Source organism: Panicum virgatum, chromosome 2N (genome assembly GCF_016808335.1).
Source record: "Panicum virgatum strain AP13 chromosome 2N, P.virgatum_v5, whole genome shotgun sequence".
In the NCBI taxonomy this organism is placed as follows: Eukaryota; Viridiplantae; Streptophyta; class Magnoliopsida; order Poales; family Poaceae; genus Panicum; species Panicum virgatum.
Genome location: NC_053146.1, coordinates 12,041,391 through 12,112,288, shown reverse-complemented (window position 1 = coordinate 12,112,288; position 70,898 = coordinate 12,041,391). Strand labels below are relative to the sequence as shown.

The following is a 70,898-nucleotide window of genomic DNA, read 5'->3' as shown; positions in this document are numbered from 1 at the left end:
TGGCCCTCGTATCTTCGTTTATTGCGTCCAACATGTATTGCTTGGCGACCTCGTCATCACCGAAGGGGTCCATCCTTAACTAAAACCATAAAAATGTGTTAGAGTATGTGTCCATCCTTAAATGAAGTAGGAGAATTCAATTCTTTGAACGAATATGCGTGTTTGAGAGAGAGAGAGAAAGTGTGTGTATGTTAGAGGGACAGAGAAAGAGAGAGAGTGAGTGTGTGTGAGGCAGTGTGTGTGTGGGTGTGTGTGTCTGTGTGTTTGTGTGTTAGTGGGATAGAGAAAGAGAGAGAGAGAGAGTTAGTGTGTGTGAGTCAGTGTGTGAGTGTATGTGAGTGAGTGTGTGTGTGTCAAGGGTCGAGGGTCGATACTTTATATAAATGTGTTAGAGTGTGTTAGGGTGTGTTTGTGTGTTAGAGAGTGTGTGTGTGTGTGTGTCTGTGTGTGTCTGTGTGTGTGTGTTAGTGTGAGTGTGTGCGTGTGTGTCGAGGGTCGATACTTTATACAATTGTGTTAGAGTGTGAGTGTGTGTGTGTTAGAGTGTATTAGATAGTGTGTGTGTATGTGTGTGTGTCTGTGTGTGTGTGTGTGTTAGTGGGAGTGTGTGTGTGTGTGTGTGTGTGTCGTGGAACGGGGTCGAGGAACCGAGTCGAGGAACAGGGTTGAGGGTTGAGGGTCGAGGTCTAGGGTTGAGGGTCGAGGTCGAGAGTCGAGGGACGGGGTTGAGAGTCGGGGTCGAGGTCGAGAGTCGAGGGATGACGAATGCGTGAGTTTTATATGCTTAGCCGCAATCATATACGTGCCAGGATCAATTCACACGTATATACAATAGAATGAAGCACGTATATACAACAGAATGAAGCCAGTATATCACAACACATATCACGTAAAAGATATAATAAAGCGAGTACGAATGTTATTTATTACATAAATGACAAATGTTTGATACAGAGCATGCGGAAGCATAAAACATGTACGAAACTCGGAAGCTGGGCGCCACAGGGACGTCGACTAGGAGACAACCACCTAGAAGTCCTCGTACTCCTGGTAGCTCTGGGTGAACTCCTCCGCGTCGCCGGGAACTGAGCAGCAGTAGAGTATCCCCAAAGAGAACAAGAGGAAAAGAGTAGAGGAGGCAACCAAAACTGAGCTAAAGCTATTCTACGCGTTACAACGATCGCGTGGAAAAAAAGAACACCTAAAACGGAGCTAGAACGTGAAAACTAGAGCTAAAACTAGGTCTATGGACTAAACTGCGAGAAAAACTAAGGTTCCAGGGGCTTCTACGCAAAAACCAGGGACTAAAACATAATTAAACCTTAGATCTAGGGTCTAACATGCAAAAAGACAGGGGCTAGACGGCGGGTCCTATTTTTAAAAAGGTCAGGGGCCTAAACGTTAAAAACTGGGCTGATCTAGAATTATTTTTGAACTACGCTGGACTGCGGGTTGATTTCTAATAAACAGAGGGGCTCTTTAGCAAAACTGCCTAGGCTGACCGGTACGCGGCCGGGTCAAACGGCTCTGGGTCATTGGATCGCGATCGTGCGATCCCGAGCGAAGGGGTATGCGGGATCTAATCTGGGCCGCGTGTCCCGGATCGGGCGGCCAGGGTTGGTTGGGCGCTCGGGGCGGCGGCGATACGATGCCGACGAGCTATCCCCCGGCGGTGCTGGGCGAACTTCACCGGACTTGGCTAAATACGATGCTCAGGGGTCCAATTCGACCCGAGTTCTGGTCAGGGGTGGTGTACGCGACATGCGTAACCCTCCTAGGGCAATAGCGGGGTTCTGCAGGGGTGGAGCATGGTGCGCAGCAGCGGAGGCGGCGCTGCGGTGGCGGATCTCGCCGGGGCAAGTGGTTGAGCGACGCCAGTGCTCGGGTCTGGGTGTAACCGGGTCAGTGAGCATGCGCAAGGTTAGCGCGGGCCAAAACAAGGGCCGCGCCTGGCTGTGCTGTGCTATGCTGTAGTGAGGTCCGCCACGGCGGATCCGCGGTAGGTGCGGCGGCGAGGCACCGGCGTCCGGTGTTCCGGCCCCTGGGGCTTGCTACAGGCTACAAAAGCTGGCCTAAAAGGAAGAGGAAAGGGAGTCGAGGCTCACCGAGGCTCAACATAAAAGATGGCGCGGTGCAGGGGGGTCGACGGCGATGTCTGGCGGCGAGGGCGGTGCGGTGCTCGTGGACGGGGCTGCAGGAGTACACCTCCGGGCTACTGGACTCCACGGGTCGACGCACGAGGCTCCTGCGAAGCCGAGGGGGGGGGGGTCAGCGTGGCCGGAGCGGCACCGGCGGCGACGATGCGAGGGCGCGCGGCGGCGGTCGACTGGAGGAGGCGATGAGCAGTGGAGAATTGGGAGGAAGAAGCAGAGGAGACGGATTTATACCCCAGGCCAAAGGTACCGGATAAAAAACACAACCGGTACCTATGTAATCCTTAGGTACCTGTTGTTGACCCACACGGTACCCTTGGCAAGCCTAAGGTACCGGTTCTTGGCACACCCGGTGCCTTAGGCCCCAACGGGCGGGAAGTGAAAATCACCTATGGTACCGGGTGGACTTCTGGAACCGGTACCTTAGGCCTTTTGAAGTTAACTTTTCTGTCTACTTTGACCGTATTTGAATTGAATTCTTCAGTATCTCAATGGTAACACGATGTAATTTGGGCTCCGTGGCCACAGTTCGACTCCCGCGTGATGCCCCACTTTTTTTACCCAAATAGGCCGCTAAGGTACCGGTTGGATTTTCCAACTGGTACCAATGGTTCTCTTTTATTTTCGTCTTTCTTTTTCTCTTATAATTGCCTAACAAATCATTTAGGTGCATAACTAATTATTTTAATTGCATAATAAATCATAATAATTCAAATAATTGCATAATAAATCTTTAAATGCACAATAATTTTAATTACTACATAATAAATCATTTAGGTGCATAACTAATTATTTTAATTGCATAATAAATTAAATAATTGCATAATAAATCATTTAAATGCACAATAATTATAATTACTACATGATTAATCATTTAGGTGCATAACTAATCATTTTAATTGCATAATAAATCATTTAATTGCCTAATAAATCAATTCATTGCATAAGAAATCTGATAATGTTCACAGAAAATATTACAAGACATAATCATTCAACTAAGGGAATATTAACGATAGTTCGCTTTACAATCGTCCATTCATTATGATCATGACGTGCGTACGGAGCCTCCTCTTCGGCTAAAAGAATACTTGTGTCAACCTCCACTGCGAACGGAGTCATATCTTCAACCTTATTGTATTCTTCTTCATCTGTGATATCGTCGACTCCCACAATTTTCCTTTTTACTGCCAGAACAATACGGCGCTTTGGCTCATCTCCGGCACCTACAAAACTTGATTTATTCCTGGACTTGTCCTTTCTCGGTTTGCTAGACTTGTCCTGCACAGACATCTTTAGCTAGGACGAATGGTTCGTCTCGATAGCCAAGCTCTTTGAGGTCTACCGTTGTCATTCCGTATTCTTCGATATCGACACCTTTTCCTGTGAGTTTAACCCATTGACAACGAAATAAAGGTATCTTCAACGGCCCATAGTCGAGTTCCCAGATCTCTTCAATGTAACCAAAATATGAGTTCGTTTGGCCACTAGAGTCGGTGGCATCTATACGGACACCACTATTTTGATTGGTGCTCTTGTTATCTTGGGCTCTTGTATAAAATATGTAACCATTAATTTCATATCCTTGGTACATCAGGATTGAATACAATAATTTGATCATTGGCCATGACTTCCTTCTGCAACCAGGTGGCGAATGTATCGTTATGATGTTTTGTAATCCATGTCTCAGACTTCAAAGGGTATATGCTTCGCACAATTTGCATGTGCTCTTCCATGTATGGAGCCACCAAGGCTGATTGTTGCAGAACTGTGAGATGTGCTTTGCTCAACGTGGCATGATCTGTGGCATTTACTGATTTTCTTCCAAGTGTGCCCTTTCCAATCAGCCGCCCCTCATGACGTGATACTGGAATCCCAATTGGGCAGAGTTCTTCCACATAGTCAACACAAAACTCAATGACCTCCTCTGTGACGTAACCCTTCGTAATGCTTCCTTCTGGACGAGCCCGATTATGAACGTATTTCTTTAGGACTGCAAAGTATCGTTCAAAAGGGAACATATTATGAAGGACAACAGGACCGAGAATACCAATCTCTTTGACCAGGTGAACTAGAAGATGCGTCATAATATTAAAGAATGATGGAGGAGATATCATTTCAAGACTGACTAAACTTTGGACAACATCCTCTTGTAGCCTGCTTAAACTCGATAGATCGATTGCCTTCTAAGAAATTATGTTGAGAAAGGCGCATAGCTTTATAATTGTTACTCAAACATTAGCTGGTAGAATACCTCTAAGTGCAACTGGAATCAATTGCATCATCAACACGTGACAGTCATGGGACTTTACATGTGTGAATTTCTTCTCTTTCAAGTTCAGTAGCCTCTTTATATTCGAAGAGTAGCCTGATGGGACCTTGATACTGTTCAAACAGTCGAACATACTTTGCTTCTCTTCCTTACTAAGAGTGTAGCACGCAGAACCTAGATAATGACATCCTTTATCTCTTTTTTCTGGATGTAGGGCGGCCCGTTGTTTCATACGTTAAAGATCTTGTCGCGCTTCCAATGTATCCTTTGGCTTACCATAGACACCAAGGAAGCCTAGAAGGTTCACACAAAGATTTTTTTGTTAGGTGCATCACATCAATTGCGTGGCGGACGTCTAAGACTTCCCAATAAGATAACTGACAAAAAATACTCTTCTTCTTCCACATAGGTGCACATCCGTCATCACTCTGCACTGATCTACTGCCGGGTCCTTTTCCAAATACTACTTTTATATCTTTGACCATTTCAAACACCATTTTCCCACAATGGTGCCTAGGCTTGGTGCGATGATCTGCCTTTCCATCGTAGTGAGCATGCCTCCTCCTTAATGGGTGCTTGATCGGAAGAAATCGACGATGACCCATATACATGATCTTCCTACAGTGCTTGAGGTACGTGCTGTCGGTTTCTTCTAAACAATGGGTGCATGCCCTATAACCCTTATTGGATTGTCCAGAGAGGTTACTTAGTGCTGGCCAATCGTTGGTGGTTACGAAAAGCAATGCACGAAGGTTAAAATGATCCTCTGCGTGCGCATCCCACATATGAACACCCTCCTCTTTCCACAACAATAGAAGATCCTCAATCAATGGTTTCAGATACACATCTATATTGTTACCGGGTTGCTTCGGGCTGGGGATAAGCACCGGCATCATAATAAATTTCCGCTTCATACACAACCATGGAGGAAGGTTGTATATACAGAGTGTCACAGGCCAGGTACTATGGCCACTGCTCTGCTCACCGAAAGGATTCATGCCATCCGTACTTAAGCCGAACCTTATATTCCTCGCATCATTTGCAAATGTTGGTAATATTCTGTCCACTTTTGTCCACTGCGACCCATTAGCGGGGTGTCTCAACATATTGTCTTGCTTATGTTCTTCTTTGTGCCATCGCATCAATTTAGCATTCGTTTTGTTCAAGAACAAATGTTTCAGACGTGGTATTAGAGGGAAATACCACATCACCTTGGAAGGCACCCTCTTCTTGACACGCATCCCCTCAACGTCGCCTGGATCATCTCGAGGGATCTTATACCGGCATGCGTTGCATACAGGGCATGAATCCAAATTTTCATACTTACCTCGATATAGGATGCAGTCATTAGGACAAGCATGTAACTTCTGTGCCTTTAATCCTAAAGAACAAACAACTTTTTTTTGCCTCGTATGTTGTCGCCGGCAAGGTGTTACCCTCAGGGAGTAAGTTTTTTATAAGTTTCAGCAACTCCTCGAATCCCTTGTTAGACAAACCATTTGATGCCTTCCATTGCAACAATTCCAATGTCGTACCCAACTTCTTTTGGTCTTATTTGCAATCAGGGTACAACAATGTTCTGTAGTCCTCCAACATACGCTTCAGATCTCTCGATTCCTTTTCTGTTTCGCAACCTTCCTCAGTTTCGCGCAGCATCTGACCAAGATCATCTTCTACAATGTATCCTTCAGTATCTTTTTCATGCTCACCCATTGCAGTGTCATTGAAAAAAGCATTATAATTAGCTGCAAAGTTATGAATCATGTCCTCTTCTTCTACATTATTATCCAGCATAATTCCTCTTTCGCCATGCTTGGTCCAAACATAGTAGTTCGGCCTGAAACCACTATTGAACAAGTGAAAGTGCATGGTTCTTGATGATGAGTAATCCTTCTCATTCTTACAGAATTTGCATTGACAACGAACAAAACCGTCATACTTGTGTTTCTCGGCCGCTTCTATGAATTCATGCACGCCATCAATGAACTCCTTTGAACGCCGGTCGGCCATGTACATCCATTGCCGACTCATCTGGGTCTACAATACATTTATATACATCATTGTAGTGTACAAATAGTTCATTCATACTACCAATTTATAACTAATATTGAATACGCTATTAATAAAACTGAACTACAAAATTATAACGATGCATATGGCCTTCTGACTGCATGACTGTGTAAACACTTTTTTTTCTCTATATGAAACTTTATATTTTTGTACAAGAAACAACGCATGTGGCCTTCTGGCCTAGCTGAGCTGCGGGTCTCGAATTGGCGCAGCATGCATCTCGAATGTGGAATCTTGTAAAGTTTTGGAATTTTGAAGGGAACTAAATAAAGCACCCTTGCATATGTAATTGATAATATTTCCATACAAAATTTGAATTCAAATATATAATTGATAATGCATATAACTATAATAAATATATACTATTCACTTATCAAATAAATTGATAAAACATATAAATACAATAATTTGATAGTATTCACATATCAAATAAATTGATAACGCATATAACTACAATAAAATGCTACAACGAAAAATAATTATCACATGTATAAACTAAATTAAGTGATAACTGCTTCTAAAAACCAATTGCTAAGTTATGGAGAAAAATAACTAACCTTTTTTGAAGAAAAAAAACAAAAAATCGCCTCCCCTCCCCTCACTCATTTGCCATGAACAGTGAGTTCACGACAGCTTGGAGGGGGGAGGGGTTGTGGTATTAATAGGCGTGGCTCAAAGGCACCGGTTGGTGCTCAACAACCGGTGCCAAACAATAGGCATAGACACCGGTTGAAGTTACTAACCGTTGCCTTTGTTGTGGGCACGTGGCGGCACCGGGTCATGGCAAAATCCGGTGCCATTGTTCGCCCTTTAGGCACCGGTTGGTGCCACCAACCGGTACCTATTCCTCTTTGTTCTTTTGGTACCGGTTGGTGGCACTAACCGGTGCCTATACTGGGGTTTTGGTACCGGGTAATGCTTTAACCCGGTACCAAACCCCTTACCTTTGATCGCCGCTGGCCAAAGGTACCAGCTGCTTTTGCAACCGGTACTGATGCCAGCAGCTGGTACCTTTGGCCAGAACCTTTGGCCCGTTTTCTAGTAGTGTTTATACATATCCTCTTGTCAAAGACAATGCAGAGCAAGGAAAAGGACAGTGCAATATCAAATAAAATATTTTCTTTTTGAGGTCTTACTAATTTCCTCTGTCGATCTCTGTTGGGTTCTAAGTTATGAAGCTCAAACACAAAGGAAGGTGGATCACAAACTCGAAGAAAGTGGGGTACGAAAACACATTATATTCTCCCAAAAAAGATCCACCTTGTACAGTGAAAATGGGGTGGGGGTATTTATACCCTTGACCCTCCGTTACATGGTTCCGGAAATATTTGAATGATATTCGGGTCTAATGGACACTTCCGGGAGTTTGAGTGTCAAATTGTCTACCCCTACAAGATCACACTTCTCATGTGCTCCCGAAGGTAACCTCCGGCTTCGGGTCCATGTTCTTCGTGTGTCGTCATCTTCGAGCCGACTTGAAGAGCTCCATGCGCCTTCGGAGGTCACAACGCAATTCTTGTGCCCATTCAATGGCCTCCCAAGAACCTTCGATCGTCACGCCGGAGATCCCCACGCGCCTTCGAGCCCTATTAATTAAGCTTGAAGGTCCCAGAAGCCCCCCCACACCCCTCACGAAGATCGCCAACACCTTTGGTCCTCTATGCCTTCCACATCAAATAACTAATTTATTTCTCCTATAGTGTGCGAGACAAAAAGAAGGAACTAATTGGTGTGGGTATTATGTATGCGAGTTCATACTTCATGCACGATGGTCTAACTCCATGCGGGAGGACTATGACGGAGGACATAAGAGTATGTACAAATCATTCACGACTACATTTTCCTAATTATATTAACGCGATGAATTAATATATGGAGTTTTTCCCCAAAATGATAGATGATGCAAATCAGGGATGAAGTTTACGATGTCCATAGGATTAACGTTGTGTCCGAGCAGCTCGTAGGATTCATTATGAGGGAGATCCTGAATCTTAAAGGTGAGTTCTACCACGACGGTCACATCAATAGGCTTTCCACGTTGATATCGTGAGGGTCTTAGCATGTACTTGCATATATTGTAATCGTGACATCAATCAATATTTGTATATTTGTAAATATTATTATGTCTAAACTTAATTACATGACTGGTGGTTCCTTTTAGTTATTTTCATACATTCTTTGAATTCAAATGTGACTAATGGTCATAAATGCATGTATGGCTCGGGTACGCATAGCAATTCCAAACGAATAAACTGTAACAAACAATTGAAATAAAACAAGATCCGGGAAAAGGGGGAAATCCCTTAGGTTGGGTCAGCATGGATGCCCCTTTGATACTGGTTGGTCTTTCTAATAAGTACCATAAGGGGCTTTAGGCACCGGGTGAAATACCCGGTGTCTTAGACCGAGCCCTTTGGTATCAGTGAAAACCGGGACCAAAAAGGCAGTTTCCAGTCAGTACTAAGGGCCCTTTTTGTAGTAGTACGTGTCACACCCGGTTTCAAGGACAAAACCGAATGCATAACTATATGTATGACATGATTAAGTTTCATACATATAGTAACTTCAACAATGAGTACTCAGGAACAGTATCACAAAAGAGACTTACAACAACTGAAAGACTATCATAGATCAACAGCTTATCCTAGAAATGAAGACTCCAAACTTCACAGGCAATCGACTGTGGGCTATGTACGCCTAGAGCTCAGCATCATCTTCAGAAGAGTTCACACCTTCTTCTTCTGAGCAGCGGTTAGCAAGTGTGAGTACAGTTATGGTTGTTACTCACTAAGACCACAAGAAATAACCAGAGTATAATTTAAATCCATCTTTAAGTTTATTAATCATGTAAGATTCCATGCCACTCTTGACCATGAGCATGGCTGATATATTAGTTTTAAACACTCTGCAGAGGTTGTACACTTTCACCACAAGTCATGTAAAAGTTCAAAAGAACTTTGGACCCAACCATGTTGTGCTAGCTAGGGACACTTTCGAGGTGTGATTATATAGGGATGCTATGAGGCCTTTACAAAAATTTTCTAATAAAAAGTAGTCTGCTAAGGTTTCCGGAGCAGTAGCAGAGTATAAACCTCCCTAATGGGCATAGTGTCGTAGCAAAGCCCACTTCCCAAGAGGACCGGATTATACCCCATCTACTGCCGCGCCTCTTGCCCTTTCGGTAAGACTGCTTCAAACTAGTGTCTAATTAATCATCCAAGATCAGAGCCATATGGTTCTTGTGGTTGTACTGTTTTCCTGAATGGTTCTCCATATTCCAATTAATCCATAGTATTCTTCTAATAAAACATAGGTAGAAGGATGGTTAGGGTCACTTGCCTTTCTCCGACAAAAATTTACTCTTACTGCTCTTCAGCTCTTGCTCACTTGGAACTCCTGATCTTCAAGCTTCGAACAACGAACCTTCTACTCAAAGCAATCATTGAGCAACCATACAAAGTAAACAACAAACTAAGAACAGTACACCAAATCAAAAGAAAGGTTTTAAAAGAGCGTACTAAAATATAGGACTGGCTGCTGCAGTTATGAGATCGCAAGAAACGCCAAAAATGGAGCTAGGTTTGAAAAAAATAGCTATCGGAAGATTTCTATCATAAAAGAAAACAAAAGAACTATAAGTTTCATTTATTTTAATTGAAAACAAACGTGAAGGACATTTCAAAAAAATATCCAGGATTACAGTTAACTCATATTATATTAACATTTACAAAAGCAAAGTAAAACATAGCGAGTTTTATTTATAGTTGTCTATAAATTACACTAATTAAGCAATTAATTAGAAAATAAACTTGTGAGATTCTAAATGCATAGCTTTATGATTTGTGTTGAACTATACTAATTATAACTAAAAATCATTTGAGTTGATATTAAGCAAGTTAACATTAATTATGAAAACCGAGGTAAACATCTAATTAGCTTTTAATTTAGAAAGGCTAGATGAGAGAATATTATTCAATTAAATTTATATTTAATTTTAAAACAGGAAGTACGACACAACGACATTACTAACCAATAGTTTATGGTGAAATAAGACTAATGCAACAAGAACGGGATGAAAAGGACTTAAAACGTAGAATCTATAGATAAAACAAGGTTCTACATATGGGCTTATATATGCTGAGAGATTAGAACTTTCAGAGGCTAGGTCTGAAGAAACAAGGGACTAGAACATAAATAAACTTAGAATGCAAGGGCTAGATTGAAAACAGAGGGCAGAAGGACTGCGGGTTCTATCTTTAGAAAGCTAAGGGGCTGAAATAGAAAAAAACTTTGCAAAAAAAGAAATAGAAGAAAAAGGGCTGTTTTGGAATTATTTTTTAACTTCTGTGGATTGCGGGTCAATTTGCAAAAATGGAAGGAGCCTTTTTGCAAAAACTCCTATGGTTGATCAGGAAGGGTGGATTGACTCTGGTCAGATCCAATCAGGACCGTTCGATCAAGATCGGGCGGCCCAGGGCGGCTTCTGGCTCGGCTGGGCTGAGCGAGCGGCGCGGCCTACTGGCGATGACTGCAGGCGATGTCGCATGGCCGAGAGATCACCGGAGTTGATGATTCTGAGCTAGGAGGCTCGACTTTGGATGTGGTTTGGCCTGCGAGCAAGCTGGAGCAGCGGGGAACACGATGGAAGGCTCGGTTTGGCGAGGTGGTGGTCAGAGAGGGGCGCACGATGGCAAGGGGCGGAGAGGGAACTCCGGCGAGTAATTCCAGGCACAGGGAAGCAAAAGAGAGGGAAAAGTGGGTGGTGAGGATCATTACCCTCGTGCGGTGCTTCGGCGGCGGTCACAGGCGACGAGGGCACAGTGGAGCGGGAGATTGACGGCACGGCTGTGGAGCTTGAGGAGGCGGCAATGGAGCGTTGCTTGGCGGTGGATCAACCTCCAGGACGTTGGCGCTCTAATGACCAATTTGTGACGGGAATCGGCTGGTTGGGCGTGGCTCGTTGTCGCACAGCCCTTGGTGGCGTCAGCGTGCTCCGAGCAAGGTTTTCCTTATCACTGATAAAAAAACGATATTTCCGATATATCAGTATTACCGGTGGGGTCCGATAAATTCAGTTTACCGCTCAAAAATTTCGTCGTTTTGAAATCACTCGCGCCATCACGTTTCCGCGGCCCGCCAAAAGCCCAGGAACGGGTCAAAATGCTCCCGCAGGCCTCCCCAAACCCTAAATCGATTCATTCCCCACCCCACCCCACCGCTCGTCTCTCTCTCTGCTTCTCTCTCCCGGTCTCCCCCCTGTTTTCCTCCCGAGCCGCCGCCAACCCAAGCTTGGCCGCCGCCCATCGCCAAGGGCCAGGGCAGCCGGGGCCGTGCCGCGCGGCCAGGAGGCCAGCAGCCACAGGGCAGCGGGCGCAGCACCAGGTCGCCGCGCGGGGCCACCGCGCTCAGGGCGCCGCCCCGGGCCGCAGCGCTCCGGCCGCGCCGCCCCGGGCCGCCACGCTCCGGCCGCGCCGCCCCGGGCCGCCGCGCTCCGGTCGCCACCCCGGGCCGCCGCGCTCCGGCTGCGCCGCGCTCCGGTCGCCGCCCCAGGCCGCCGCTCTCCGGCCGCGCCGCGCCGGACCACTGCGCTCCGGCCGTGCCGCGCCGGGCCCCCGCTCCTGGGCTGTATAGCCACCGCCTGGACGGCGCGTGGCTCGTCGGCGGCGCTCCAGCTCTGGCTGCGTCGCTCCAGCTCCACCCTCGCCGCGCCGGGACGTCATATGAATTAATTGAATTGGAATTTAGTGACCAGATTTTGAGCATATATGCAATTTTTGCAGTGATATGAGCATCCTAGGGGCCACGGACTATGAACTGATCTAGAGATCAGAATTTTGAGCCATATGTGGCTATGTTGTGCTTGTAATATTTTGGACTACATACTACTTTGGTGTCCAAAGTTGGGTCTGTGGACTGTAGTATTTGGGACTATGAACTGTTGTGTGTGTGTTCAAGTTTCATTCGAACTTTGTAATATTTGGGACTGTGGACCAAGCTTGCTATGGACTGTTGTTGCAACAATTTCATTCTAACCAGTAGCATTTTGGACCGTTGGTTGAAATATTTTGGATTTTATTTGTTGTTTCACCACTTAACTTAATGTAGAATGCCATGAGCCTATATGGTGGGCAATCCAATAGGTGTTATTGAATATGTGCTATCAAAGGGTGACTTTCTCTTATTTTCTACATCATTTATGTCTAGTTTTCCATGTTCTTTGGTTTGGAAAGGATATATGTTTAATTCTGCACAAATTTAGTGTTTTTTTCTAAATTTTGTCCGAAAAAAAAGTCTATCACCGATAGAATTCTGATATATCCGATATTTCTGTTTATCAGTGACCTCCGATATTTTTTTTCTATCGATAAGGAAAACCTTGGCTCCGAGCAACGGCGGGCAAGCGCAATCTCGATGGGGAAGAAGGTGTGAGGCGCTAGGGATGAGGGGGTGGTGGAAGAGGAGGGCAGGGGGCTCGGATGCGCCTTAAATAGGTCATGGGAGGGGGAGAGGGAAAGTCGGTGGGGAGGGGGTGGAGCTCGGGCAGCCGGCCATCAAGACCATAATGGTGGCGGTCGTTACGGGTTGAGGGAGAGGGTAGGCGGGAGGGGGGATGATGGCGGCCATCAAGAGCATTGAAGAGGGCGGCGGGTGCAGCGGGGGGAGGAGGGAGATGAGCAGGTGATGGAGACGAGCGGCCAGCGGGCGTGCAGCGTGGAGGGAGATGGAGCGGCTGGAGGTAGGAGAGGCCCTTGATGGCTGGGGCCGGGTGGCGGTGAGAGAGGAAAGAGGGAGAAGAGAGGCAGGCCGGGGCAACTTGCTGGGCTGGCAGTCGCAGGGAGAAAGAAGAGAAGAGAGCTGGGCTAGGCCCGCTGAAAAGAGAGGAAGAGAGAGAGATTGTTGGGCCGGGTCAAAAGAGAAAGGGAAGGTAAAGAAAAAGATTTTGGGATAGTTTTGAGTATTTTTGTTTTGCAAATTCAAACACACAAACATGGAAAAACCAATGTAACGGCATGAATGAAAGCAAACAAAACAACATCATTTATTTTTTTAAAAAAATCAACCAATTATTTTCCTATACTAAATTCCTCTAAAGAAAATAAATGTTGGAAAATTTTAAAATTTTGAGAAAATTATTACTTAATTTTTTTCTAATCACATCCTGAAATCCAACGATTTCAGAGTGTGACAGCACGTGACCAATGCAACCAGAGGCCTTACATTTCCTACATTCCCTAAAAGGATGTGGATACTTGTGCACGTAATATCTGTACATTACTAGAAAAAGGCTCATTCGTCCATGGCCATTAGTACCGGGCATGATTTAGTCCGGTACAAACGTTGGCACGGGACAATTTTAGTACCGGGCTCAAATTTGAAAGCCCCCGGAGCCATTTTAGTACCGGGCCAAGACACCGCCGGTACTAAATGTCGCATTTTAGTACCCACCGGTGTTTTGGTCCGGTACTAAAATGGCACGGCCATTCAGTACCGGGCCAAGGCACCGGCCGGTACTAAAATGTGACATTTAGTACCGGCCAGTGTCTTGGCCCGGTACTAAATGGTCCTCCACGGGTTACTTCAAAAGGAATGCATCTCCCCTCTAGTCACATGTGATGTGTAGGTGAGATGATAGGGAAGTAACACGCGACCATGAAGGTCATGGGTTCGAATCCTCGCGACCGCGCACGCACATTTATGCGTGAAAAATCGCGTGACTTGTGACCGGGGCATTGCCAAGTGTTCTTCATTTTTTTTCTTTATTTTTTGGGTGCAAAACCGTTTAGTACCAGTGTCATTACTGACCGGTACTAAATGGGTCGTTTAGTACTAGGCATGTTGACCGGTACTAAATGACATCTCATTTAGTACCGGACAACCGGTACTGGTCGGGCGCCTGGTGCTAAACCAGGGTTCCCAACCGGTACTAATGCTGATTTTTCTAGCAGTGGTATATGCGTAATACAGCTGCATTTGCACCAATGATATTGTTCGCCACGCCATCCCCTTGATTGCTTAGCAACTTGTTGAGAGCACCACAATTGTCGTACACATGTGCGTCCATTTTAGCAAGCACATTTCAACGTATATGAACAGTGACTCATTGTCTGGTGCGCCACTCCTTTCCTGTTACGTTAACTTGATGGTGCCACATGTTGATATTTTTGTGGCACTCTAGGATGGTGCCACATGAACAGCGACTCATTGTCTGATAGCATGTGTTTGGTTTCGGCACTATATGGGATGAGGCGTACCTATATCCTAATTTTTTTTGGATCAGGTTGGTTCTTCTATTTGATATTTGGTTAAAGGATTCAATTGGTCCCAGTTTTCTATTTGATTCTATGTATCCACATATTTGGTTAAAGGATTCAATTGGTCCCAGTTTTCTATTTGATTCTATGTATCCACATGTTAGTTGAGGTGGTCGTTTGCACTGTTAGGCAGCCTTTCAGCGGGATCCCCAAGTCAATATCTTTGCTCACCTTCTTCTTCATCTTGCTTCCCCTTCTTCTTACTGGAGCTAGCCCATCCGCACTACCGGAGACGGGGGGTTTGCCGTGTGCCTGTTGCACACGGCAAAGCCCAGTAAACACACGGCAAACTCTTTACCGTGTGTAACACACGGCAAAGGGCTCACGGCATACAAACATCGGCAAAGAGCTCTTTTGCCGTGTGCCTTTTTTCAGGCACACGGCAAACGGTTCGCCGTATGTTTAAGTGGCACTCGGCAAAAATTTTCAGAATAAATAAAAAAAGCCGCCGCCACCGAGGGAAGGCCGTCAAGGGAAGGCCGGAGCCGCGCCGTCGCCATTGCTCTCGTGGAGAGACGGTGCCGCCAGCTCCGCCGGGATCCGCCGCTCGTCGTGGCCATGGAGGGAGGGGAGGACTCCGCCACCGGATCTGCCCGCGCTGCCGAGATCCGCCCGCGCTACCGAGATCTGCCGCTCACCATGGCCATGGAGGGAGGGGTGGAGGCCGCCGTCGGATCTGCCTGCTCCGCCGCCCGCCGAGGACGGATTCGCCCTCGCCAGGACGGATCCGCCCGCGCCGCCGCCACCGTCCACGACATGCAGGAGGAGCTCCTCCAGGTGGCCGTCTTCGCCAGGAGAGGAGGGGAGGGGACAGCGCTCGCAGGTGGTCCTGCCGGCCGCCGGCCATGTCCTAGCAGCCGCCCGTGGCCGTGAAGCCACCGCCCACAGGCGCCCCCACTGGCCCCCGGCTCTGCTCCTCGCCCAGCGGCCGCTGCTGCTCCTCGCCCGGCCGCCGCCGTTTCTCCTTGCGCCGACAGCTGCTGCTGCTCCTCACCTCGGCTGACGCCGCCGCCGCTCCACCACCCTGCTTCATCAGATCTGAAGGGAAAGAGCCACTCACCGGCCTGCGCCGCCGCCGTTGCTCCTCGCTCGGCCGCCGCTCCCCTCGCCTGGTCGCCGCCGCTGCTCCTCGAGCCGGTCGCCGGCCACCGCCACTGCTCCTCGCCTTGGCTGATGCCGCCGCCACTGCTCCTCGCTCGGCTGCCGCTCCCTTCGCCCGGCCATCGCCGCCGCTCCCCCTGCACCGCCACTGCCGCTCCCCTCCCCCTGCGCCGCCGCTGCCGCCACCCCTCGCCCCGCCGCCGCTCCCCACTATAGCAAGTGAGGGGCGAGCGAAGGGGTGAGGAGAGGGGCAGCAAGCAGGAGGTGCAGGCCACGTGCCGCGCCAATGGGGAGAAGGAGAGGCCGCCGATGGGGAGAAGGAGAGGAGCGGCCGGTGGAGAGGATAAGGCAGGAGTGGATAAGGGAGGGTGTTGAGTTTGAAATAAATGGTGGGGTTTTTTGCCGTGTGGCGTGATCCGGCCCACGGCAAAAAATCACTGCCGTGTGTCTTTCTGACCTGCACATGGCAAAAGGGGTTATTGCCGTGCGTATTGTGTTTGTCGTGTGTTTTTCGTGTGGCACACGGCAAATACACTCTTTGCCTTATGCTCGATATCCTGCACACGGCAAATGTCTAGACACACGGTAAATTTGCCGTTTCCCGTAGTGCCGCTCGCTTCTCGGTTGCTGTCAGCTCCGAGTTTGCCCGCGCCATCCGCTCACCCACCCCGCACGCCGCAGATTGTCGGCTGCTGCTCGCCCGCCTCCATTGCTCCCGTGCTCAGAGATGGAGCCGGACGCATCTGCTCATTTTGGGCGGATAGATTGAGGGTGTACATGGAATTTGCTCTTAGGGGATAAATCCGACTCATGTACATCTCAATACAAACATGGAATATGCATCTAGATCCAGTCCTTCCCAACCCCCTCTCAACCCTCAAACCAAACACACCAGTAGATTGCATCCTACACTTTTGAATGGTAAGTGGTGCTACCAACAAGGATGTGATACTAGATATCTGTATTGGCTCATATATATATATATATATATATATATATATATATATATATATATATATATCATGCCTTGAACATATAATATATCTCACACTACGGGATCCGGCCGGTTTGCACACGGCAAAGGGCTCACGCTTACAAACGTCGGCAAAGAGCACTTTTACCGTGTGCCTTTTATCGGGCACACGGCAAAGGCTTTGCCGTGTGTTCACCTGGTAATCGGCAAAAATAAGTCCCTGGATGGCGAGATGACGGCAACGGCACCTTTACCGTGTGCCCTAACAGAAGGCATACGACAAAACATGGTGGCCGTTACCGGCTATTAATGGATGGCCCTTTTGCCGTGTGTCGGACGTTATTAGACACACGGCAAACTTGGCCCATTTGCCGTGTGCCAAACGTTCGCCATGTGCATCCTCCGGTGGCACACGGGCAAATTGTTCTTTTGTCGTGTGCCTAACGTTCGTCATGTGTTTCATCTCGTGGCACACGGCAAATAAAGTCTTTGCCGTGTGTCAGACGTTCGCCGTGTGCTCTATACCGTGGCACACGGCAAATGCCTCCTTTGCCGTGTGCCCGATAAGATACACATGGCAAAGGTTTTAGCACACCAAAACGCCACATTTCCGGTAGTGTCACCAATAGATTGCATGCTACACTTTTGCTCGGCTCCAGCTTCACTTGATTTGAATTTCCAGCTGATGAAGTCGTTCAATAGAATAAGATATTTTTTATATGTTAAGGGGGTGTTTAGTTGGTGAAAAAGTTTGAATTTGGTTACTGTAGCACATTTTGTTATTATTTGACAATTAATGTTCAATTATGGATTAATTAGCATCATTAGATTCATCTCATAGGATCAGTTAGACTATGTAATTAGTTATTTTTTTAACTGCATTTAATACTCCATGCATGTGTCCGAAAATTCGATGTGACGGATACTGCGCAAACTATTTTGGGAACTAAATGCAGCCTAACTGTGAAACAAGATTATTGCACTCAAAAAACCCAACAACCTTTGTTTTTCAAAATACAGTACTGGCGACGAATAGGCCGAAGGAATACTGCCATCAGGTCTATAAATACCCGGCCCAGGATGTTATCTCTCAAACCAGCTCACACAATAAGCCACTCAAGCTCGTAGGAGCAACCAAAGAGTGAGCATGTCCCCTCCATCTATGCCGGTGCTCGCCATGGCCGCCACCGGTGCTGAACTCATGAAGGCCGAGGCAGAGCTTTGGTGCCACAATTTCGGCTACCTCAAATCTGTGGCACCCCGGTGCGCAATAAAACTTGGGATCCCCAACGCCATCCACCGCCACGGCGGCTTGGCATCCCTGTCAGAGCTGCACGCCGCCATCCCCATCGCCGCGAGCAAACGGCCATGCCTGTCACGTATCATGGCGTTCTTGGCCGCCTCTGGTCTTTTCAGAGAGGAGATCGTCCCAAGTGATGGCACGGCGGCAGTGGCCGAGCCGTGGTATCACCTCACGGCGGCATCCCGCCTCCTGGTTGACGACGATGACTCTACGGAAGGTCGCAATTGTGTCTCCCAGCTCTTCACTTCGTGCAGCTCGCCGTTCTACTTTACGGCGTCCCAGAACCTGGCCGAGTGGCTGCAGGAGGATGACGGAGCCGCGGCGTCGCGGACGCCGTTCACGATGGCGCATGGCGCGGATTTCTACGACGTCGTCCACCGCGACGCGGCGTTCGCCGCGTGCTTCGACGAGGCGATGGGCTCGGACAGCCGCTTCGTGTTGGAGATCGTCGTCCGCGAGTACGGCGAGGTGCTGGCCGGGGTGACGTCCCTGGTCGACGTCGGAGGCCACAACGGGACGACGGCGAGGGCCATTGCCAAGGCCTTCCCGCACGTGAGGTGCTCGGTGCTGGATCTGCCCCGCGTGGCGGACGCCATGCCGGCTGATGGCACTGTTGAGTTCGTTGCAGGCGACATGAGGGAGTTCATCCCTCCGGCTGATGCTGTGTTATTTAAGGTATGGATGGACTACGGAGCACTTACTAATGATGGCTGATGAAACAAGCAGTCTACGCGCATTGTGGAGTATCTAAACTTTCATGCTAAATTGAAATTTTTACTGCTTTTTATTCACCTTTAGAGGCTTTTTTGCAAAACATTTTTAAATATATAGATCAATATAACTTTTAAAAAAACAAAGATAGGCCACAATCGGATTCCTCTTATTTGCAGAGTGTGCCTAGGGCACTCGGCAAAGCCTTTGCCGAGCTTTGCCGAGTGCATACATCACATAGCAACCAAAGTGACGGTAAAGCCGAGTTTGCCGAGTGCTTTTCGTCAGGCACTCGGCAAAGACTTTGTCAGGTGTCTTGATGGCTCTCAACAAAAAGAAAGTTAGGGGGATGGCTAGATGACAGAGACAGCGATTTTGCCGAGTGCCAGAACGGGAAGGCACTCAACAAACATCCAAACTTTGCCGAGTGCCTAGGGCAAGACGCCCGGCAAACATCCAAACTTTGCCAAGTGCCTAGGGCAAAGCACTCAGCAAACAGCCAGCCCGTGGTGCACCAAAACGTCACTTTGCCGAGTGTGGCACACGGCAAAGTGGACTTTTTTCTATTTTACTATTCAGACACGTATATGGTACCCATGCATATATATACCACAATAACCATCACAGATATCACAATAACCATCACATGCCACAAGTCCATGCAAGTTCATATAAGTAACTCCAAAGTCCATACAAGTCCATGCAAGTCCATACAAGTAAGTCTACAAGTACTCACTAAGTTGGCCACTGCTGCCACGACGATAGCGACAAATCCGGGTCATGAGGCCCATCATTTGATGCCGCTGATTGATTCTCCACAAAGGAGAAGATTTAGCATGTGTGAGATAAGATATAAGACAGAAACATACAAACTAAATTATTTATACTCACAGGAGTAGTTGTAGGAGGAGGTGGAGCAGGGAATATATAGCATCGGTGGCATATGTTAACCCATCCTCTCGCCAAGGCCTTGCATCCACTGAAACATCTGCTCCATCCTTTGCCGCTCGGCTTCTATCCTCAGTCACTCAGCCTCCATCCTCTATTCTATCTCCTTCGGTTGCCTGCTCTCTTCTTCCAACCGGGCCTACAATATTTCACCCCAATGTTACGATGCAAAACAAACATATGTAAAAATCAATAAATGACGAACAAAACTAAAATAACCTAGAGTGCCTCCATCCGGGACCGTGTAGCGTCCGACCATAGGAATATGGCCGGGCTTGAGCTCATCCTCCTCGTCGCTCGAATCTGTGAGAGCGTCGGAGTAGTGGCTGTGTTGAGTGTGTTGTCGCCAATCCAGTACCGCCCATGCTTCTTGTCTCCTCCCACCCTCATGATGACTTCTCCATCAAGGGGCTGGGTGCTCTGATCGTACTCTCCTTGCCACCAATGTGTACCCTCTGGCCCTTGGACTCCATCAAGGGGTTGTGGACAGTCGCATTGTTGTATGCCAGGGGCGGGTCCTCCGGTTTGTAGTTGACGTCGGACGTCGCCTTGCTCTTGTGAGCCAAAACCCATGCCTTGAACTAGGAGCAAGGTTGGCCACCATATATGTGATGAGAACCGGGGAAAACAACAAGATGATTAGAGTTATGCATAATTGAGCATTAGGATTAAGAAATGAATTCCCGTACCCATCTAGCCTAGTATTCATCGAGGGTAAGGTTCTCTTGATGGTGTGGTGCGCCTGGCATCATCAAACGCCGCTCCCGGCAAGCGTTGTGCATCTCCTCCCAACCCTCCACCCAGCACTGGAGATTTCCGGTGATCCACCACGTATGCACCTACACTACATCAAGTAAATAACATATAAGAAGATCAAATTAAGCATACTTAGTATTAGAAAAAATCAGTACTGAGGTTCTATATGAACTTGCATGTATTGTTCCCGGGTCAGCCTCATGATTCTTGCCTCTTTGTTTGGCACATTCACCTTATGGAAGTTAGTGGGGTATGTTATGACGGCCTGGACACGCACCTCGTAATGTATATCCTTCACAAGTTTAAAACAGGTTGTGTGAGCCAAAGCGGCTACCTTGCTCTCATATCCTAGCGCTCATATGTAGAAATCCTGCATATGGACTCAGCAAATTGTGTCATTAATTCAGGAATACCCTTTGAAAGTAATATACATAGCATTGTAGTGCAAGGAAGACTTACCCACAGTTTGGCCACCACTCGATCCGTCTTTTGGTGAATACCTTGCCCTCCAGATCTGGCATATCGGGAAACACGACATAGTGCTCCCATGTGTACACTGACTCCATGGATCTGCCAAACACTACCATGCCTGGGAAGTGTTGCCTGCACAGAAGACCCAGGATGCCATTGAGAAGGCGTTTGTGATCATCTGGAGCAACCACCGTCCAACCCTGTCCATGCGATTAAGATAAATTATTAGTTTTGTTCTATGTGATTGAATTAGTAGTCATACACATCTAAAGTTACTTACCTTTTCCCAATGGGTTGAATCATTGGGCGTCTCTCAAAAGGTATCGGCCGTTGAGGGAGGGTCGAGGGAACTCACAACCAGACACTCGTCGAGCCAGAGGAAACGAAATCCCCTTCCTCCTCCTCCTCCTCCTACTCCTGCTGCTACTGCTCCACCTGTACCTCCTCATAATCACTTGAGTCATGAGTGGAAGGTACGTTCTCCTCCTCCTTAGACGACGACGAAGCCACAGTCGACGATTACCTTGGAACACCCTTCCTTCGAGCCTTGCCTTTCCCTCGAGGCTTGTTGGAGGCCTCAGCTGCAGGTGACTGTGACCTCAAGGCACCCTTCCCTCGACCCCTGTCTCAACCTCGTCCTCGACCCCTCCCGGAGTCCTCAGCTGCATCGGTCCCTCTGCTGTAAATCGCCAACACGTACACCACCACCCACCATCTTTGCTCAATCACCTGCAATTAATAAGAGTAAACCAATGAGTACATGTATTAGAAATTAAATAGTACAACTTGTAAAATAATTAGTACGGATCATACATGTATTAGAAATAATCATCATGATCGAGATTAGATGGATCCTAAATCTCATCATCACTATCACACATGTCCATATAATTATGCCCGAGATTAGATGGATCATCATGAGTGTTGTCATCATTGTCATTGCCTAGATGTAATCGCTCAAGTAATTCTATGCCCTTCGCATTATGAACCTCATCTCCGGTATCCTCATGAACAACCCTTTCATTGTCTACTTCATTTCGATTGCTTCGGTTAAGTCTATCTCAAAACTCCCTTCTATCCCATCTTCTTGGAAGAACTCTCCATCACATTTCTTTGGGTCTATGTTGTGGGGACAGGTACTTTACCGTGTGGCGATACCTTGTACACAACATCCCAACCCTTGAGACGGTTGTCGGTTTGGCATGGGTATGAGAGACAATAAACTTGTGTGGCCTGTTGAGCCACAATATAGACATCATCTCCTGATAAGACGGTTGACTGTGAAATTTTGATTAGCCCAAGATTAGGGGTCCATATCACTACTTGAGGATCAAACCAATGGCATTTGAATATGACAGGATTTAGAGATTTGCAACCATGAACCTTGAGTTCGTATATTTCTTCAATTCTTCCATAATACTCGACCCCATCAAGGCCTTACGTAAAAACTTCGGTATTGGTGGTTCTTCGATTGGGCTGACTCTACTCGTGCCTAATTGTGTAAAAGTGATATCTATTCACGTCATAACCGATGAATGACCTGACCCTATAGGCAAAGCCATCAGTAACCTATCTCAACTCGGCACTTATAGAAACATTGGATTGCCCCTGTAAGTTCAAGCAGTATAGTTCGTTATATTATTCACTTGTATGAGCAACTTGTAATGTCATACTCAGTACGAGAAAAATTGTATAGTACCTTTTGTTGGAACCAAGAAAAGAAATCAGGCATTCCATTTCTCGCATCCTGCCTAAGAAGGGTATCAGCTTCCTACGGGGTAGGTTCCCTTGATGGAGTCCAGAATTGATGAAGAAATTCCCTGTACCAATGAGGAACAAGGGGTTTGGATGCAGAACAGTGAGTAACTAAGAACAAGTTAGTTGAGAACTTACCGCTTGTACGGCTCAACTTCGGAAAGGTTAGTCAGCACATATAGCATTATACTGCACCAGTCTTGGTGGTTTAAGGTCTTGATGGTCGCATCACTTGCACTTCCGAGTTGCCCTCTGAAAATGCTGAGGTTTGATTGATCTTCACCAGCATTGTAATAAGGGGGTAGATTATGAACACTTAGAAGGTTGTCGGCATAGTATTTTGTTGTGAAGTTTGACACCTCCTCCAGAATGTATGCCTCTACAATGGAAGCTTCAATTTTGCATTTATTTTAACATTTTGTTCAAAGAACCTTTTGACATCTCTCAATTGAATAGCACCAATGCCCTTCACCCCCCCCCCCCCCAATTCGTGCCTCCTATGGGAGGTGAAAAACCATATGTTGCATCGGATTGAAGGAGCTGGGTTTAAAGATCTTCTCCAACTTATAGAGCAACACAGGCACCAATTTCTCCATGTCTGTAATCATGGTCCGAGATAACTCCTTAGCACATAGCTGGCGGAAAAAATGCTCAACTCTGCCAGCACTAGCCAGACATGCTAAGGGACGTAGCCTCGAACCATCATCGTAAGAAGCCGCTCAAGCCATATGTGGTAGTCATGACTCTTGAGCCTGCTGATTTGCATAGTAGATAAGATGACTCCCCTCCTCAAATTCGATGCATACCCATAAGGGAATGTTAACATTTAGAACCATTCTAGTACTTCCCTCCTTTGGGTCCTCGCCAGGACGAAATTAGCCTTAGACTTTCTCCATGACATGCCGCCTCTGGGAGGCGCCATGTCTAGCTTTGGTCTATTGCATAACATTGCTTCATCCACTCTAGCCTTAACATTATCCTTTGTCTTATCAGGAATGTCCATAATTGTTCCCCAAAGTGCCTTGTCGAGATTCTTTTAAGTGTGCATCACATCAATGTTATGTGGAAGAAAAAGGTCATCCATATAGGGTAGCCTCCACAAGCCCGACTTCTGAGTCTAGGCATGTTGCTCACCATATCCCACAAAACGACCTTCTTTTACTTTGACCATGAGAGCATCTAACTGAGCACGAACTATGACACCTATCATCATCTGCAGCGTAGGGTCTTCAACTATGACACCTTTCGTAAAGTTGTTAATGTCTCGTCTGAATGGATGGTCAAGAGGGAGGAATTATCGATGTTTGTCGAACGAAGAATACTTGCCACCCTTCGTCAACCAAATGAACTTCAGAGCTGCCTTGCATACTGGGCATGGGCACTTTCCGTTAACACACCAGCCGCAGAATATCCCATACACCAGCAAGTCATGTGGGGAGTAGTGGTACCAAACATACATTTTGAAGTTTGTCTTTATAGCTCGGTCGTATGTCCAAACCCCTTACTCCCAAGCACGGACCAAATTATCAACCAGAGGCTCCATGTACACACTCATATTATTCCCCTGGGTATTTAGGAATTATCAACGACAAGAATATATTTTGTTGTTGGAAGAGGACGCCAGGGGGGAGATTGAGGGGGATAACGAAAATCGGCCAACAAGTGTATGGGGCAGCCAACATTCCATAAGGATTGAACCCATTTGTTGCCAATGCAACATGTACATTCCGAGCCTCACCAGCTTTTTCACGATGAATCGCATCAAAATGGGTCCATGATTTAGCATCGGATGGATGTCCAAACTTCTCAAGATTGTATCGAGTTCACTTTTTATGCCATGTCATCTGTTTCACGAATTCCTCGGTCATGAAAAGCTGTTGGATCCTCTGTATGGGCGGAAGGTACCGTAGGATTTTCACATGGACTGCGAGCTGCCTTTTCTAACCATCACCAGAGTATACCTCCATGAACCTAGAGGGTTCACACTTTGGATAGTACTTTTCTTCTGCATGTTCTTTCCTAAATAAAATGCATCCCTTGGGACAAACATGTATCTTCTCATATGGCATCTTAAGTGCACGAAGGAGTTTCTTTGCCTCATACATGCTCTTAGGCAGAATGTGACCTTTCGGAAACAGGCTGCCAAAAACTATCAACATAACATCGAAGGCATCTCGACTCAGAGTAAACTGGGACTTCACGGCCATTAGATGCGCAATGGCATCCAGTTGAGAAACCTTGGTATGCCCGTGAAGGGGTTGCTGTGCCACAGACAACATGTCATAATACGCCTTTGCGTTGCCTTTGGCTCCACCTCCCTACGTCCTTCATCGAAGTGTGCTTCATGGTAGTCATTTGACATGTCTCCTCCCCCATCATCATCATCATCGTCCTCAATGCGTTGTCTCACGATCTCGTCTCTCATAGGATCGGCTTCACCACCACCGGGTATAGTCTGTCATAAATCCATTCATGCAAAGATGTTTACCCATGACCTCCTTTGTTTGTCGACGCCTGTTTGCACAACAGCTGCAGGGACACAAACTGGTACACGCTCTTTTGGCCATTGCAAATGCTCGATCAAAGAAAGCATCGGTCTTCTCAATCCATTCATCGCTCCAGTCACCCCGAAAGGGACCAGCCCGTGTACATCCACTCACACGGTCATCCATTCTCTAACATATCAGCGAGTAATATAAAACTCAATTACATCTACTGTTGGAAATATGCCCTAGAGGCAATCATATTTCCTTGTATTCATGGTTAATAAAGTGTACCTTGAATATTCATGGATGACAACTTATATTGATTAATGCTTATGTGAAGTATTTGTGAAACTCTATACTTGTATGAATATTCTAAAATGTTCCTAGTCGGAGTTCATGTGAGGACACATGAATATTAGACTAGCACATGTAATAGTTGATTGACTACATTTCACAAGTCATGGACATGGGGATGTCAAACTAATAATGTGGGCTCATGTGAGACATGAGACTGAACTGACCCAACACGAGATGATGACTTCTCATTACACAATATGTATGTTGTGTCCTAAGACCTGAGATCGTCGTATGTACTCAAGATGTGAACCGACTTACTTAGGAGCCATCAAACGCTGCACCATAACATGGTAGTCATAAAGGTGGCTTTCGGGTCTGTCAAGAAGCATGCCGTGAGACATAGTCGGTCAAGATGGGATTTGCCCCTCTCTACAAGAGAGAGATATCTCTGGCCCCCTCGAGTGATTCGGATCAGGAAATGCATGGACATGCTGGGGTTAAGAGTTAACCAAGTATTCCGAATCACAGGATCGAGAAAGAGTGGTCGGCTTCAAGCAAGACCAAATATCGTGAGGCAAAGGGAACAACATGTATAAGATTGTGACGGCTCGACAGATATGATTCGCGCGTGCTTAGGAGTTGACACGTCTTGCTAGAGACCGCTATCAACTATTGGCCAGTAGGAGTACTGGGCCATGTCTATTCACGCGTGAGCCCATAGGGTCACACACTTAAGGGCCAGAAGCCAAATGAGGATGAGATCCAAATTAGACTGGGCTTAGATGCACTAATGGGCTTCAGTTGGCCCATTAGGTGATGCCTAAGGTGGGGCCCATGGAAACCCACCTAAGGGGCGCCCAAAGGAGCTATAAATACAGAAGGGGGGCGGTATTATTCATGTGATCCGGAGTAACCCTAGCCGCCCCCTCCTCCCTGCTACGCTTCCTCGTGCATCTAGCCCTAGTTCGTTCTCGCGGATCTAGCAATCCGGAGTGCGAAGCTTCTTCCCGTACGTGTGGACTTCGTGGAGGTGCTGCGCTTGCTGCACAAGGACGAGCCGTTCGTGAGGAGGTTCACGCAACTGCACTGTCGGCTTCCATCTGCACTACACTGACGCGCTACAGAATTTTCGCAAATGCGCGTCTAGTGGTAATCCCGTGATCTATAACTGCAGTAATCCTGGTTCATGTGGTAGAAAAATTTTGTTTTTGCTACCCCATATTCCTACAGTGGTATCAAGAGCCAGTGCTGTCTCGTTATAGATTCGGATATGTGCATATAGAGATATGCGTAGTTTCAGATCGATCTATGACCTAGTTTTGTAAACTAGCTGCGAAGGTTGTGCAACGACATACTCCTACCAGACGGTTTTCCGCCATCGGAGTTAAGTGATGCACATAAACCCGGTCGCTGCGGTTGGAGATCAATGTGATTGGTCAAATCGAAACTTTGAGAATAAGCCAGATGCATGAGATGCATAGGGCAGTAGATTGGATCTACTGCGAATTCTGTTTTGTTGCAAAAGCGTGTTTTACAGTAAAATAGTCATAACTTTTGCATACGAACTCGGATTTAGGCAAACTTTATATCGATTTATATCTAAAAAAAAGTTAGACTTGGTTCAGAACAGCAATGCTGTTTCTGCGAAATTTAGATTTGCGAAATTCGGCACGGAAGATAGAGTTTTTGGCGTTCTAAGTTCGGATGTCGGAATCGCATAACTCTGTTTTGCAGGTTTTGTGATCGGTATGGCCTCTATGTGTATGTGATGCATGTGTGTAGTTGTTTCATGACCTGCGTGTCGTGATTATGATAATTCGGCCGGAGCCATATGAATTGTTGCATTTAATGTAATGGCCTGCGTGCCAACCTGTGATGATCCAAGTCGTGAATGTAATTTTATTTACTAGCTATTAGGTGTAATAGTAAGTTCTAGTTCTTGGAGTTTTCATCACATGAAGGATTGTGCACATGTACATGGAGATGGAGATCAACATGGTGAACAAGTTCTATGAAGATGGAGATCTACATGGCGAACAAGTTCTATGGAGATGGAGATCACCAAAAGAACAAGGGCCATACTGATTCACAATTATGTGCTTGCTGTTCTTGACGTTTTACTACTACGTGCGTCATAGTAGAAGTAGAACGATCCCTCACAAACTTCGAGCTATCATGCCCTACCAACTAAACCTTGCACTGTCACATGTCTTGTACGATTGGTGGTGGGTCTATGAAATTAGGGCGCCACTGGTTTTCCTTGACTAGACAGGCTGTATTGGATACATGCACGCATAAAGGGTTGGTTAGCTTGACAAGGTCATCTTAACGGTTAAGGACTTAGGGGCATAAAGGTCGGGAGCGAGACATGGAGATGTCACCCAACAACAAGAGTCATATGTGATATGATTAGCAAAGAGTTGCTTACCAATCTATCTAGTCTTCTAGCAGTGATGCTAAAGCTCACTAGTCGACTTGATAGTTGTGGGTCTTGAATCGCTAAGAATCAATATAGGGATATTGATTTTAGTGGGAGTAAATTCTGTTAATTGCTTAATATCGTTCACTCCATCATGAATACGTTTGTCTTAGTATTTTGCATTATTATTTTGTTGTAGATCATGGTCCGCAATAACACCCAATCCTTTTCATTGCGTTCGGTCCTTGAGAAGGACAAACTGAATGGGACTAACTATGCGGATTGGATCCGCAACCTGAGAATTGTTCTGTAACACCCGGTTTATAAAAGAACATAAACCGAGCAATCATATACGTGCCAGGATCAAGTCACACGCATATACAATAGAATGAACAGTATATCATAGCACATATCACGTAAAAAGACATAATAAAGCGAATACAAATGTTATTTATTACAATAATGACAAAAATGTCTGATACAGCGGAAGCGAAGTACAAAATACGATAAAAGCTCTCCGAAGCTGAAGCAGGGCGCCACAGGGACGTCGACTGGGAGACGAAGCACCTAGAAGTCCTCGAAGTCCTGGTAGCGCTGGACGAACTCCCTCGTGTCGGCAGGAACTGAGCAGCAGTAGCGTAGCCAAGAGGAAAAAGTAGAGAAGAGGCAAGAGTGAGTACACAACTTGTACTCAACAAGTATAACACAAACTATGAGGCTCTAGGCTGGCTGACTCATCTGCATTAGCTTTTAAGTGTTGGCAAAATTTTATTAAAGCTATTTACTACGAGTTGATGAATCACCATTAACCCGGTTACCTAGTAATTAGTCAAGTTTAAACATGTAACTACTGAGAAACCAAACCAAAACCAAGCCACCAAGGTAAACCCCGAGAAGCACCTCCCTCGTCGGAAGGAGATAACTTCACTAATCAAAAGGAGGATCTGGGCCGCTCATAACCGTGAGCACGGCTAGTATACCAGTTTTACACTCTGCAGAGGTTGCACATCTTTACCCACAAGTCGTGAGCTACGCCAGTTGTTCATCACACTTCCTTAGGTGAGATGGCCAGCGACTCACTACGAGGCCTTTAAAAAGAATCTCGTTGGTAAGGCGTAACCGCGAGAGTTAGGTCGGCGACGATGGGGCCCACCTCCGGGGGTACAAGCACAGGAGCGCAATCCAAGCACAGACCAAGCCGGAGGAGCAGGGACCATTGAAGCTTACTACTCTTGCCCCGCAGGTAAGTTACTCCAAACCAAAAAGATCTAATTATTACGCCAAGTCTATCCCATTCTAGCCTTGTGGTAGCGCTGTTGTCCCAGGTTGTCGCTCTATGAACCGGTCCTTATGGAGAGTGGCCAACCAAGCACTAAGCACCGTGCTGGCCCCCTAAACCATGTTTCTAACAAAAGCCAATTTTAACGAGACGTGAGCCACTCAAGCCACACAGAGTGCCACTCTCAGAATTAGATTCAAGTAAACCATTAATCAAATTAATTAAAAAGGACCAGAGTGTGTTATAGCACAGCAACCTAGCACAACTAACCAAAATGCAACCCAAGGATATATATAAAGGATATAAAGTGGCTAGGAAATCCTTATAGGCATACAGTATTAAAATGCAGTATGAAAATGTATTTAAAGATGATAGGTTGTTCATGTTATACTTGCCTTCCTCGTACTGCTCTGGCTGCTGCTCAAAGTGCTCGGAAGACGGCTGCTCTAGGTACTGGTACTGGGGCTCCTCAACTGGATCAGCGTCTACTCACGAACACATGGCCAAAACAATGCACAACAATAAGCATACAAGCAAACTCTAACAAAAAGCTAAAGAACAGTACATCAATACATAACAACAGCAAGAAAAACTAAGCTAAAACTATTCTACGCGTTACAACGATCGCGTGGATATAAAGAACGCTAAAAACGGAGCTAAAACGCATTTTCTAGGCTAAAAACAAGTCCTAGGGGCTTATTTGTAAGAAAACTGAAGTTTCAGGGGCTTTTCTGCTAAAACCGAGGGCTGAAACGTAATTAAACTAAAACTCTGGGGTCTAACTCGCAAAATTACCAAGTTAGGACGGCGGGTTCAATATTTAAAAAGCTCAGGGGGCTGTTTGCCAAATTCTGGGCCAAACTGTAAATATTTTTGAAAAGGGAGGGACTGCGAGTTCTTTTCCAAGAAAGGCGAGGGCTCTTTAGCAAATGTGACAGGCCGAAGGGGTACGGTTGGATCTCAGCCGTTGGATCCGGATCTGATGGTCCAGATCTGATCGGTTTGGGATCTAATCACGGGCGTCCAACGAAGATCGGGCGGCTCTGGATGGATGAGGCGTGGGCGGCGGCGCGGGGCAACGCCGGCGACGTTTCCCGCGGCGGCGCTCGGCAAAACTCGCCGGAGTTCAGCGATTTCGAGGCTTCAGGGGTTGGTTCGAGGTGGGGTTTGGCCTGGGATGATCACCGAGACATGCGTGTTCCACCCAAGGCTTCTGCTGAGCGCGGGGAGGGCCGGAGCGGCGGTTTCGACGGCGGGGAGCGCGCGCGGGCCGGGCGCGAGGCGGAGGCAGGCCGCGGGGCGGGCCGTGCGGGCGACGCGGGCGCTGCGCGAGCGCGCTGGCAGGTGGGCCGAGGGAGGTGGGTTTTGGGCTGGTTCCGGGGGAAGGGAAGCGGCCCGGGGAGGAGTGGGTTTGGGCCGGACTGGGGAGAGGCTGGGCCGCTCGTGAGTGGGCTCGGGGTGGGGAAAAGGAGCTGGGCCAGGAGGAAAGGTGGGCCGGACGGGCTGGAGCTGCTGGGTTGGGCTGGGGTTTTGGGTTTAGCTGGGTTTTGGGTTTTGCCATTCTTTTTCCATTTCTAATCTTTTCTATTTCTAGTTCAAACAAAGGTTGAATTCAAATACCAATTTGAATTCAAACCACACTCAATCAATTAAAAGCTATGCACCAGCATGAATGCAACAAAAATTTAAACCTATGATAAATTTTAATTAAATAAGGAACAAAAATTAGATTAAATGCCAACTAAACACAATAAACCTTAGAAAATTTAACTAAAGCCAATTAAATTTATTAATAAATGCTGAAATTTAAATTAGGGTGTTACAGACCCTACCCCCTTAAAGAAATCTCGTCCTCGAGATTTAGCTGGGCTGGCTAGCAAAGAGATCTGGATATGTCTTCTTCAGCTCATCCTCTCGCTCCCAAGTAGCCTCAGCTTCACTGTGGTGACTCCACTGAACTCGGCACATCCTGATGCGCTTGTTCCGAGTAACCCTTTCTGACGTCTCCAGAATCTTCACCGGATGCTCAGTATAAGTCAGATCTTCCTGGACATCTACTCCATCCAGGGGTGCCTGCTCCTCGGGTACTCGCAGACATCTCTTCAGCTGAGATATATGGAAGACATCATGAACTCCTGAGAGGCTGAGAGGTAACTCCAGGCGATAAGCAACTTCGCCTTTCCGCTCTAGCACCTTGAATGGCCCCACATACCGAGGTGCTAACTTCCCTTTGACATTAAACCTGCGGATTCCTCTCATCGGAGATACCTTCAGATACACATAATCACCGACACTGAAGGTCAGATCCCTCCGTTTGCCATCAGCATAGCTCTTCTGTCTGCTCTGTGCAATCCTCAGATTTTCTCGCACAGCTTGAACCATCTGCTCTGCATCATCTATGATCTCAGGACCAAAGAGCTGCTTCTCACCAATCTGATCCCAATAGAGAGGAGTTCTACACTTTCTGCCATACAATGCATCAAAGGGAGACTTCTTCAGACTGGCCTGGTAGCTGTTGTTATATGAGAACTCAGCATATGACAGGCACTTATCCCAACTAGTACCGTACTGAATGGCACAAGCTCTCAGCATATCCTCCAACACTTGGTTGGTTCTCTCTGTCTGCCCATCTGTCTGAGGGTGATAAGCCGTACTAAAACGCAGCTTCGTATCCAACGAATCATGGAGCTGCTCCCAGAATCGAGAAGTGAACTGAGACCCTCTGTCAGATATAATCTTCTTCGGCACACCATGCAAGCAGACAATCCGAGAGATGTACAACTCCGCAAGTCTGGCACCGGAGTAAGTAGTGTTCACTGGTATGAAGTGAGCAACCTTCGTCAAACGATCCACTACTACCCAAATGGAGTTGTACCCTTTCTGAGTACGAGGCAATCCAACAATGAAGTCCATAGTGATTTCCTCCCATTTCCACTCCGGAATCTTCAAAGGCTGTAACAGACCTGCTGGCCTCTGATGCTCAGCCTTGACACGCTGACAGGTGTCACAAATAGCCACGTACTCTGCCACTGAACGCTTCATCCCATACCACCAGAAACGTTCCTTCAGATCATAATACATCTTCGTGCTGCCCGGATGAATAGAGTAAGCTATGTCATGGGCCTCACTCAGAATCAACTTTCGGAGATCATGCACATCAGGCACGCAGATCCGGTTCTTGTACCACAAGGTACCCTGATCATCCTCTCTGAAATGAGGAGCCTTGCCCTTCTTGAGCAACTCACGGATCTCCTGCAGCTTCTCATCATCTTTCTGATGCTGCCTGATCTCTGACTCTAGAGTCGGTACTGCCTCGAACGCTGTACTGGAAGTATGATGCAAGAAGCCCAGACTCAACTGCTCGAACTCCTCGCATAACTCTGGAGGCATCTGGAAAGCCACGGCCATGTTGACATAACTTCTCCTGCTCAAAGCATCTGCTACAACATTGGCCTTGCCCGGATGATAGTGAATCTCCAGATCATAGTCCTTGACCAACTCTAGCCATCTTCTCTGCCGCATGTTCAGCTCATTCTGCGTGAAAATATACTTGAGGCTCTTGTGATCAGTGTAGATATCACACCGCTGCCCATACAAGTAATGCCTCCAAATCTTCAGAGCATGCACAACTGCGGCTAACTCAAGATCATGAGTAGGATAATTCAGCTCATGCCGACGTAACTGCCGTGAAGCATAAGCTATCACTCTGCCCTCCTGCATCAGAACACACCCAAGACCATCCTTCGAAGCATCACAATACACCGTGAACCTCTTCGTCTGGTCTGGCAGAGTCAGGACTGGTGCCGTAGTCAACCTTTTCTTCAGCTCATCAAAGGCCATCTGACGCTCATCCGTCCATATGAATGCCGCATTCTTCTCTAGCAAAGAAGTCAAAGGCTTCGCGATCTTGGAGAAATTCTCAATGAACCTCCGATAATATCCAGCTAAGCCCAAGAAAGACCTGACTTCCTTCACTGTCTGCGGTGTCTCCCACTCGAGCACATCCTTCACCTTGCTCGGATCAACAGCAATGCCTCCCTGAGAGATAACATGACCGAGGAATGGAACCTCGTCAATCCAGAACTCGCACTTGCTGAACTTGGCATACAGCTGATGCTCTCTCAATCTCTGCAACACGAGCCTCAGATGCTCCTCATGCTCTTCTTCTGTCTTGGAGAAGATCAGAATATCATCAATGAAAATCACCACAAAAACATCCAGATAATCCATGAAGACCATGTTCATCAGATGCATGAAGAAAGCCGGGGCATTAGTCAAGCCGAAGGACATGACTGTATACTCATATAGCCCGTACTTGCAGGTGAATGCCGTCTTTGGAATATCCCCAGGACGGATCCTCAGCTGAAAATAACCCGAACGAAGATCAATCTTCGAGAATATACGAGCACCTCGAAGCAGATCGAAGAGATCCTCAATACGGGGCAGTGGATGCTTGTTCTTGATAGTGACTGCATTCAGCTCACGATAATCCACACACATCCTCTTCGAGCCATCCTTCTTATCTACCAGCAATAATGGAAAAGCCCAAGGAGAGAAGCTGCGACGGATATAGCCCTTGGCTAGCAACTCATCAATAGTCTTCTTAACTTCTTCATGCTCTATAGGTGCCATACGGTAGGGCCGCTTTGCAATAGGAGCTGTGCCAGGCAAGAGATCAATACAAAACTCAATAGCGCGTTCAGGCGGCATACCTGGCAGATCATCCGGAAAGACATCCGGGAATTCAGACACCACGCGAATACCGTCCGTGGGTCTAGCCTCCATCTGATGAAGAAATCCCGAAGGCTCTACTGCACTGATAACAACCTCTTGGCCACTGGAAGCTGATAACAAGACTGTCCTCTGAGCACAATCTATCCGAACTCCCCATTTGGCCAGAGTCTCCATTCCCAGAATGACATCAATGCCATTGGTGTCTAGCACCATCAGATCAGTACAGAACTCTACTCCCCTCAAAGAAACACTGACTCTCGGGCAGTAAGTGTGAGACCTCAACTGTCCTCCCGGTGAAGATACTAACAGGCACCTCTTTAATGTGCTAGTATGAATACCATGATGCTCGACAAAAGACTGAGTAATGAAGGAATGCGTAGCACCAGTATCAAAAAGCACTGTAGCTGGATATGAATTAACCATGAACGTACCAATAACCACGTTGGGAGCCTCGGCCGCTGACTCGGCCGTCACGTGGTTCACCCTGCCCTGTGCTGGCGCCCTGGGCTGAGCTGGGCGCCCCTGCTGTCCCGCCTGCGCCTTCCGGGGGCAAGCGTTGGCGTAGTGCCCCGGCTGGCCGCAGTGAAAGCAGGTGCGAGGAGGTCCCTGAGCCTGCTGTCCGGTAGGAGCTGCCGGACGTGGAGCCTGCGGTGCCGGTGGAGCTGGTGGAGCAGCACGAGCCGGAGGTGCCGGTAACCTCTGGCCCTGACCTGCCTGCTGCTGTCGAGGCGGGTACTGCTGCGGTGGCCTCTGCTGGTACTGCTGAGGAGACCGGTACTGCTGCTGGTACGGCTGAGGCTGCTGGAGTCGTGGACGAGTGTTGCTGCCGGAAGCAACGGGGACAACCTTCCTCTTCTTGTCCTCCATCTCCAAGTGCTTGCGCTCAGTGTTGAGCGCGCTGTCAACCAGATGGTTGAAGTCGTCGAAGCGGAGGTTGAGCAACGCGTACTGGAGGTAGTCCTCAAGACCCTCCATGAAGTGCTCCTGCTTCTTGCGGTCATCCGCAACCTCGGCAGGGGCGTAGCGAGCCAGCTGAAGAAAGCGATCACGATACTCCGTGACCGACATAGTCCCCTGAAGTGACAAGGACAGATAGATGTCGAAAGATTAACTCCAGTTTTCATAAGGATAGAACAAAGGGGCATAAGCTCAAAAGAAACCGCTGAATGATTATATTTAAGATTACCTGCTTCAGTGCAAGGAACTCCTTCTGCTTCATCTTCATAACGCCCGCGGGGACGTTGTGGCTACGGAAACGCTCTCGGAACTGGAGCCAAGTGAGAGACTCGCGGTCATGAACTGGGTGGGACTCCCACCAGTCCAAAGCTGCCCCTCGCAGCTGTCCTGCTGCGTACAAGACGCGCTCACGGTCATCGCACTGGGCGATGTCCAGCTGACGCTCCACTGCACGGAGCCAGTCGTCAGCCTGAAGAGGGTCGGACGTGTGAGAGAACGTCGGCGGGTGACCCCTCAGAAACTCAGCACGCCTGTCGCGAGGCTGCGGCGGTGGAGGAGGCGGAGGCTGAGTGTGAGCGTGCTGAAGAGCCTGAACAGTGTTGTTCAGGGTAGCCATCATCTGCATCTGGAGCTGGAAGTACTGCTCCGGAGTCAAAGGCGGCGGCATCGGGATCCCAGTACCCTGGTTGTTCTGACCCTGCTGCTGGCCAGAACCAGAACCGGTGCTCCTGGTGTTCACCATCTGATTTTGGACAAAAGATTTCACGAGTAAGGAATTTGCAGAAATAATTCAGATGGATATGATAAATCTTTGCGGAAAAAGACTCAGCCATGATAAAGTAGACAGGATAGAGTGGACTGTTTTACCCCCAACGATCTAACTCATTTTATTAATTAGTTAACTTTAACATCTGAGTGATTTTCTCTAAACAAAATTAAGCTACTAAGCTATGCAATCATTCAAAAATCCAAATCAAACATGTAGCATAATAACAAGCAGACAATTTTCACAACTTAGCCGAGTTTAGCAATAGACTCGACTAACACAACGCGTCGCAGAACGTGCTATCGTATTATTATAAAAGGGTCACCTAGCTTACTCATGGTGGTCAGATGACTGATTCAGGCCAAAATCTACGAAAACTATTCTTCAGAGAGAGAAATCAAGGCAAGAAGGGTAAAAAGTCAAAGAAGTCAAGGGGTATAATAGTAAAATAATTTCAGCAGGCAAGGATTGGTGAGAAGAAGTCCTAAAACACGACCAGTTCTATCTAGGCTTCATCCTACAGTCGATACGGCTCTGATACCACTCTGTAACACCCGGTTTATAAAAGAACATAAACCGAGCAATCATATACGTGCCAGGATCAAGTCACACGCATATACAACAGAATGAACAGTATATCATAGCACATATCACGTAAAAAGACATAATAAAGCGAATACGAATGTTATTTATTACAATAATGACAAAAATGTCTGATACAGCGGAAGCGAAGTACAAAATACGATAAAAGCTCTCCGAAGCTGAAGCAGGGCGCCACAGGGACGTCGACTGGGAGACGAAGCACCTAGAAGTCCTCGAAGTCCTGGTAGCGCTGGACGAACTCCCTCGTGTCGGCAGGAACTGAGCAGCAGTAGCGTAGCCAAGAGGAAAAAGTAGAGAAGAGGCAAGAGTGAGTACACAACTTGTACTCAACAAGTATAACACAAACTATGAGGCTCTAGGCTGGCTGACTCATCTGCATTAGCTTTTAAGTGTTGGCAAAATTTTATTAAAGCTATTTACTACGAGTTGATGAATCACCATTAACCCGGTTACCTAGTAATTAGTCAAGTTTAAACATGTAACTACTGAGAAACCAAACCAAAACCAAGCCACCAAGGTAAACCCCGAGAAGCACCTCCCTCGTCGGAAGGAGATAACTTCACTAATCAAAAGGAGGATCTGGGCCGCTCATAACCGTGAGCACGGCTAGTATACCAGTTTTACACTCTGCAGAGGTTGCACATCTTTACCCACAAGTCGTGAGCTACGCCAGTTGTTCATCACACTTCCTTAGGTGAGATGGCCAGCGACTCACTACGAGGCCTTTAAAAAGAATCTCGTTGGTAAGGCGTAACCGCGAGAGTTAGGTCGGCGACGATGGGGCCCACCTCCGGGGGTACAAGCACAGGAGCGCAATCCAAGCACAGACCAAGCCGGAGGAGCAGGGACCATTGAAGCTTACTACTCTTGCCCCGCAGGTAAGTTACTCCAAACCAAAAAGATCTAATTATTACGCCAAGTCTATCCCATTCTAGCCTTGTGGTAGCGCTGTTGTCCCAGGTTGTCGCTCTATGAACCGGTCCTTATGGAGAGTGGCCAACCAAGCACTAAGCACCGTGCTGGCCCCCTAAACCATGTTTCTAACAAAAGCCAATTTTAACGAGACGTGAGCCACTCAAGCCACACAGAGTGCCACTCTCAGAATTAGATTCAAGTAAACCATTAATCAAATTAATTAAAAGGACCAGAGTGTGTTATAGCGCAGCAACCTAGCACAACTAACCAAAATGCAACCCAAGGATATATATAAAGGATATAAAGTGGCTAGGAAATCCTTATAGGCATACAGTATTAAAATGCAGTATGAAAATGTATTTAAAGATGATAGGTTGTTCATGTTATACTTGCCTTCCTCGTACTGCTCTGGCTGCTGCTCAAAGTGCTCGGAAGACGGCTGCTCCGGGTACTGGTACTGGGGCTCCTCAACTGGATCAGCGTCTACTCACGAACACATGGCCAAAACAATGCACAACAATAAGCATACAAGCAAACTCTAACAAAAAGCTAAAGAACAGTACATCAATACATAACAGCAGCAAGAAAAACTAAGCTAAAACTATTCTACGCATTACAACGATCGCGTGGATATAAAGAACGCTAAAAACGGAGCTAAAACGCATTTTCTAGGCTAAAAACAAGTCCTAGGGGCTTATTTGTAAGAAAACTGAAGTTTCAGGGGCTTTTCTGCTAAAACCGAGGGCTGAAACGTAATTAAACTAAAACTCTGGGGTCTAACTCGCAAAATTACCAAGTTAGGACGGCGGGTTCAATATTTAAAAAGCTCAGGGGGCTGTTTGCCAAATTCTGGGCCAAACTGTAAATATTTTTGAAAAGGGAGGGACTGCGGGTTCTTTTCCAAGAAAGGCGAGGGCTCTTTAGCAAATGCGACAGGCCGAAGGGGTACGGTTGGATCTCAGCCGTTGGATCCGGATCTGATGGTCCAGATCTGATCGGTTTGGGATCTAATCACGGGCGTCCAACGAAGATCGGGCGGCTCTGGATGGATGAGGCGTGGGCGGCGGCGCGGGGCAACGCCGGCGACGTTTCCCGCGGTGGCGCTCGGCAAAACTCGCCGGAGTTCAGCGATTTCGAGGCTTCAGGGGTTGGTTCGAGGTGGGGTTTGGCCTGGGATGATCACCGAGACATGCGTGTTCCACCCAAGGCTTCTGCTGAGCGCGGGGAGGGCCGGAGCGGCGGTTTCGACGGCGGAGGCGGCTCGGCGGTCACCGAGTTCGCCGGAACTCGGTGCCTGGGCGCCTAGAGCGCGCCAGGGCCTATGGGATCTAGCGCACAGGGGTCAAGGGGCCCGGGCGGTGCTCACCGTGGGGTCGTAGTGGCCGGAGTTGCGGCGCAGGGAGGTCGTCGGCGGTGTCCAAGCGGCGGGTCGGCGCAGAGCTCGGTGGCGGGGCCGGTACGGGGTGCTCCGGGCGCTGGATCTGCCGGAGGGGGTCCGTGCGGGTCCTGCGAGGGTGGTCCAGAGCCAAATTAGTCCGATGGTCACCGGAGGTGACGAATTGAGGCGAAACAGGGCTCACCGGCGTGGAGGAGCACGGCGGAGCAGAGCGGCGTGGGGGTGGCGGCTAGGGTTGGAGGGAGCAGGGGGTCCGCGGGCGGCATTTATAGGGCGGCGGAGCGCCCTTGGCGTGCGCGCCCGGGCGGGGAATCACGCCGTGGGCCTCGCCGGGGATCGCGGGCAGATTCTGTTGCGCGGGCGAGCGACTCGGAAGGAGGAGGACGACCCTGACTAGCGGGCCCGGGCGGTCAGCGGGTGAGGCGGGGAGCGCGCGCGGGCCGGGCGCGAGGCGGAGGCAGGCCGCGGGGCGGGCCGTGCGGGCGACGCGGGCGCTGCGCGAGCGCGCTGGCAGGTGGGCCGAGGGAGGTGGGTTTTGGGCTGGTTCCGGGGGAAGGGAAGCGGCCCGGGGAGGAGTGGGTTTGGGCCGGACTGGGGAGAGGCTGGGCCGCTCGTGAGTGGGCTCGGGGTGGGGAAAAGGAGCTGGGCCAGGAGGAAAGGTGGGCCGGACGGGCTGGAGCTGCTGGGTTGGGCTGGGGTTTTGGGTTTAGCTGGGTTTTGGGTTTTGCCATTCTTTTTCCATTTCTAATCTTTTCTATTTCTAGTTCAAACAAAGGTTGAATTCAAATACCAATTTGAATTCAAACCACACTCAATCAATTAAAAGCTATGCACCAGCATGAATGCAACAAAAATTTAAACCTATGATAAATTTTAATTAATTAAGGAACAAAAATTAGATTAAATGCCAACTAAACACAATAAACCTTAGAAAATTTAACTAAAGCCAATTAAATTTATTAATAAATGCTGAAATTTAAATTAGGGTGTTACATGTTCTCAGGGCAGAGAAAAAGGAAGATGTTCTAGATACCCCATTACTAGAAGAGCCTGCTGATGATGCACCTGCTGAGGAAAAGACTGCTTACAGAAAGGCTTGTGACAACAACCTTGAAGAAAGCTGCCTTATGCTCGCTTGTATGGAACCTGACATACAGATGCAGTTCGAGACAAACCATGAGGCACACGATATGATCGCGGCGCTTCAGGACATGTTTCAAACTCAGGCCAGGACTGAAAGGTTCAATGTGTCCAAGGCCTTTGTCGAGAGCAAGCTGGCAGAAGGCGCTGCAGTGGGTCCGCATGTAATCAAGATGGTTGGTTACACACAGAGGTTGGAGAAGCTGGGCTTCCCACTTGGCCAAGAGTTGGCCACTGATTTTATTCTCACCTCATTTACCACCAAGCTATGGGAATTTCATCTCGAACTACCACATGCACGGGGCTGAGAAGGGCTTGAATGAGCTGTGCGGCATGCTCAAGACGGCAGAGAGTGACATCAAAAAAAGCACAAGTAGTGGCCATGTGATGGCTGTCCAGAATAAGCCTACTTTCAAGAATAAAGGTTCTTCTTGGAAGAAGAAGAAGAAGAAGGGCAAGGCTAAGGTTGCGAACCCCAAGCCAAACCCTACACCCAAGGCTAAACCTGGACCAACTGCAGACAAGGAGTGCTTTCATTGTCACCAGCCAGGACACTGGAAGAGGAACTGCAAGTTGTACCTAGCCACACAGAAGAATCGTTCTTCCACCTCGGGTACGCTTGTTGTTCATATTACAGAAATATTTCTCGCTGACTCTTATGTTAATTCTTGGGTATTTGATATCAGATCAGTTGCTCATATATACAATTTGATGCAGGGAATGACAAAGAGTAGAAGCGTTGAAAGAGGAGAAGTTGACTTCCGCGTCGGCAATAATGCAAGAGTTGCTGTTGTGGCCGTCGGGACGATGCAACTTCACCTACCGTCAGGATTTGTATTGGAGCTTAGTAATTGTTATTTTATTCCCAATTTGAGTCGAAACATTATGTCTCCTTCATGTTTGATGAAGGATGGTTATTCTTTTGCGAGTGAAAACAATGGTTGTGCTATCTCTAAGAATAATATGTTTGTGGCTTTTGCGTCCATTGTGAATGGGCTATTTGTTTAAAATCTTGATGATTCACCTATCTGTAATATTAATGCTAAAAGGCCTCGGCTTGCTGATTTGAATCATACCTACATGTGGCATTGTCGTCTCGGTCATATAAGCGAGAAACGCACGAAGAAGCTCCATTTGGATGGACTTCTAACTTCGTTTGATTTGGAGTCATACGAGACATGCGAAGCTTGTTTGCTAGGCAAGAAGACCAAGACGCCATTCACAGGTTTTTCAGAGAGAGCATTGGACTTACTGGAACTCATACATACTGATGTATGTGGACCAATGAGCTCGATTGCTAGAGGTGGATTCCAATACTTCATAACTTTCACTGATGACTTGAGTAGATATGGCTATATCTACTTGATGAAGCATAAGTCTGAAACTTTTAAAAAGTTCAAAGAATTTCAGAGTGAAGTTGAAAATCAGTGTGGCAAGAAAATTAAAGCTTTACGATCTGATCGTGGAGGTGAATATCGGAGCCACGAGTTTAGCAATCATCTAAAGAGTTGCAGAATTGTTCCACAACTTACGCCGCCTGGAACACCTCAGAGAAATGGTGTGTCTGAGCGACGTAATCGAACTCTGTTGGACATGGTTCGATCAATGATGAGCCAGTCGGACCTACCGTTATCGTTTTGGGGTTACGCTCTAGAAACAGCAGCTTTCACATTAAATAGGGTGACATCAAAATCCGTAGATAAGACACCATATGAGATATGGACGGGCAAGACTCCCAGTTTGTCTTTTCTAAAGATTTGGGGTTGTGAAGCATTTGTCAAACGACTCCAGTCTGACAAGCTTGCACCCAAATCGGATAAGTGCATATTCGTGAGATACCCAAAGGAGACCTTAGGGTATTACTTCTACAATCGATCTGAGGGCAAAGTGTTTGTCACTCGGAACGGAGTTTTCCTAGAGAAAGAGTTTCTCAAAGGATAGAAAAGTGGAAGAATGGTGCAACTCGAAGAAGTCCGAGATGAGCCAATAGGACAAGACTCTACAAGTGACGCTAATGTAGCTGAACAAGTTGAGATGCCTATGGCAACAGAAGCACCTCCGCAACCACGAAGGTCAGCAAGGCTCCGCGCAGGGCGGGAATTATTATTGTTAGACAATGATGAGCCTGCAACATATGCAGAGGCGATGGCAGACCCTGACTCTGAGAAATGGCAAGATGCCATGAAATCCGAAATATAATCCATGAAGGAAAATCAAGTTTGGAACTTGATAGACCCGCCTGATGGTGTGAGTACCATCGAGTGCAAATGGATCTATAAGAAGAAGAAAGATATAGATGGAAATGTACACATCTATAAAGCTTGACTTGTCGCAAAAGGTTTTCGACAAGTTCAAGGAGTTGACTAAGACGAGACTTTCTCGCCCGTGGCGATGCTTAAATCTGTTCGGATTATTATAGCTATTGCTGCATATTTCAATTATGAAATATGGCAGATGGATGTCAAAATAGCTTTCCTTAATAGAAATCTGATCGAGGACGTGTATATGATGCAGCCCGAGGGTTTTGTCGATCCGACCAATGCTGGAAAGATATGCAAGCTTCAAAAATCCATTTATGGATTAAAGCAAGCATCTCGGAGTTGGAATATTCGTTTTGATGAAGTAGTCAAAGGGTTTGGCTTTATTAAAAATAAAGAAGAAGCTTGTGTTTATAAGAAGGAAAGTGGGAGCTATGTTGCATTTGTAATCTTGTATGTAGATGACATACTGCTGATTGGAAATAATATTCCTATGCTTGAGTCCGTAAAGACTTCATTGAAAAATAGTTTTTCGATGAAGGATTTAGGAGAAGCAGCATACATACTGGGCATCAAGATCTATAGAGATAGATCAAGGAGGCTTATAGGATTAAGCCAGGATACTTATATTGACAAAGTGTTGAAACGATTCAACATGAAAGAGGCGAAGAAATGGTTCTTGCCTATGTCACATGGCATACATCTTAGCAAGAGTCAGTGTCCTACAACAACTGATGAGTGGGATCGCATGAGCAAAGTTCCATATGCTTTGGCAATTGGATCTATTATGTATGCAATGATAAGTACCCGTCCAGATGTTTCTTATGCTCTAAGCATTACAAGTAGATACCAGTCTGATCCGGGTGAGAGTCACTGGACAGCTGTGAAGAACATTCTTAAGTACTTAAGAAGAACTAAGAATGTGTTTTTGGTCTATGGAGGTGAGGAAGAGCTCGTTGTAATAGGTTACAACGACGCTAGCTTCCAAACTGACAAAGATGATTCAAAGTCCCAATCAGGTTACGTGTTCACAATAAATGGTGGTGCTATTAGCTGGAAGAGATCAAAGCAGGAGATGGTGTCCGATTCTACGACAAAGGCCGAGTACATCGCAGCTTCAGAAGCTGCGAAGGAAGGTGTTTGGATAAGAAAGTTCCTTATTGAGCTTGGTGTGTTCCCTAATGCCTCTAGCCCGCTGGATCTCTACTGTGACAACAGTGGAGCCATTGCGCAAGCCAAGGAGCCAAGGAATCACCAGAAGAGCAAACACGTTATGCGGCGATTTTATCTCATTCGAGAGTTCGTCGATCGGGGTGAGATCAAGATATGCAAAATACACACGGACCTGAACATTTCAGATCCTTTGACAAAACCCCTTCCACAGCCCAAGCATGAGAGGCACACAAGAGCAATGGGTATTAGATACATTCTGGATTGACTCTAGTGCAAGTGGGAAACTGTTGGAAATATGCCCTAGAGGCAATCATATTTCCTTGTATTCATGGTTAATAAAGTGTACCTTGAATATTCATGGATGATAATTTGTATTGATTAATGCTTATGTGAAGTATTTGTGAAACTCTATACTTGTATGAATATTCTAAAATGTTCCTAGTCGGAGTTCATGTGAGGACACATATGAATATTAGACTAGCACATGTATTAGTTGATAGACTACATTTCACAAGTCATGGACATGGGGATGTCAAACTAATAATGTGGGCTCATGTGAGACATGAGACTGAACTGACCCAACACGAGATGATGACTTCTCATTACACAATATGTACGCTGTGTCCTAAGACCTGATATCGTCGTATGTACTCAAGATGTGAACCGACTTACTTAGGAGCCATCAAACGCTGCACCGTAACAGGGTAGTCATAAAGGTGGCTTTCAGGTCTGTCAAGAAGCATGCCGTGAGACATAGTCGGTCAAGATGGGATTTGCCCCTCTCTACAAGAGAGAGATATCTCTGGGCCCCTCGAGTGATTCGGATCAGGAAATGCATGGCCATGCTAGGGTTAAGAGTTAACCAAGTATTCCGAATCACAGGATCGAGAAAGAGTGGTCGGCTTCAAGCAAGACCAAATATCGTGAGGCAAAGAGAACAGCATGTATAAGATTGTGACGGCTTGACAGATATGATTCGCGCGTGCTTAGGAGTTGACACGTCTTGCTAGAGACTGCTATCAACTATTGGCCAGTAGGAGTACTGGGCCATGTCTATTCACGCGTGAGCCCATAGGGTCACAAACTTAAGGGCCAGAAGCCTAATGAGGATGAGATCCAAATTAGACTGGGCTTAGATGCACTAATGGACTTCAGTTGGCCCATTAGGGGATGCCTAAGGTAGGGCCCATGAAAGCCCACCAAAGGGGCTTCCTCGTGCATCTAGCCCTAGTTCGTTCTCGTGGATCTAGCAATCCGGAGCGCGAAGCTTCTTTCCGTACGTATGGACTTCGTGGAGGTGCTGCGCTTGCTGCACAAGGACGAGCCGTTCGTGAGGAGATTCACGCAACTGCACTGCCGGCTTCCATCTGCACTACACCGACGCGCTACAGAAGTTCCTCAACCGCGCATCTAGTGGTAATCTCGTGATCTATAACTGCAGTAATCCTGGTTTATATGGTAGAAATTTTTTATTTTTGCTACCCCATATTCCTACATCTACACGATGTCTATACTGTCTAATAGGTGAAGATAGGTCCTAATCCCACCCGAGGATGCGAAGATGAGGTTAGTTTCCAGGGGCTACGTACTCCAAGCCAAGACAGAATTTCAGTAGCACCTCCCGCTGTTCTCCAAGTACACATCCTAGCTGGGAGATTGTTTATCCGGAGAACAATAGGGAGATGATGCCAAAACTCTATCTCAGATCGGAGTAGCCCCTAGAAACTAACCTCATCTACGCATCTTCGGGCTGTCCAAAAAAAGTGGACAATTCGAAACAGACACGGTTATAGATATGCAAAAATATGCATATTTCCAACCGTATCTCTTTCAAATGGGACGCCTAACTGGGCTACATGGTCTACGAACAAGATACGAAAAGAGGGGTCCTCTGCATGTGCTCACCTAAGGGCTCGATGACGGGTGAGGTGGTGACACGTGTGTCGGTGCAGACAGATCGCGGCACAGCTCAATGACGGCATGCATCAGAGTGATCGAGTCGAGGATGGTGCACTAGCCTCTCCTTCAAAAAAAAAGAACAAAATTGTGTCAATTAAAAATTTTGGCAGCACCTCCCCTGCACAGTGAGGTTTCCAAAATCACAGCAAGAAGACCGGCCTAACTAGTCCAGATCTATATATACTTTTCTTGTCAATTCTTCACTGATCATTGTGCATATATTTAAATTTTAGCTAAAAATCAATAAGTATCAAAACTTTCAAACTCAACTTCACTGTATTTGTTCTCCAACTGCATGCAAATTTTTAGCGAATGATTTGCTTGTCGGTTCTACATTTTGCACTAAAATCTTGAGCATATTATTAATATACATGTTCAAGAATATATTGAAATGATTGATAAATGGGGAAAAAACTCAAAGGTGCCACGGTGGGGGACTACTCGGCCGGGGCTCATCCGGCGCGGGTGGGCGGGGAGTGGCGTGGGCGGGCACCAACGCGGGCGCGGCGGGGGCAAGGCACCGGTGACATTATTCGAATCACTTGCGGTTCAAATTTGACTTATCGCCAAAAAATTCTTTTAGTGAGAAAACTTAATATAGGAAATATACCAAATTTTAACATGGAGTTCCACATACAGTACATGGATAGTTGAACAATTTAGAGGGCAGAAGAGAAAACAATAGTTTGCCATGGGCGATGGTAGACACTCGGCAAAGACAAAGATTTTTGTTTGTAGTGTCTAAAGAAATGCATGTGGCAAAACATATCTTTGCCGAGTGTCCCTAACAGACATTCGGCAAAGAAGTAACAGCCAAAACAACCGCCCCACGGACGCCGCATGCGCCGGGCACGTGCAGCTATTTGCCGAGTTCCTTTAATGTGGCACTCAGTAACTAGTTTGTTTGCCGAGTACGCTGTTTATAGCACTCGGCAAAGGCCTTATTTGCCGAGTGTAGTGTTTATGCCATGAGTTTTTTCAATATGCACTTAGGCAAACATCTTGTGTTGCTGAGTGCATGAGGAATGGCACTCGACAAAGCATCGGACAGTCGGCATATAGCTGGTTTCCAGTAGTAGGCAATCATATCCACATAGACACAGTGCCTCAGACATTATACTTTTTGAGCGACATATGCAATTGTAGTTTTAGAGGTTTTATTTAGAGGTCTCTAAGAAAAGAAGTTTTCTAACGATTGAAGATTAGCAAAGCTCTTTTTTATTTTCTCTTACAGTATATATGTTTATTTTGTAACAATTTATGCTACATATACTTGGATGCTGTATGTGATGCCTTAATGATAGGTTATTATGTACTTATGTGATTACTGACTATCGTACGACAGTTTGTGCTGCATAACTGGAGTGATGAGGATTGTGTTCAAATTTTAAAACGGTCCAAGGAAGCTATTTGTACTCGAGAACCAAAGGGAAAAGTGGTTATCACAGAAGTTGTCCTAGGATGTCCGTCTAAAGAAACACTGGAAGCTCAACTTTTGATGGATCTATGCATGATGGTGGTACTAGAAGGCAAAGAGAGAACGGAAGAGACATGGCACAAGATTTTCCTAGATGCATGGTTCACTCAATACAAGATTACTCCCATCTCGGGAACGACCAGGTCACTCATTGAGGTCTTTCCATAGCTGATATGACCATATGACCTACTGAATAAGGCCATCTAATGCATTGCACTATATATTGATCCTTTTTTTTTTACTCTCAAGCCTTTGCATTGTAATAAAAGATTTGTAATGTCAATAATTTGCAATTATATTGATGTTTTCCTTTGAGGATCGGAGCGAGAATAGTAAGTTACTATGGTTGCCACCACCCTAACAAGTCTGTAATATTATGTTGTGTTACAAGTCTATACTTGGTTACATGCAGGAAGCTCTGCCCTTGCACTTTTTTAAAAAAAAATTGTGACAGAAGAAAACGGCAACCGAGATTAGGCAGAGAGGGTACTTTGTTGAAATAGGACTGCATACTTTGTTGAAACAGAGAGGGTACTTTTTTTTTAAAGAAAGGGATATATTACTTTTAACATAATTTTCTTTTGTTTTATTCTTTTAATTATATATTATATATTCACAGGAGTTGGGTGTGCTTTTGTTGGCAACCAAATCCAATCAAATGTTCAAATTTGACCTGCGTTCGCTCTCCACTGACAAAACCCCCTGCTTTCACACCAACTCCTGCTTTCCGATCCTCCCCCACCCCCGCAGCCGCCGCCATCGCTCTTTGCACTGCCCAGCCATGGCGGAGCACGACCTGACGGCGCGCCTGGCGCCGCACCTCGACCGCCACCTGGTGTTCCCGCTGCTGGAGTTCCTGCAGGAGCGGGGGCTCTACCCGGAGGAGGAGGTCCTGGCCGCCAAGCTCCGCCTCCTCGGCGGCACCAACATGGTCGACTACGCCATGGCCATCCACAGGTCGCTCCACGGCACCGGCGAGGCCCCCGGCGACATGGCGGCGCGCCGCGCCGAGGTCGTCGACAGGCTTGTGGCGCTCCAGACGGGCCCCGTGCTGCCGCTCTACGCGTTCCTGCGGGACCCGCAGCTCGTGCAGCTGCTCAGGCCGGACAAGCAGTACAACGTCAACATGCTCCAGGAGCGCTTCCAGGTTAACTCTTTTGATTTTTGATCTTGCTTTGCAAAGATGGTCTGAATTGAAGAACAAATAAAAACTTTCCCCTCTGTTTTGGATGTTCATGGACTCCAACTCCACCTTTTTGTTAGAAACGTTTGACCAAGTCTTTTTGCACTACTCAGGCTGTTTTTAGGTGGTGATGATGTGCTATTCAGCTACTCAAACTACTCCTATTCACAACAATGCAGATTGGTCCTGATCAGATTGAAGCCTTGTATGATGACGCTAAATTTCAGTTTGAGTGTGGGTCCTATTCTGATGCTGCGGCCTACCTCTACCACTATCGTGTTTTGTCCACAAACAGTGAGAGGAGTGTCAGAGCTTTATGGGGGATGTTGGCATCAGGGATTCTGAATCGAAACTGGGATGCTGCGCTCGAAGAGCTTAATCGCTTAAAAGAGATTATCGATTCAAAGGTTTTCCTCTCATCTTTTGATCCTGTGTGTCTATTGTTCTTACGTTACATCATCAGATAGTTAACATTGTATCGTATCTGACTTTTTTTTTGTGCAGAACTTCTCATCACCTCTGAATCAGCTCCAGAATAGGATATGGCTGATGCACTGGAGTCTCTTTATCTTCTTTAACCATGAAAATGGTCGAAATGGGATCATTGATCTGTTCTTCCAAGACAGGTTTATCTACCCATTTCTCAAAATGATTAAGTTTTCTTCTTGTGCTGTTAGCCTGTTACAACTTATAGCATTCTAGCCTAATATTTGAATAAGCAGCACCACTAACTAAAAAATTACTTCGGAGTTTCAAATTTAGAGTGGAAGCAAATGGTTCTTCTAACTAACAAATTCATCCTTGTTTTTCTCATAGACAAACACAATAGAATGTAGGACGATAGTTTAATTCACAAAAAGAAGGTTTCAAAACACTTGTTCAAATTCAAGTTTGCTTCAACATCTTTCCTTACTGATGTCCTACCCAGTTCAACGACAAAAATATTTTTTTTTGTTTGGTGCCAAGGCAATAGCACCGGATAGGTCAACTCATTTTTTTCCTTTATCTTTTTTGCCCAGATACTTGAATGCTATTCAGACAAATGCACACCATCTTCTGAGATACCTAGCTATTGCAGTTGTTGTGAACAAAAGGAGAAGGAATATGCTTAAAGATCTGATTAAAGTCATTCAGCAGGAACAGCGTAGCTACAAAGACCCCGTAACTGAATTCCTGGAATGCTTGTATGTGAACTATGATTTTGATGGTGCGCAACAGAAATTAATGGAGTGTGAGCAGGTTAGTTTGGTGCTATTTTTACCGAACATGACGGTTGTGTTTATTGAACTTCACATGTATCTACTTTGGATGTTTAAAAGCTTGAATGGCAACGTATTACATTTTTAAAAGCTTGAATGGCAATGTATTACATTTTACTTTTATCGGAAAAATACTCCTTTGTAGTGTGAGTTATCTGCTAATGCTTTTATTTTTTATATTTTTTTGCTTGCTGGCTAAAATTGTTATTTTTTCACAAGACAAAGTTTATTTATTACATCTAGAAGGTAGAATCATTTAAATTTTCAACAGTGAAATGGATGGCACTTGTGCCTCAATAGTCAACGATAATTACATTCTCTTATATATTAGAGGACATTCTGTCTTATCTGCTACCTGAATAATCAACAAGCATTATATTCCCACATGAAACTTGTTGTCGTACCTTTCATGTGTTCTATGGCTGCCTTTCTAGGTTATATTGAACGATCCTTTTCTGGGAAAGCGCATTGAAATAGGAAATTCCGTCACTGTTCCTTTGAGAGACGAATTCTTTGAAAATGCCCGTCTGTTTATTTTTGAGACCTACTGCCGCATACATCGGTGCATCGATATTAGGTGGGTTCTTCTGCCTTTCCATTCACTTTTAGCCAGTGATGAAATTCTATTTCTATGATTAACTGGAAAGCATCAGAATCATAAAACACCAATCAGCTAAATCCAGACTGCTAAGGCCCTTGTTAGACCATTTGTCAGACTGCATATTCTGTGTGTACTGTTTGATCTGTCCATCACAAAAAAAAAGCTCTTTGTAATTGAAGTTGCATTCTTTTTCATCTGCTTTCATCAATTCAGCTCACAGAACACCAATAGGTCTGTTGGCTAGACCTGTTAGTAGGAACAATGGCATGTTGTTAACTAGCATTCCGAGAATGCAAAACCTGTACTGACCAACTTCCGGTTCAAGAGGCTAAGGGAAGAGCATATTGTTAAAAGATTTTTATTTCATATTTTGTAGTAACTTTACAATTGGAAAAATCTAAGACTAAGTTTTCCCCCAATATTTGTGCGAAAAACAGCATTCTTGCAGAAAAGCTGAACATGAGGTACAGCGAGGCGGAATTGTGGATTATGAACTTGGTTAAAGGTTTGAAACTGGATGCCAAGATTGATTCAGTGTCAAGAACTCTTATCATGAGGGTCAACCGTGGTGATGTGTAAGTTGCTTCTGTCAAATGTTACTACTTCATGATGCCATTTGGTCGAATAACCATATTTCCATAGCTGGAGTAGTAGTGATCTTTGTCTCTTCAGTATTGCCCATTTACGGGGAAATGATTAAATAAAATTTTTGCAGGCATGAGGAGATTATCGAGAGCTTAAAGAATCTTAACACGCGGACCTACATGCTAGCGCAAAGCATTGTTGAGCCGGCTCAGGCATCACAGACAGCTCATGGAGATTAGGCTGGTTGTGGCTGGTGCTGATTTATTGTGAGCCGCTAGCTGGTTGGTGGCTACTACTGATTTAGTGTGAGAGAAAAGCACTGCTGGCTAGTTGGCTGATAACTCAGCCGATCATAGTTTTGAGGCGGCAAGAATGACAAGTACTTTGTGTTTGCCGTCTTTGTTTACTTAGATGTTGTAGGGTTCATAGGAAGGGGTAAAAGAATTATAGGAAAGGGAAATATAGGAATGCAAATGATTGGAAAAAATATAGGAAATTTGTAAGAACGTGTGTACGTACTTGTTTTAAAAAAGAAAGAGATGATGAGGGCTTGGAACATAACGATCGTGTATAAATCTCATCTACTTGGAGTTTCTTCGAGCAGCACATTTTTTTCAAAAGAAGTTTTCTGGGGTTTTGTTTTCCTATAAAACACCAATGTTTTTTTTTGAAACTTTAGGCAAACTTTATTGATTCACTAACACAATTACATCGTTTACAAGCAACACCAATGGTTAGTATGCTGCTAGTTGTCACTCTGAATTTTGTTACTCTTTTCTCCAATCTCTTGTTTCAGAGGATTTTGGCCCACGAAACTGCCCACAGGCTTCTTTCACACTTATAGTAGAAGCCCAGTCTAGGCCAAACCCATCTCATGTTTGAGCCCGAGTGCCCAACTCATGTAAAGCCATCATGGATATTTCCCAAAGCGACAACCGAGGGAGAGCAGACAGCAGAGTGAGACTTATCTGAAGCTCGGCTTTGCCGCCCCGGCCATGCGCGTTGCCGCCACCCAGCTGCCCCTCCCCGCCGTCTCCCATCCTCGCCGGCGGCGGAGAGATCAGCACGCGCCGCCCGCACCCCCGGGGGCGCTCGCCGCCATCCTGCGCTCGCGCGTCATCGCGTGCCTCCGCGCGGAAGAGTAAGAACCGTCGATCACGCCCGCCACCTGTTCGGCTGTAGTCCTCTGTGGAGCGGAGTCCAGCAAAGGATTCGGCTTGCCGTCACCACTTCTGATCCTCTTTGCGTCTCCCTTACCGTGCAGCGGCGAGACGGCACTGCAGGCGGCGCATGCGGCTGTCCGCGGTGGCGTCAGTGTGGTGAGTTGGCCCGTCCCGTGCGCCTTTATCCGTCCTTGATCCTTGGAGCCTTGGAACTCCTGTGTTTTAACAGCGCATTCATGAACATACATTGCTGCTGCTAACGTATGTGCTGTATTGTTCAGTTGGAGGTCGTGATGCCAACTCCTGGAGTGCTGGAGGTGATGCTCGTTTCACCTTTTTCCTCTGCAAGCTTTCCCTTTTTCCATGATCATTGCTGCTGTGATTGTTCTTGATTGATTGGTGCCTTCTTGTTTCAGGTTATTGAAGATCTTTGCAGGAGTTATCCTTCTTTAACATTCGGGGTAATTCCACGTGGCATTTCTTTGTAGATTTCTACATCAATGTTGCATTTTGTCTAATCATGTGTACTATATTTGTGCACGTAATTTTCTTAATGTCCATATTACTCATGATTTTTTTGTGTCTGAACTTGCAAGCTGTATAGTTCATATTCTTGTGTTTGACTGCAGTAAACTATACAAGCATCACTATATTTGTTTTTGAACATACATCGCTATATTTGTAGTTCAAGGAAGTCATAGCCAGTAGTCAAACTCTGTTACACCTGTCCTGCACCACAATCACATTAATTTTAATTCTCAAGCACATAGGCAAGCAACTCATAATCCTTGCCTCTAATTAGGTTGGCACGGTCTTAAATGCTGCTGATGCAAGGAAAGCCATAGGATCTGGTGCACAGTTTCTGATGAGTCCTGGCACAGTCATGGTAAGTGATCACTCTGTTGGCCATGAGAGCTGGTGCACAGTTTCTGATGTGTCCTGTCACGTTTGTAATATTGTTTCATTTCTCTTAATCACGTCCCTGCTTTCCATGTTCTGATCTTTAACATCATTAATTGTGCTGATTGATTCATGCACATTGTACTTTTTTAATGTGGTTTGCTAACATCATGAATTTTTACTTGATGCTGATTGAATTCATGCACGTATTCTATATTTTAATGCACTTCTTCAACGTCACAAACTGTAACTAGATGTTGATTGTTCATGCATGTGTACTTCTTTAACACATTTCATTAGCATCATCAGTTATAACTTGATTTTGATTAATACGCGCACACTGTGTTCTTAGGAAATACTTCATGATCTAGAAGAAAGTAAGGTTCTATACATCCCTGGAGTGCTGACACCATCTGAAGTATGTATCACATGACAAGTGTCAATTTCCATAGAATTGGATTATAGCAGTCCTGTATTGTGTCAAGTTTCTCTTTTTTTTTTCACTGACATTTTTATCTGGTACAGGTTTTATCTGCTTGCAATGCTGGTGCAGAAGTTGTTAAGGTTTCATAACTGCACATTTCTTCTTATAGTACCTTTTCGATTCGAAAGATTTAACAGAGAACTAACCAAACATGACTGTGAATGAGCCTTTTCATCATATGGTTTACACAGTCAGTTTAATCTGCTATGTGGTTTCCTAATAAAGTAGTAGGTAATTTAATGTTTGTATTTACTGGTCATCTGACATTAGTTAGTTCGTGTTCTAATTTGATAAGGTATATCCAGTGTCTGTGATGGGTGGTGAGGTGTACATGTCTGCTCTGAAGAAACCATTTCCTCATGTGCCGATGGTTGCTTCTCAAGGAATCCAAATAGGTAAGCAGCCTTGTTTAGCATTTATATCTCCAATGATGCCTAGATAACTTCAAACAATTCTATTCAGTATCACGTGTCTCATCATCGGCTGAATGGAGTAAATACACATTCCATAGCAACATCTAAGGATGTCATTTGGAATATTTACAATTCAGTTAGCACGAATGAATTGTTTTCCAACTTTTTCATTGAAAAATTGGTTTTTGAATAAAATTGAAGTATGAGCCATTCCAATTTGATGATGTTCTGCCTGGCTTAGGTTCAATCAAGGGGTATGTGGAGGCAGGGGCATCCGCAGCGGTGTTGTCTGATGCCATTTTTGACAAGGAATTGATGAGGAAGGGAAAATTCAGCGAAATTTCAGAACTTGCCAGTCTAGCCACTGCTGAGGGGTTGCAGTCCATAAAGTGAGACATATCTGACAGTTCTACAGCATCGCAGATTTGTGGCCTAGAAAATATGAGGCACATATCCTTTGGCTAGCCATTGTGCTATATGATCTTCTCCGGTGGGGCACATATCAGGCCCTAACACTGCCAACTAAACGGAAATCATTGATACCGCCCTTTTTGCAGAAGCAGTGATTCCATCTCCCAAATACAGCTATAGAAGTAGTACCGCTGCGTGCTTGTAACAATGCACCAAAATTGTGCTTTCCAAACAAGGATCTTCACAGCTAGCAGAAGTGCGTTTGTTCTCGGTCCAGATCAGAAGTGTGAAGGGTCTGCTGTGATGCCACGAAGCCAACCACACATTCAGCTGCGGTGGAATCACCACAATTCATACAAGAACAGAGGCAAATGAAAGGGAGATTGCAAGGTATCTTGTGCTTCCCCGAGATGATCAGGGTGCCTGAACCCGTGCTCTGTGCCACACTGCCATTAGGCCTACTTCTCTCGAGCAAAATGGACTCACATGTTGATGAACAGCTTTGGATTTTTTTTTGTAATTATAGTGGTGCAAACAATATTTTTTTCAATGTTAACCTAAACATTAAACGGGTTACCCACCATGTAGTAAATAATCGGAATACATGATCATTTAAACGGTCTTATAAATGATCGAAATGGTTTTATATGATTTTACACGGTTAATCAGCCTACATGACATGGCTACCGAGTAGCATTTTACGGATCTGTTTATTTTCGATTATAAGCCGATTCTCGATGAAAATAAACGAGAATTCCATCCAAACACTTTGCTTATTTTTCGATTATCTGGGCCGCCGCTTCTCCAGGAATCCTGGATACAACGTGAAAGGCTATTCTCCCGGCCGCGTCGCAAGACTCGCGCACGGGAGAAGCGAGCGGATTTTCCTCCCACTGCCCCTGGTACCCCTCTCGTCGCCGAGAACCCCCGTCCCCCGACCCCCTCTCCTCCCCCGAGATCTCGCCGCCGCCTCCCTCCTGGCGCTGCGGCACCTCTACCGCCGCCGGGCCCCTTCCGCGCCGCCCTCGGTGGGACGCCGCCCCTCCCGCGCGGGGACCCGAGCTTGGAGCTCGGAGCACCATGAGATCCCGCGCGCTGTGCTCGCCCACCCGGCTAGATACCTGCTCCGGCGCGAGATCCCATCACGACGGCAGCGGCCGCCGGGTGGAGCTGGTGCGCCTCCACCTCCACCTCCAGCCACGCGTGCACCATGCGAGCGGCGAGCGCGGAGGCCGCGGCGAGCGTGGAGGCTGCGGGCACAAGCGGTGGGGCCGCGGAGGCACGACTGTGTGGAAACAAGGGCCGGCGCGGAAGTCCAAGCAGCAGACGCGAGCGGCGGCGAGCAGCAAGCCTGCGGGCGCGGAGGCCCGAGCAGCAGACGCAAGGAGGTGCGGCGGCGAGCATGGAGGCTGCTGGTTCAAGCGGCCTCTGTACGAGCCCATCGACTCCTCTGTACTAGTGGCGGAACCAGATTGAGTCGTACCCCGGGCTGAGTTTACCCCGGACTGAGTTTTAAGTATAGACGTTCACAAACTCACAGTTTAAAAAATACATGAAAATATAAACGAAAAGATAGATAACATACAAAAAGCGCCATCGTGAAGTAATATATTTATTTTTCTTCAGCAATTGATCCAAGTCCTTCTTCAGCAATTGATTCAAGTCCAGAGATAGAAGCTACTGCAAAATGAAAAAAAATTGGGCCGAACCCCGGGCCATGGCCCGGGTGGCCCGGGGTGTGCATCTGCCCCTGTCTGTATGAGCCCAGTTGTGAAATTGTTATCTTCTTGCCTATATAGGATCGATACTTCAGTCTATTTTTTGCTTTGAGATCTCAAGAAAACTGATTTGTACCACAAAAAGTGTTTGGAATTTTGATGAATGAATCGATGGATGGATTCTTCATGTCATGCTGTTCGCTCTCTGGATGAATTTTGTTTCATTCTGAAGATGTGGTTTATGAGAGCAACGTCTGCAAGCACAAATGAGCCTTAGGGGCATTTCAGCCATTTTACCACCCAATTCATCGATCCAAAATAATCAGGATTGCCAAACACCCAATTTATCTGAATAGCCGATTCTCCAGACAGCTGGCTTATTTCAGAATCTTGATTCTCAGATAAGTAAGATCCAGAAAAGTGGAAACAAACAAGGCATGCTGTATAAATGATGGAAACAGTCGTATAGGCGAACAATGTTTTTTAGCTACCAAAACAATTGACTATGAGACTACTGAGTTTGGGATGTGAATCATCACCAACCTGTCAGAAAGGGAGAAAGAAAAAAAAAGCACCCAAAAGCACTGTATTTTTTTCGAATTATATTGCAATTAACATGTCTAACGGATTCAAGAGAAAATTTGTGACATACTTTAAACACAAAACATGATCATTCTTTCGGATATGCGCAACTTAAACCTTTTAATTTGGATAGAAATGTTTAAACAATTTGCATATATTTTTCCTCTAAATAATATTTGCATTGTAGGGCTAGGCATGGACTTCCTCTCATATCTAACTTTTTTTTTTCTCGTCTTCGTTTCGCCATCTCACATTCCTATGATACGTATTACTATCACTCATTTTCAGGGGTTTGGGACGCTAAACCCTAGTGGGGGTAAAACCGAAAAAGCCGTAGCATCTCCTCCCTCCCCTCCCCCGCGCCGGAGCGGCGCCGCCGCTGCGCCCTCTCTTCCACCCCCAGCTTATCCCGCTGCTTCCATCACCGGCGACGGGAGGACGCGACAAACCCCGAATAGCATCGCGCGGCGTCGCCTCGCCCTCCTCTTCCCCGCCCTCACTGGTACGTACCGGCGCGGAGGGGCGGTCCTCCCTGACCGGATTCATTTCGTAACCCTAGCTTGCTCCGGCTGGTTATTCTGCCAAATCTCTACTTTGCTGTGATTCTGAGCGTTGATTTAGTTGGGGATTTGATTGTAGCTAACTTAAATCTTCCATTCCGGCTTCGATTAGGTTCCTCTTCTTGCCCTCGCAAGATCATTCTGCGCAAGGTGCCCGATCCCCCGCCTCAGCTATAGGGAATGTAAGATGATTGTATAGCAAGGCCAATTTTGTTATCACAATTTTAGTTTGGGATACGAGTCGCGAATTTCCAACATTGGTTGCTTTTGTCAGGTTGAAGACTGCTTCTTTGAGATTGTTGCGAGATGGGGGTTTCCGGCAATCGTCCCAAGGACTGCCAGCTGGGTATTCTGAAATGGTTGCCCCTTTGATTCGGAGGTTTTGCTCCATGCCCATTGAGAGCCTCACCAGCAGCAAAGCTGATGGTGATGCCTCGTATCAGGATGCTGGTGATCAGCCTCATGTTGACTCTGATTGTGGTAGTGAGCCCAGTCATGGCATCAGGGCGGTGAGGAAACAGGGCAAGAATCAAGGACCCAAGAAGAAATATGGACCTTTTAAGAGGGGCCGCCGTGGAAAGAAATTGCCAGGAGGAGGCCGACCTTCTCAGGAGGGCTGTCATCATGAAATGAGATTTCCAGTCAGGGATGTCCCTTTTCAGAAAGACCGCCACCATGAAAAGAAATTGCCAGACACGCCCGTCCAACCTTTTCTTTTCCAGATTGTATTGGATACTCCTATCAGTACTCTTATGACTGTACTTGACACATGGCTGCAAGCCAACTGTCTGGAAAAAAGCCAATTCTTGATGGTTTTGTTCCATCTGAGGAAGCAGAGATTGTATAGCAAGGCTTTGAAGGTACCTTTTTTTTGTGTCTGCTGGGTTGTATTGCATTAAACTTTTTTTTTAGTGAAATGCATTCAGGTTTACAGCTATTGGTTAGTCCAGTAGTCAGCAGCATTTAGTCTGGCTTACCATTTCCATTAGCCCCCATGTTTAAGATCTTTGACCTAATATTCTTTACAAATTTTACTCTTTCTGTTTCCCCCTTTTCTTTACTATGTTTCACTTAATATTTTTGGCATGGTTTTCCTACTTGGGTGTTTGTCCATTGTGGAGTGTAAAACTATACTTCTCTCTAGTTTTTAAGAATCATTTGAAGCTTAAATTTCTCAAGTCTTGTCTGTGCTGCACTTGTTTCTAATCTTTGTATCCTAGCAAAATTATTAAGGCGCCAACTAAAAGCTTAAACAAAGATGGTATTTGTTTATCAACTCCTGAGCATGAATTTCATCAGTAACAAGTTTTGGATTTAAGTCCTTAATCATCTTATGAAACATTGTCTTGAATTGCGGAAGTGTCACATTTTCAAATAAACCTGTACTCTGGACTCTTCTTGTCTTCTCATTTTTGACATTGTTTTTTGTCATTGATTCCTTTCTTTTTATGTAATTGACTGTCATTGTTTTTATGTAAACTAAAATATGGCCTTGATTCCTTGCTTTTTGGTGACTATTCTTCAAAGGTAGCAGATGAACAGATCGATAATTCAAACATATTCAATTGGTATTTAGTATATTTTTTTCTCTCTTCCTTTGCAATGTTACAAAGAAGGGATACTACGCAGAGGGAACAAGGGGTTAAGTTATTTCCTGTTCTCATTTCTTCATTGGTTATGGCATGTAAAGCCTCCGACAGCCTGTGTTCCTTTTGCTTTTGTATTTTTTTATATACCATATTGTAGTTATTTATGTACTTTTTGATGGTAGAGAACTAGAGATAAACCTGTTAGGGCATTTTTTTATTAGAATCATAACCCTCACTTTTTTATGCGAGTGTAGCATTTTTTTTTCATGTGGAGATACACTTAACCATTGCTCATAGTATTCTGCGCCAGAAGCACAAATCTATATTTTACTTAAACTACACAATGTTTTGACCTATAGTATTACCTATATTTAGGGAAATTTTACTACCTTTGTTTTAGTCCATTGATGAATTATTATGTACGATTTGTGGATCATGGTATGCATGAATTCTGTTTTTCTAATCTACACATTCATCTGGCACATGCCAACTTTGCATATTTTAAATCTATAGATCTAGATAGCAGAAATGCACCTACTTTTTTGTGATTTATTTCTGAATATCTGCAGTTCATGGATTGGATCGAAAGAAGAAAACTACTAAATTTTGAAGATCGTGATTATGCTTGTCATCTTGATTTGATAGCACGGACCCATGGTTTTGAAGCTGCTCAAAAGTACATTGAGAGCGTCCCTACACCGTTCAGGAATGAGGTGCTCTATGAAACTCTACTTGTTAGCTGTGTATGTCAGGATGATGTCCGGAAGGCAGAACAAGTCTTCAACAAAATAAGAGAACTCTCTTTACCTTTAACTGTTTCTGCTTGCAACCAAATGATATTGCTGTACAAGAGGATTGCTCGAAGTAAGGTAGTTGACATTCTCATGTTGATGGAAAAAGAAAATATAAAGGTTTCTCGTTTTACATACAAGCTCCTGATTGACTTGAAAGGGCGGTCGAATGACCCATTAGGCATGGAGTCGGTCTTAAATATGATGAAGGACAATGGTCTTGAGCCAGATTTTGCCACACAGACAATGGTTGCTAAATTCTACATATCTTGGGGCCTCATGGAGAAAGCAGAAGAGGTTATCAGGGCTATGGAAGTATCTGTAAAGGATAGTCGTGATGCCACCAGGTCTCTTCTTGACCTCTATGCTATTCTTGGCAGGCCAGATGATGTAGAGAGAATATGGAACTCATACACCACCCCGAAGTTGGAGGACTTCTTGGCTGCTATTGAGGCATGGGGTAAACTTGGACGTATCAAACAAGCGGAAGAGACCTTTGAAGCGCTGGTAAAGACTTCACCAAAGCTCACCTCCAAGTACTTCAATGCCATGCTGAACGTGTATGCAGAACACAAACTTCTGGCCAAGGGCAAAGAGTTTCTAGAAAGGATGTATTTGGATGGGTGTCCAATCAGCCCTCTAACCTGGGATGCAATTGTTAAGCTCTATGCAAATTCAGGTGAGTTAGAGAAAGCCGACTCATTTCTGGCGAATGTGACAGAAGAGAATCCTGACAGAAATCCCCTCTTCGGCTCATACACAACCTTACTGAGGGCCTATGCAAAAAAGGGCGACATACATAACTCTGAGAAAATATTTGATAGGCTAAAGCAGATCAAGTACCCAGGGAGGAAGCCGCCTTATAATTTGTTACTTGCAGCCTATGCCAGTGCCCATGTTACACCGTACGGGTTCAGAGAAAGGATGAAAGCTGACAATGTGCGCCCGACCAAGACTGATATAGAATGTTTGAGGCGTCTCGATGGCTTGCAAACGATAGAGTATTAGAGTGTTCTTTTCCTTTTCATCCCTTTGCCATGGTCCATGGACCACCCCTGCTCGAAGAGGTGGCCTGAAGCTGTTAGTGTAGGATAGAAGAATCTGCTACCAGGCTGCTGCTGTTTTAACAGCATGGAATTTGGAATTTGTTGTCCTGGTATGCTTGGTGTTGCAAGGTTATCAAAGTTTTAGACGAGTTGCTATTGGAATATAAAAATTGAGATCTTCAGTTTGGGATTCTGGATCTTGTCCTTTTGTAACATGAATCTCAAGGCTTGCAATATAAGCTATATTTATTCATTTATTTTTTTACAAAATACAGTGGGGTCGCACGCGCTCACATATACGTACACTCTCTTTCCTATGAAGCACACACAATCCACAAAGTCGTTTATACTCTCTTCCCTATGAAGCACACACAATCCACAAAGTTGTTTATGATAAGATTGGTATGTACAACTTTTCAGAACACCATGATTCCCGGCCGTACCACAGCAGCAGGATCACATACCAAAATACAAAAGGTTCTTTTAGTAGGTTCAGACCTGATAACTGGCTGCATTATTACCAACCTGGCAACATGACAAGAAGCCGCAGTCCATGACGAGGCCGGATCAACGCCCATTTCCTGCTGCATTGTTGATGAGCCAGTTGAACAGCAAGGTCGGCAGCAGGGCGATGCAGCTGGCGAACCCCATCCATGCGGCGGCTCTGAACCCTGCGCAGGGCAGCGCCGCGCATAGCTTGAGATCGTCGTCGACCATCGTGGCCACGCCGGAGGCTGCAGATGCCGCAAAGAAGCTCAGTGCTGCGGCGACCAGCATGCGTAGATTTACTTGGGACGATGAACAGCAGATTTACATTTACTTGGGACGGCGATGAACAATAGATTTACATTTACTTGCCCCGTCGCCGGCGATCGCAGCAACTCCGGCGATCCAGTGGTGGTTCTCTAAAGGCCATTGGCCTGACAGCAGTGTGTGCAGGTTCAGAAGGGCCAGCGGCATCGTCCACACGCATTGCAACGTAGATGCTGCAGCGAGGAAACTGCTCGTTCAAATAAAGAAGAATTTATAGATAGTGATTCTTACTTGTTAGTGATGAGCAGTGACAGTTCCAGGCATGATGGGAAAGGAAGGCAGCTCCAAGGACGAGAAGGGGAGCAGGAAACAAACCAGAGAGCAGGGTGCGAGGAGAAACCGCCGGTGGAGGCCGTGGTGGCAAGCGTGGCAAGGGCACACACGATGCGAAGGCCGAGGCCGCCGGCGGTGGCCGTCCTAGCCCACGGCGCTTGCGGTTGCGGCATGGCCTCGACGACCTCCATGGCGTTGCAGCCGCCTAAGCGAGTCCCCGGCCGGTCTCACTCGGTCACTCTGGAGGCCAGCAGTGACTTGCGCCAGGAAGGGCCGCGCCGCCGCCCCCGTTGGCCAGCTCGAACGGGCCGCTTGCACTGCAGGGAGAAGACTGAGAGGGAAGACGAACAGCCAGAAGATTATCTCCATGTATATTCAGTACATTATATATATATATATATATATATATATATATATAGAAATAGAGGATCTTTCATGTTTGACTTTTGACATAAATTTGTTTCATACAGTGAAAAGATGGGGATGCTACGGCTACCTCGCTCGCTCTTTGTGACTGGACATAAAGTTTTACTTTATTGACTCAGACATTCTTCCACGTGCTTGTAATTAAAGCTGTACCAGCCATTGTATTGAATATTATGGCAATCATGTTATCGTAACGATATATGCATAACTTCTTTACCAAACACTACATAATCCTCGATAATATAGACTGGAGATTCATGTATAGTTTGAGTGTTTGACTTGCCTCAGTTTGGTCGTGCAGGTTTGACTGAGGCTGGACCGAATCAGGTGTCAAAAGGGCATTGTTTTACGTCGGTGATATGTGGTTATACATGACCTCCTGGGTGTGAAACTGGCAAAGGTAAACTCTAGTCTAGCTAATTGAAGATTTTCATGATCCAAACTCAGCCAGAGTCATTTCAGCTGGAAAATAGTTATTATGGAGATTGGCAAATGGAACCAGAAAGGTTGACATCAACACATTTGGCGAATCGCGCACACACACACACAAAAAGAAATAAATCATGTCGATATTCTTCTATATCAACATGTTGCTCACTGCTAAAAATTCTTGTGTTTTGTGGGAGGGACGAGAGGAATCAAAGGTACCCACACTGCTACAAATAAAATTCCTTAAATTGTGAGGAAGAATCACAAAATGAGGTGCTGAAGTAAGTAATTAAAATGCACATCATGTTTTTTTTTTACCATTCAACATAAAGTTGTGTGTTGCCCCTAAAGTTGGATGATGTTGACATTGGTTACCTTTTCTAGCCAACATTTAAATGAAATTGACATATGCTAGCTACCTTTTGTACTTGGAGTGCAACTGCTCGCATCATGAGTATAAATATCTGAGTCAATATGAGAATATATAGAAGAAATTCATTTGCATCTTGTCACAACATAGGGGAATATTAATAACTACTAGTTTTGGGTGGATTACGTACATGACTAGCCTATCTGTGATCATGACTAGTCTTGAAATAGAAGGAATTCATTTTAAAAAATTGTCAAAAAAGTAGTACGAAATAATTCTCTACTAGTTGTGTAATATGACTAGGGGTGTGTGTGGGCACGCGCCCGTGTGCGTGGACCTTGCATACATCATCAAGTACTCCAAGATCACAAATAAGTTGACACCACCCTTACTAGCAATGTGGTACTAAACTCGCGCACAAATGTCCAGAACCGCCCTCTCTTGGGGAGGGTGTCACCCCCCCCCCCCAAACCCGGCGGCCGCAACCGCGAGGGTCGGCTGTCTGTCCTCCAAAGCCATACCACCTAGCCCTTCCGAGGGGTGGGCACACGTATACATAGCACCCTGCTTGCACTTTTGTCCTCGCTTCGTATAAAAGGGTTAACCCAAAGGTGCTATGGCTGAGGGACAAAGACTTATAAATTGATACCACCCTTACTCAACTAGCAATGTGGTACTAAACTCGCGCACACCACTCTCATGGGCCACTACTGGGCCGAAACAAATGGGCCAAGTGTCACAGCTTTGCATCAATAGCCTCCCGTTACATGGAGAACATAAAGCACCTAGATGCACTAGTATTGCTTTCCTTGCTCCTTCTTCGATACTTTGCAGTACATGGGCAGTGTAAGTGAAATCTACCAAAATATTGTTTTATGTTTCTTTCTAAACTTCTTATAGTATGAGCAATTTCATCTTTTACATTTACGCTGCAGCCATATGTATGCATGTAATGTCTATATATACTAATGCCTTATTCTTTATGTTTTACAAACAGGCAAAGGCATGGATGAACTAGCTAACGAGAAAGCTGACATTTCAGCAGGAATATTATGCTACGAACAATTGCATGCATGTGTAGGAGGTCTGTGTTGGTGCTGTTTTGGTGGTCACGGTTATTGTTATACTCTACACAGGATGAGTGCAAAGCAGCATGCCCCGAAGCATAAGTTACAATAAAATTAAAGTGTAATATCAGGCAGTACTATATAATAATGAGTGGAAACTTGATGATGAAAAATGGACAGCGCAAATTGATAGTAGTTCCGTGATTCAGGTGCTTTTACATAACCTATATTCCAATGCTTTGTGTCACTTCTTTGATTCTCTTCAAGTAAAATCCTTTGGCATTGTTCCTTTATTTGATTTGAATCCACTATCGGACCATGACGGGGCTTATTCGTTCGCCTGGTTACATGCAGAAGACATGAACAAATTAACTGATAGTGATGGCTTTTTTTTTAATTACAAGAAAACAGACTGATCGTAAATCAATTCATTTGAATGAATATGTATGTTCCACATACTTACATTTGAAAGTTTTAGTACTACTAATTCAGAGTTTTGTGTTCTGAACCAGAAAATTTCAGAACTTTAAAAACATCAGCAGTGAAGGGTAAAGGCTGACCCGTGTAAAGAGCACAAAGAATCGCCCTGCGATATTTATGAAGACATATATATAGTACCTTTTTTTTAGGACAATATATAGTACCTTGGGTTTTAGCAAAACTCAAGATTGACGAATTACCCTTTCATCATCCTTTTAGTAAAAAAAACTTTGTGAATCCTAAAATGCAGGGTGAAAGATGGTTAACGAGAAAAATAAGCATGGTGTGGAGGACAGAGCACATGATCTTATAATGTGAATCTACCTACTACTCGAGCAGGCGCAGCTTATGGCTCGCCTTATGACCCCCCACTATAAATACTACCCCTGCTTCCCTCTCCTCTTCCATCTTATCAAACAGGTGCGCAACGCACAGCCAAAGGTCAAGCTCCCTCAATTTCAAGTTCCTGCTAGTAGGCACCTAAATCCAACATTCTTTGAGCTCGCGGACTTCTTTCTTTGTTCGATCTATTGATCGTTTACTCCCAATTGTTTAGGTAAATTATCCAACAACTCTCTCTCTCTCTCTCTCTCTCTCTCTCTCTCTCTCTCTCTCTCTCTCGTGATTTATCTGTGACTACTTTTTCTTTGGACGGCTGGAGAAGAACTCGTGCATGTAGAATCAACAGTTTAGGTTTATGAGGATTATTGTGAAGCCATAGCCCATAAGAGATATTTGTAGTACTGCCTTTTGCCTAGTAGTCTGATGTGCTAGGAACACTAAAAATTAATTGATCCATATATCATCTTTTGTTATGAAGTCATGTAGCAATTGATTAGCTAGTGTAGCTAGCCGCTTTTGTGTTTAGCTCTATGTCTTGATGGTTGCCGTGTTATTGCATGTCTCTACCATATCCTCCTGTAATATAAAGTATACTAAGTCTCTGCCTGGGCCATAGTGACCTACACTACACGTATTCTTGTTTCCTCTCTTGATTGGTTGGCACAGCGCTCCGGCATCATTTTACAACTGGAGAGACTAGACTGATACATGCTCATTAAGTCGAGCAAGAGGTGATCACTGATTATTTAGTAATGGATATTTGCCTCCCTTCTCTTTTTAGATATAAGTTCAGTAACTAGTTAAGACGTGGCCCTGTTCGAATGTCCTATGTATGAACAAGTTAAGAATCGTCCAGTTCTGCTAGATTGTTAGATCTGCAAAATAAAATAATTTAATGCATCCAAGTTTTCACTGTAGTATATCATGTATAAGCAGCACTCCTACATCAGGCTATCCCGCCATGCTCCGTGGTCACTACCTGGCAAGCAACAACATCATGAACACATAATACAAAGCTCGATGAGCACCCCAAGGGCAACAATCAGCTGCACAATAAAATATCGGGCTCTTGCCCTCTTGGCTCCTCTATCTGCAAGTTTATTAAAAACTAGCAAGGTGGCCCGCACAAATAGTGCGGATAGCTAGTTCTTTTTTATTTTAACATTTAGGCTCTTTTTTACTTCAAAATATATTTGTCCAAATATTTTTTTTGTTTCATTGTCATTCATTTGTTCAAATAGCACAAACCAAGGTGCCACATTATCCATCATATTTGTGGTGGATGATGAACTCTTAGTAAAAATAATACCTTATAGCCACATTTTTCATCATATTTGTGGTGGATGATGAACTCTTAGTAAAAATAATACCTTATATAGAAATATATCTTTGTCTTCATTGAAAGTATTGTATTTTTGGTTTGGTAATGTGAATTCATGTTAGAGAGCTTTTGGTATGATGATAAACTATCCTTAAGGTTAGAAGATATAGGTGTGTTAGTGGTTCTACGTAGTCATCCGGTGAATGTAGTCCAGACCCACTCAACCAAATTATTATGTCTAGCTAGGCTAGTTATATGTGACTTCTCTGTTCAATCTTATTTTGGCAGATGCATTATTCATTGACCTTGTAGCCATGCCTTGTAAGCCATAGCAGCGTTGCATCTTCAACTTTTGCGTAGGTGATGTGATGTTAAAAGATAAATCTTGTTGAGGGATGCATTTGCCATGGCTAGAGGAGGCATCCATGGTGCCTCTTCCTGCGATGGCCAATGATGTGGGCGAAAACATCATAGAAGTTGAAACCTTCCTTGATGCAAGCTCCTTCTCATATAACCGTGTGATCCAAGATGCATATCATTTTTTCATTTTGTTTCCATACCAATGAAGAGTCCCTTCTATCCTATTCATCATGAATTTTAATTTCCATACAGAATCTGAGTCACAGTAATCCATATACGACTGCAACAAACCTGATCTTTTTTCTTATTTTCTATTTTATATATTCTTCTAATACATCAATTGGTTAATAACTTACATCTATGCTTACAAACAATATAGATTTCCCCCCTATTTTCACTGATTAGATCTGAGCATTTTTCAAGTCGAACCGAAAAAATACCCCACTAGTTTTTGATCTAAACTTCACACCTAGTCATGTCCTATGGGCAAATTTCGGACCAGGCTCGGGCTTTCTACTATTTTTGGTTTAAAATGATTAAATTATAGTGTCGGGCCATGCTCTCATGAGGCTGAACTTCTCGGGCCTGGTTTCCTCTGACCAATCCTGAAGCTACAAAGGTGTGGGCCGGGCAAGATCCAATGGGCTCGAGCACAGCCTAAAATGCTTAGGTTTACCATTGTTGTGCTAGTTTCTTGTCCCTCAACATTAACATAGTGGCTTAATATTTTTATGTTGAAATTTATGTACTAAGTAGATAGATCTGGGTATTGAGATTCTTTTATTTATCTATTGACTAATTACATTCTACATGGGTTTTTGATCTAAGTAATTTGCTTGGAAATACAATTTTTCACTATTTTTCTTTCCAACATAGTTATTTAATACATGTATTTGATATGAAATTTTTATTTTAACTATTTACTTCCTAATTTATTTTGAATACTACTATCTTTCCTTTTATTGTAATTTTGAATTTAGCGATTTATTGGTTGTACACAAGATGAATCCTTGGGATTAATTTAGATAATTAGAGCATCCTACAAAATCAATTATGTAAGTCATTTCTTTCTCGATTAGCATGGTAGCTTCAAGTCATATTTCAAAATTCAGCTATTGATGAATTTAATTGCATAAGATCTATAAATAAGTATATTTGCCATCCAATATTTTTTGAAATCAAATACCAATCTAATATTTTAAATAAAAAATTAGTTATTTATCAATTGTATTTGTCATAGACTCTATATTCAACTATATTTCTTCCCAATTTGTATACAAATAAATTACTAATTTCTTTATTTTCTTAATTCTTAATTTAGCTATTTATTAACCTCAGTCATCATGAGCTCTTAGGACAACTTCCTATGTCCTTATTCTTCTAAAAAACTTTAAATTTTTGTGTGTGTTAATCTTCTTTGACATGAGCTCTTTAGTCAACTACTAATTTTATTAATTTAATTTCAGAATTTATCGGTGAACTCTTTAAGTTAATGTAGACTATTAGATCATAATAAAATCAAACGATATGTATTTTAATTCTCTAGATTAATATTTTAATCTCTATTCACTTTTGACGAAAGTGGCAACTTGTTTTAACACTACGGTATTAAATGGAAAAAATTAACCTCATTAGTCATGAGCTCTTAGGGCTACTCCCTATGTCCTTATTCTTCAAAAAAAACTTTAATTTTTTTGTGTATTAATTAATCTTTCTTGACATGAGCTCTTTACTCAACTTAATTTTATTAACTTAATTTCTGAATTTATCAATGAACTCTTTAAGTCACTGTAGACTATTAGATCATAATAAAATCAAAACGGTGTGTATTTTTCCTTTTGTAGATTAATATTTTAATCTCTAGTCACTTTTGACGACCGTGGCCACTCGTTTTAACACCATGGTATTAAATGCAAAAAATTATTAGAAGGTTGAGTGGGCACTTTATAAGAGAGGCAAAGTTGATTTTTTATCTGTTAATTAGCCCATGGATACATAAAGCTCCTTGAATGCATTCTGTTTGACTATTCACATGACCTATTTGGAGTTCAGATCATAGAGTCACGTTTGGCGTAAGATTAGGGGGGGAAAATGAAGCTACAGTAACTGCGGGTATGGTGTACAAAAGAGAATGTGCTTGTGTAGATTAATTACCGCCTACTCTAATTAGCGAATGAAGGAATTTAATTGGTTGTTATTAACAATTGCCCCTAAACTACCACCTTGTGATTACTACAATGATGTGGAGTAATATCGCTACAACAGCTTTTAACAATGAATCAGTCGTTGTTGTTCGTGAGGTACTGAGGTGGTAGGTAGGTACGTGTACATGTACATGTACATGTACATGTGGCGTGCTGGTGCTAGCTTGCTTTGCAGCTGCATGCAAGTTGGCCTCTATTCTCTGTTGTGATCGAGTCCTATGTTTTTTTCTTTATATATTTACTAATCCTCTTTATCATGAATTTATTGGGTCAATGTGAACCGTTATATCATATACATTCTAATACTATTTATTTGTATTGTTTTCCTATTAGCATGGTAATTTTTTACTTCTTTTATGGAATATGGACTCTTTAGGTTAAGCCTAGACTATTATATCTTTTTCTAATTAACATGGCAGTTTCTTACTTCTTTTCTAAGATGTGGACTCTCTAGGTTAACCTAGACCGTTAGATCTTCATAAAAAGCCACAACCTTTTCCTCCCTCTTGTTGGTTGTGCTCTTGTTGTCCTGCATCTCAACATCTCGGATTTGTGACATGTCACTCTCCACCTGCCTTATTCAAATTTTGCTCATCCAGCAAATCTCACCAAAAACTCTTTCGCAGCAAAGAATCAGGTAAATAGACTGAAGACATTCTAGGCGAAAGGAGGCCATGGTTCACTAAACAATCTAGGATGCTCCATAGTTGGCTTGATTAACACATACATATATATTTACCCCTTTTAATTTCTTTTTTTAAGCTAATATGTTATCAAGTAGATTTATATTTGTTTAAGTTATATGAGGGCTGCACATTCTAAGAAACGTGACTTTGGATTTGTATTGGAACGTAGTTCGTTTAAATTATGTGAGGGTTGCGCATTTTAAGAAACGTAACTTTGGACTGGTGTCAGATCCTGGTGCACGAAATCAGTTAGCCTTAACATCTCTCACCTCCAATGATGGTTTTTACAATTTTAACCTGCATAAACTTCTTATTATTTTGACACATGTTCAATTCAGCCAAAAATATCAATTAAAGGTGGGGCGTTTGCCACCCCATTGTTTTCTTGAAACGAAAAGGAAAAATAAAATCAGGTGCTGATCACTTTATTTTGGTACGTCTCGTTGTGTGGTTGTTTTTTGGAAATAGAAGATGAGATGAGAGTAATTAAGGAAATAGCATGTATTGGTTTTCTTTTCCATATATTAATTTTCTTTTCTAGCAACTTATATCTTCTCTATATATTTGATATGGACTCTTTAGATTAATGTAGGCCATTAGATCTTCATAAAATTCAACAGTGCAAATCCTTCTCCTTTTTAGATTAACGTGGGAATTTCTAGACCCTCTCAATGAATGTGGTGGCTTCTTTTAACACTCCTTTAATAATATAATATATAGATAGATGCTTTTTGTCACAAAATCAAATCTAAAATTAATCAAACCTTATTAAATTGGACAATTCCCAATTTCTTTAATTGTGGATGGTATAAAGTTTTAAATTGTCTATACTCATTACATGCAAGACATACTTCATGCTGCTGCTGCTTCCACATTTGATGGATTAGTAACAGCTGTATGAGATGGAATAGGTTGGTGATTAAACAACTTCTTCTAGGGCTTCTCACAATATGTGATAAATTGCTTGATCCTTTCTCATGATATACTGCTCTTTTCACAATATCTTTTATGTTTTCTTGAACGGTTGGAGAAGAAATTAAATCAAGTACGTAGAACCGTTTCGGTTTATGTGGATTGAGAAGGCAAAAGAGATATTTGTACTGCATTTCACTAGTATGTGATGCGTCAGGACGACTAAATAAAAATTAGTTGATAGGTACGGATCATCTTTTCTTATGAAGTGATGTAGCGATTGATTGGTGTAGCCTCTTATATGTGTTTAGCTGTATGTCTACGATATCCTCATGTAAGGTACGGTACTAATTAAAGTCTTTGCCTGGGCCATAGTACACTACAAGTTGTATTCTTGTTTCCTCTCTTGGTTGATTTTCAGAGCTCTGCTGTCATTCAGGTCGATCGAGCAAGAGGTGATTAGTGATTAATTACCAATTGTATTTGCCCCCTTCTGTTTTTAGATGAAAGTTTAGTAACTAGGATGCCTTTTGGTCTGCTTATTTTACTGGAGCATTGATCTTTGTTGGATGATCAGTTAGTTATATTTGTAAAAAAAAGGTTTCCAAAATTTTGTTCCCTGGCCTTCATTTATGTGCTCTCTGACATAGCCCCTTACTTTTATTAATGCAAACAGTGTGATGAGGATACCATGGCGACTAGGACTGATGCGATGATCCTCTTCTTGAGGATCTGTTGCATCGTTTCTGCCACTGTCCCGCTACTGATATATTGTCTCAGTGGCGCCTCGCAACTTGTTCGATTCACTGCATTTTGGTACTTCAATATGTTCATTTCAAAATCCTCTTGACTTAATATTTTCTTTATGTTATTTCTTCTACTACAGCAAAGTTGATCAGCACAGATATATAATTTCACTAGCTTGTGTGATGACATACATGTTTCATACTTTCATGCAGGTACTCAGCACTGGCTTTGTTCATCCAGACTTCAGTGTGCACGCTGCTGCTGATGGTTCAGATGGCCAGCCTGATGTTTACAGGGTCGACAACGACTGTGCTCAACCACCTAGCATTGAGCCTGCCACTAGTAACCGTCGATTGGGTACATATATACTACTAGCTCTAGCCGTGAATATGACGTCTCAGACAAACACAACAGGCACAAAATAAGTTATATTTATCCTGTCTGAAATTTTGAAATACTTGACAGGAAACAATGATTAATTGCTAATTTCACTTGCTTTGTG

At 44.9% G+C, this 70,898-nt stretch overlaps 5 protein-coding genes across 6 annotated transcripts; 4 read left to right on the top strand and 1 right to left on the bottom strand.

Annotated features, from left to right (window-relative positions):
• The first annotated feature begins 17,989 nt into the window (after positions 1–17,989).
• On the top strand, positions 17,990–46,849 carry LOC120658722 (trans-resveratrol di-O-methyltransferase-like). Its single transcript, XM_039936946.1, has 2 exons — positions 17,990–18,856; positions 46,550–46,849. The coding sequence occupies exons 1-2, from the start codon at positions 18,026–18,028 to the stop codon at positions 46,847–46,849; spliced, it is 1,131 nt and encodes a 376-aa protein (XP_039792880.1). The 5' UTR covers positions 17,990–18,025.
• Positions 46,850–47,345: 496 nt separating this feature from the next.
• Positions 47,346–50,912, top strand: LOC120659768 (eukaryotic translation initiation factor 3 subunit E-like). Of its 2 annotated transcripts, XM_039937992.1 has the most exons (7): positions 47,354–47,828; positions 48,044–48,271; positions 48,369–48,490; positions 48,884–49,103; positions 49,558–49,700; positions 50,162–50,299; positions 50,440–50,912. In XM_039937992.1, exons 1-7 carry the CDS (start codon positions 47,463–47,465, stop codon positions 50,546–50,548), a joined length of 1,326 nt encoding a protein of 441 aa, XP_039793926.1. In that variant the 5' UTR covers positions 47,354–47,462; the 3' UTR covers positions 50,549–50,912. The 2 variants fall into 2 exon arrangements, with proteins under 2 accessions (XP_039793927.1, XP_039793926.1); XM_039937993.1 differs by lacking the exons at positions 50,162–50,299; positions 50,440–50,912 and adding an exon at positions 49,938–50,155 and having other exon boundaries at positions 47,346–47,828.
• Positions 50,913–51,250: 338 nt separating this feature from the next.
• LOC120659766 (KHG/KDPG aldolase-like) lies at positions 51,251–54,291 on the top strand. Its single transcript, XM_039937989.1, has 9 exons — positions 51,251–51,450; positions 51,574–51,628; positions 51,754–51,789; positions 51,889–51,933; positions 52,275–52,358; positions 52,725–52,790; positions 52,898–52,936; positions 53,152–53,251; positions 53,511–54,291. The coding sequence occupies exons 1-9, from the start codon at positions 51,305–51,307 to the stop codon at positions 53,660–53,662; spliced, it is 723 nt and encodes a 240-aa protein (XP_039793923.1). The 5' UTR covers positions 51,251–51,304; the 3' UTR covers positions 53,663–54,291.
• Positions 54,292–56,280: 1,989 nt separating this feature from the next.
• Positions 56,281–60,223, top strand: LOC120659765 (pentatricopeptide repeat-containing protein At1g80270, mitochondrial-like). The gene is made up of 4 exons (XM_039937988.1): positions 56,281–56,482; positions 56,653–56,722; positions 56,815–57,400; positions 58,699–60,223. Coding segments are annotated over exons 2-4 (1,818 nt in total). The 5' UTR covers positions 56,281–56,482; positions 56,653–56,720; the 3' UTR covers positions 59,929–60,223.
• Positions 60,224–60,290: 67 nt separating this feature from the next.
• LOC120659767 (CASP-like protein 5A2) lies at positions 60,291–61,385 on the bottom strand. The gene is made up of 2 exons (XM_039937991.1): positions 61,095–61,385; positions 60,291–60,966 (listed from the first exon to the last, which is right to left on the bottom strand). Exons 1-2 carry the CDS (start codon positions 61,241–61,243, stop codon positions 60,783–60,785), a joined length of 333 nt encoding a protein of 110 aa, XP_039793925.1. The 5' UTR covers positions 61,244–61,385; the 3' UTR covers positions 60,291–60,782.
• Positions 61,386–70,898: the final 9,513 nt, after the last annotated feature.

Bases quoted from the DNA above. Each gene is read 5' to 3' on its own strand.
- LOC120658722 (XM_039936946.1), top strand. From the start codon at position 18,026: ATGTCCCCTCCATCTATGCCGGTGCTCGCCATGGCCGCCACCGGTGCT. The intron at 18,857-46,549 runs GTATGGATGGAC...ATCGTACGACAG, and splicing joins CTGATGCTGTGTTATTTAAG to TTTGTGCTGCATAACTGGAG.
- LOC120659768 (XM_039937992.1), top strand. From the start codon at position 47,463: ATGGCGGAGCACGACCTGACGGCGCGCCTGGCGCCGCACCTCGACCGC. The intron at 48,491-48,883 runs GTTTATCTACCC...TTTTTTGCCCAG, and splicing joins GATCTGTTCTTCCAAGACAG to ATACTTGAATGCTATTCAGA. The intron at 49,701-50,161 runs GTGGGTTCTTCT...TGCGAAAAACAG, and splicing joins CATCGGTGCATCGATATTAG to CATTCTTGCAGAAAAGCTGA.
- LOC120659766 (XM_039937989.1), top strand. From the start codon at position 51,305: ATGCGCGTTGCCGCCACCCAGCTGCCCCTCCCCGCCGTCTCCCATCCT. The intron at 52,359-52,724 runs GTAAGTGATCAC...CTGTGTTCTTAG, and splicing joins TGAGTCCTGGCACAGTCATG to GAAATACTTCATGATCTAGA. The intron at 52,937-53,151 runs GTTTCATAACTG...TAATTTGATAAG, and splicing joins CTGGTGCAGAAGTTGTTAAG to GTATATCCAGTGTCTGTGAT.
- LOC120659765 (XM_039937988.1), top strand. The intron at 57,401-58,698 runs GTACCTTTTTTT...GAATATCTGCAG, and splicing joins TGTATAGCAAGGCTTTGAAG to TTCATGGATTGGATCGAAAG.
- LOC120659767 (XM_039937991.1), bottom strand. From the start codon at position 61,243: ATGGAGGTCGTCGAGGCCATGCCGCAACCGCAAGCGCCGTGGGCTAGG. The intron at 60,967-61,094 runs GTTTGTTTCCTG...TTGAACGAGCAG, and splicing joins TCCTCGCACCCTGCTCTCTG to TTTCCTCGCTGCAGCATCTA.